Source organism: Piliocolobus tephrosceles, chromosome 15 (assembly GCF_002776525.5).
Source record: "Piliocolobus tephrosceles isolate RC106 chromosome 15, ASM277652v3, whole genome shotgun sequence".
NCBI classification, from domain to species: domain Eukaryota; kingdom Metazoa; phylum Chordata; class Mammalia; order Primates; family Cercopithecidae; genus Piliocolobus; species Piliocolobus tephrosceles.
In genome coordinates, this window is record NC_045448.1 from 87,444,383 (window position 1) to 87,516,028 (window position 71,646).

Here is a 71,646-nt window from a genome sequence, read left to right on the forward strand (position 1 = left end):
CCTCCTCACCCTCCCTGGGTTCTGACATCCATGTCAGACCACTCTCCTACACAGACACTCTTCTCCCCCTCCTCAGGCTCTGTTACTCATGCCAGGCCTTCTTCTCATGTAAACAGTCTCTTCACTCTGTTTGGGCTCCAATATACCACACCAGGCTGTCCCCATTCATGGAGGCCCTCCTCACCTCACGTGGACTCTAGATACCCCAGGCTGGGTTAACCTTTTGTGTGTCTACCCTTCTCATCCCACTTGGGCTGTGACTCCCTATACCCAGCTATTACTCCTTACTCTTTAGAACTCTAACATCCCATGGCAGACAGCCTCTCCTTATTAACACCTATCTTGCTCTGCCCCTCCTAATGGCCTCAAGACTGAAATGTTCAAAGAGGAAAGGAAAGAGAAAAAAGAAGTAGAGAGGAGGGAATTTAAAAATATTTTATTGGCTTTTAAAATATGTAGCATTTTGATCTACCTGGAACTTATTTTTGTGAATGTTGGTGTAGGAATCTTTGTCATAGTTACATTATATATATATATATATATTTTTTTTTTTTGAGACAGGGTCTTGCTCTGTCATCCAGGTTGGAGTGCAGTGGTGTGATCTCAGCTCACTGCAACCTCTACTTCCTGAGTTTAAGGTTCAAGTGATTCTTCTGTCTCAGCCTCCTGAGTAGCTGGGATTACGGGTGTGCACCATTACATTCAGCTAATTTTTATACTTTTAGTAGCGATGGGGTCTCACCATGTTAGCTAGGCAGGTTTCAAATTCCAGACTTGAAGTGATCTGCCACCTCAGCCTCCCAAAGTGCTGGGATTACAGGCGTAAGTCACTGCACCTGGCTTATATATACATTTTTAATGGATAATCAATAGACCTCAAGGCATGTATTGCATAGTTTATTCTTTACACCCACTAGAAATATTATGTCAATCACAAACTAATTTTTAATATATATTGTATCTGTTTGTTATCTTACTTATATATTTATGTCTTGATGTTTTTATTTGTTGTTTCATTAGAGGAGAAATGACATATTTATCAGATCATCTAAGGAGATAGAATTTTTCATCTTCTTTATATATGTCAGCAAAGTCTAATTTTCTTCATATAGGTTGTGTTCATGTATTAATTTTTAGGTATTATGTTTTATTATCATTAATGGTTTCTATTTTTCTACTGTATGTTCTAATTGATGCTTGCTAAGGAATAGGAATTCTTTTGATTTTCATTTGTTGATCTTTTACTGCATTATCTTTTTGACTCTTGTTTTAATTCTAATAATTTGTCACTGATGTTTTTGAGTTATCTACAAATGTTTTGGGCTTTTTCTTCCATTCCAATGTTTACATCATATTATTTTTCTTGTCTTATTACATTAGCAATTAACCTCTATTATAACTTGAATACTAGTGACAGCATTGGGCATCCTTATCTTGCTCCTGACTTTAATGGGAATTTTTCTAAAATTTTACAATTAAGTATGATGTTTAAGTATATTTTTGGTAGATACCCTTTACAAAGTTATAAAAGTTTTCTTCTCTTTATAATTTGCTAAGAGTTTTTATAATGAATGAAAATGAAATATAAAATTTTTGGTGTATCTATTGAGATAATCATATGTATTTTCTCCTTTGTTAATGTAGTAGATTCATTAATGAGATTTAAAAATTAAATCTTAAAAGTAACATATGAGTATATTTACCTTATAAAATGAGAGAATTACAGGGAGTGGGGAGATTGAAGAGATGTTGGTCAAAGGACACAAAATTTCAGTTAGGAAGAATAAGTTCAAATAATCTAATGCACATCATGGTGACTATAGTTAATGTCAATGTATTGTATATTTGAAAATTGCTAAGAGTGGATTTTAAGTGTTTTCACCACACAAAAAAAGATAAGTATGTGAGCTAATGCCTATGTAAAATAATTTGATTTAGCTATTCCACAATGTTTATCTATACCAAAACATATTATACACCATATACAGTTTTACCTGTCAATTAAAAATAAGGTGAAAAATCTGAAAAATGTACAAAAAATATGTACTTATAAAAAATGAGAATTACAAATAATGTGTGTTGTCTTTGACTAACACCCCTAATTCTAGTGTGCACCCCCAATCCCAGTAACCATTACTGTAAGGTTGAATAACCATATTTAACAGAACATATATGCTGTTGTTTTTGTATGTGTATTTTGAAATAGTACCAAATGCAAATTTCTTTTTCATTCATAGTGTATTTTGATAACTATTTTTATTGGATCATCTAGCTGCTTTTACTTCTTTACAAATCCTCTACATCTTTCCAATATATGCATTACATTCCACTTATTATTATTAATTTTATTTATTCCTTCTCCAACTGAAGTACATTTAGATTATTTGTAGATGCTTTCTTGTTCATATTTGTGTGGGTGCTTTTCTATGGTGCACAACTGATATTCCCAGGTTTTTAGAAAGTTTAAAAACATTTTAAAAAATTATGAGTCATATTGAATATAGTGTAAACTTATAATATTCTTAGTTTTCTATGTAACTTAAAAATACTCTCAAGATCACAAGTGTTCAATGTGACTGCATGCTCTATTTAGCCTTGACTAAGGTGAATACATGATTTTTCTTTTAACCTGTCATGGTGAATTTGAGTAATTTTCTAATCTTGAAGTACCTTTGTATTCATATAACACTAATTAATCATAGCAGTTATCTAAAAGATATGCTGCTGGATTTAATTTGCTGGCATTTTATAAAAGAATTTCCCATCTATGTTCCTAACTATAATTGAACCATAGTTTTTCTTTCTTATACTCTTCCGGTTCAGAATTTATAAAACAGTTTGGGACTTTTATAAAATGCATTGGATATCTTTCCACCTTTTCTAAGATCAGTAGAATTTTTCCCTTGAGTTGTTTTTCAGATTAATATTTAATTACAATTATCTAAGTTCTCCATATCTTCTCTTGTATTTTAAATTTGAGTTGCAAACTTCTGAGATATTTGTCTTCTATTCAGATAACAAATTTTACAAATTTGTAAAATTTCTCATCGTTCATAGCATTAGCTTAGGATAGGCCATGTTTTTAGATTCATAATAGTTCAGGAGACCATATTGTCTTCATGGACTTTATCCTTTAATATGAAATCCTTTCTCTTTTGATACTTTTTATTAATATTGCTATATTGCTTTCATTTGGCTACCATTCGATTAAATATTTTAGTCCAATATTTTCAAGCTTCCTGTGTTGTAAGAGTTTGCTTATGGCCAATTTATAGCTGGATTTTTCCTTTTAATCCCAATTGTCTTTTTAAATTTGTGAGTGAAATTAACCCATTTATATTTATTGTAAATACTGATGTTTGGACTTACTTTTCACATTAAAAACATTTTTACCATATGTTCCCGTTTCTTTTGCTTATCTCGTTCCCATTCTGCCTTCTGTTCAGTCAGATAAGTTTTTTTTCATTTAGCAGCTCCCTTCCTTTAAATGGTCTGCAGATCATAAATCCAATTCAATTCTTGTGTTATTAACTTTAAAAACTTAAATGTCACATTCAGAATATGTATATTGAAAATTGACATCCAGAGTTAATTTGCATCTATAATCCCTTGTATGTTTCCAAACATTCTCTGATTATCCGTTTTCACACTTACAAAATGGAGGCATGAGTTCTTCTTAAGGATTAAATGTGATGTAATGTCAAACACCAGCCTTTATGAACATGTCTTCAATTTCTTTATTCCATTTCTTTTTCATTCACTCAAAATACTTCAGGTCCAGGGCACACAATCACCTCTTAACTGCTTTGTCCTTCAAAGTCACCTTCTCTTTCATCTCTTGCATCATTCATTATGGCCTTCAACTACTTTAAATTTCTTTGTAAGTCTCTGAATACCTTCTCAATCCCCCTTTAGAGAAAAAAAATCCCATTATACATTTATGTAAAGGTCTCTTTTGCTCTAAATTTAATGAACGTCATTATCCAGTAACTCCACGCCTTTCTTCATTTATCCTTCAAAATGGCGGACTTTAGACGTTCCACGACCAGCACCACGTGCGCCTGCGCCTCCCGCAGCCATTTCGCCCAGCAGCCTAACCTCCGTGAGGCGCCTGCGCACGAGACACCAGCGGCACTGTCGCTCCTCCCTCTAGCTGAGTACGCCTGAAACCGCACGTTCTCTTCCCTTCCCTCCCCCGCTGACTCTGCACCGCCCTCACCCTTTCCTGTGAGATTCTTCCGCGAAGTGGAAGGCTCATCTTCGGTCGACAGCCCACGCACTTGAAGAACAATCCAATAGGCAATTATAGCTCAGGATCTCGCCATTCAGTCTTATCTATGCGCCACGGCAATTTTCCTCCAGGTCCCAAAGTTGATAACCGATTTCGCGGGACTTTTTTTTTGCATACTGTGAGGCAACAAATGGAAAGAATGGGTCTGTGGCGGAGGGATCACTGGCTTATTCTCTGTGTACTTTAACCTAATGGGGGTCGCCCGGGAGTCGGAAGGGGGAGGGGAAAGGGAGGAGGCAGCCAAGGAATTGTTTTTTTCCCTGGCCCCGCCCTCTCCCGACCGGCCAATGGTGATGGTCTGTTCCCCCCCGAGCCTCGCCCAGCTCTGGTGTCTCAGCCAATGAGCGGCGGAAGCGGCTCCGAGGGGGCGGGTCCGGGAGGCTGTGCGTGTCTTGTGAGAGCTCTTGAACCAAGTCAGTGCTGGAGTCGCCTGGGCGGCTGGAAACGGCTGCTGCCGCCGGTGACTCAGGGAGACGGGAGGCGGGGTAAGAGCGCCGCGGCCTCGGCTGCGGGGAGAGGGGGAAGAAAGGTGAAACCGCTGAGCGCGCGGCCCCGCCGCCCGTTGGCAGCGGCGCAGGCCCGGGGAGACAGGCGCCCGGGGGTCGGGGGCCGGGGAGCTGGGCGTCGGGGCGGGGCGGCGGGGCAAGTGCGGAATCGCGGGCTCGCCCACCCTCCCCCGCGGGGCCGCCTGGGGCGGGGACTCAGCCGCCCGGGACCGGCGCTCTGCACCGGGGGCCTTTTCTTTTAGGGGCTGAGGGCTGAACACTTTCAAATCCACTCGAGCCGCAGATAATTCTTCCCTCACTCTGTCTGCGTTTGCGTTTGAGCTGTTAGAAAAGCCAAACTTGGGAGAGCGAGGGTCACGCGGCGCTGGGGCCCGGGTGTGTGGCAGGGGAGGGCGCCGGGGGGCGGGAGGGTGCGGGGTGGGGGCTCGGTACGGGTCCGCCTGGGGCCGCGTCCTCGCGCGGGTTCGGCGCCCTTCGCCAGCCCTCCCTGCTGTCTCCGCCCGGCCCCCTCCCACTGGCCGCCCCCGTCGCATTTTGTTTTTGTGTTTTTGCAGGGAGGAGCCCTTCCTGCAGGCGTGGAAACCATGGTGCTCACGCTCGGAGAAAGTTGGCCGGTATTGGTGGGGAAGCGATTTCTCAGTCTGTCCGCAGCAGACGGTAGCGACGGCAGCCACGACAGCTGGGACATGGAGCGCGTCTCCGAGTGGCCCTGGCTCTCCGGGACCATTCGAGCTGTCTCCCACACCGACGTTACCAAGAAAGATCTGAAGGTACAGGCGGCTCCGGGCCTTTGCCGCCGGACGTTTCGCAGTTACCTTGGTAACGCGACCGTCGGTTCCCTCCTTCCGTTTTCTGAAAACGGAGACCAGAAAGTTGGCATATGATCTGAAGGTGCAGGAAGCTAGATCTTGCAAGTCTTTGGAATGGTTATGTAGAGCCGAGTTGTGTTTGGCCCACAGCTCCTGTCTGCCTGGCTTTAATAATGGCCTAGGGTTGTTCAGACACGCTTCATTAATGCCGGTGTTGTGTCCCACTAGGACTGTCTCATCTTTACTCCGAAGGAGGAGGAGTATTTTTGTTAGCGTTAGGTTGGGTCTGTAGGTGACTTTTGGAGTCATTAAGAATTGAGGGTTAGTGCTTGGAAGTACTTTCAGCTGGTTTTGTTTGTTCCTGTTAATTTATTCACTCAACTTTTAAAAAACTTCCATACTTGTTAAAAATGAAGTGAGTGTAGAGGGAGGAGCTTAAGTTCTGTTTGGCGTATTAGGGTGGGTGTTTATGGTGGGTCAGGGCAGGAGTGGGTTCCTGGTTGTCTGTGATGAGTCTGTGGGTGGGTGTGGGATATGACCATATATGGAGGGATGGGGTGGAGCTGTCCCATATATGGTATATTGGAGGACTGGCTTAGAAATACTGCACTTGGACACATGAGGGGAGGGAGAAAATTGGGAACAAGTGCGGCCAGTGAGGTTTTTTTTTTTTAATCATGATGACACTCAGAACCTTTTTCTGTTAGATCTTTTCAAAGACAGATGAATTCTGATTGTGCTCCCTAATAGAAGGATTGGTGTGAAAGGATTGTCTGGGAAGAAGCAGTGAGGAAGCCATTGTACCAACAAAGACTCCTTTGTGCAAAAATAACTGAAAAAAGGTTCCTAACAAAGGCTCCAAAGTGGTGATAACTTGAAGGAAGCTTGTCAGAACAGAAGATATTTCCCCCCTGCGTAGTGGATATGTTACAAAATCTTCATTTGGCCATCATCTTTGCTTTTTCTTAAACTATGCTCAAATAAAGGAAGCAAGTTTTAGCGTTGGCAGTTGATTTTATGTTGATTTCTGAAACACTGTTCATTTGAACACTTTCGGGGGGACAGTGTGTGCCCAAACTGGTATTTATCTGCAAAGAGTTGTAGGAAAGGGGTATGCTGTTAAGCATGTTTTAAAGCTTCAATGTTGTGCCTTCTCTCATGTTGAAAAGGAGGAGTGACCAAAGAGCATTTAACCATGTGCCAAGCACTTCAGAACTATGATCTCGTTTAATCCTTATAGCAGTTCTTGGGGGTAGATACTAATATTGCCCCCATTTTATGGATGAAACTACTGTGCCTGAGGGACGTTAAACATCTTGCCAAGGACACATAACTAGGAATTGACATAGCCTGTATTCTGTCTAACCCAGGAAGTTTTACTCCAGAAGCTGCCCTCTTAACCGTCAGGCCAGTGATCAAGAGCCACAACAGAGCTCCTGTCATATGCTGTGAGATTTGGTTTTTTCCTCCATTCCGCTCATTTTTCTGCCAAATCAAATTTTCTCTAGTGCATTTGTTTTTATGTGATTTGAATGGAAACAAGATTTTATTTAAACTTTACAGTCTTTAGTTCTTTGGCAGCTGTTGAGAGACTAGGCGTTCCCTTCTCTTCTCTGGCAGTGACTGAGGACCCGTTGGGTTAGGCAGGCAATCTAGGAGGAACTTTACATGTATATATTTTTAAGTCTCCTCCCTCCACCCCCGACCTTTGAGGAGGTGGTGATATACTCATTTTCAGAATGAGGAAATAGATTTAGGAAAAGGAATCTTTTCCAGATTTGCATAATTAACTACTAAGGGAGGCTGCGAATCCAGATTTGGCCGAGTGTCTTCTCCACTGCACTTCGGTGCCTAACCTGAAGACAACTGGGAGTTCATGTCAAAAACAATTTTGGCTAGGTTGGATTTTTGCCTTACTTTGTACACATCACATCTCAACCCTCATGTAAGATGCCAATCTACTGTCTCTTTTCTAGTCATGATTTATCACTGTGTTTCTTAGTTGAGTGGCAGATATTAAGTTGGGGGGCTAAGTTGCCTTTAACAAAAAATAGGATTTTATTTTACCTTGATTTTAGAGTTGGGGGATCTTGTTGCCCAGGCTGGTCTGGAACTCCTGGGTTCAAAACACCAAAACCAATTTGTGCTTGATGAGATACAGGCAGGAACCAAGTAACTAAGAACATACTTGCACTAGGGTTTAGGGGCATTACGGTTTGGCGGGGGTGGGATGGGGGTGGGGCGAGGAACTGAGATGAATGTCAATAAATAACATTCAAGGAGTATGTAACCATTCTTCTATTATTAGGACCAATACAAGTCTGTCTAGACTGGCTTGCTTAGATAGCTAGGCATGATATTAATGAGGCCAAGTCGTGTTAATTTTGTTTCATCTAGAGAGACTTTGTAACAGAATCACTTATGTAGATGACAAAAAGGTAGTATGTGTAGTAGTTGGTTACATAGAAGTTAAAGTGAAGACATAATAACAGTAGCTAACTATGATTAAATGGTTACATCAGGGTTTAACAAAGAAAAAATAATCATTAAATGGTTGTTATGTGGGGATTACTTCATTTAATCCTCACAGATATCCTAGATGGTAAACTACATTTTTAGTGTCAAAAACTGAGGCGTAAAGAAGTTAAATAACTTGTCCAAGTTTGTCTCCAGACCTTGAACACTGGGCTTTAATATCAGGTAGAGCGAGGTTAGAGCATTTTAGTTTGCTATCCTCTATATCCCTAGCACTTAGAACACTGCTTGGCATGTAGTGTGTGCTCAACTATTTGAATGGATAAGTGAAGGAGTCGTAAAATTATTACCTCTCCTGTGGAGCAACAGTTCAGAAAGAATCTACTGATGAGGCAGTAGCATTCTCTTCATCTGGAATGACAACAGATCTTAATTAGATGTGACTGTAAAGACCACTTTAATCTTATTTTTATCCTGCCCTTTCTACTTGAGTATGAAATGAATTCCTTCCTAGCTGATTTTGTTCACATAATTATGCATGCTGGGAATGCCCTGCTTCTTTAACTTGTCCTTTTCTTCCTTGAAGCCTAGCTTTTCCTTGAGTCTAATGCCCCTTCTTAGTCCTTAGGGTTGTCCTTAGCAGGTAAGTAGTCCTTGCCATCTGTATGTACCATTTCCTGCTATTGTCAGCAGTTGGGTGACATGACTAATGCCTAGCCTTCCATTTTTGCACACCATTGGAACTTTAATGTTAGTGCAGTCTGCTGCCAGTCAAGCCATGTAAAATGAAAAAACTCCTAGCACAGTATAAAAACTGCCCCTTTTAATTGAATGCTGGACCTTGGGATTTTAGACAAACATTTTATTTAGGCATAAGAAGACATAAGTGGAAGCACAAGGAATTAATTTCTTTGTGGGATAGTGAATTAAGTGGTATTCTGCATTGTACAGGGCACAAAATAGATGTGTAATTAAAAATTTCTTGTCTAAAAACCATATCATTTTGTGCTCCTACTTTTAAACTTGGAAACATTTTCCTTGGTCGTTCTGATGGCTTTTATAATCATATAGTCAGGTGAGATGAGAGTATGGTAAGAGTGGGAGATTTTGATATTAGTTTATTAGATATAATCATATATCAGAGATTTTCTGTTGGGAAAATGTTAGCTTGAAAAATCTGAAATATCGAGCATTTGGTCAAGGTGTTTCATAGGTACTAATAAGGTACACATTTGCAAAATACCATGTTAAAAGAAGAGCAGATTTCATAATTATAGGTAGTGAATCATAATTGACTCTGGCCTTTGAAGTCACGCAGCCTAAGTTACACATCTCATTGTGAACCAAAGGAGCATGGGTGAAATAACACAATTTGGAATAGAAACTAGTTGTATCTGTCAGCTTGCATGAGCTTGGTCAAGTCACTTTAGTTCTTACTGAATTTAAATGTCTCTTTAGGCCAGGCGCAGTGGCTCACGCCTGTAATCCCAATAATTTGGTAGGCCAAGACGGGTGGAGGTCAGGAGTTCACGACCAGCATGGCCAGCATGGTGTGAAACCCAGTCTCTACTAAAAATACAACAATTAGCCAGGTGTGGTGGCACACACCTGTAACCCTAGCTGCCTTGGGAGGCTGAGGCACAAGAATCACCTGCATCCGGGAGGCAGAGGATGCAGTGAGCTGAGATTGCACCACTGCACTCCAACTTGGGCAACAGGTTGAGACTGTCTCAAAAAATAAGTGTCTTTAAATGTCCACAGAAGAGGCTTTTTGGGGGGATGTCATTAAATGTAAAACCTCAGACCTCAAGGCACAAATGAAAGATGCTTTGTTTTTTCTGGAAATGGGGTCTTGCTCTGTGACCCAGGCTAAAGTGCACTGGCGCAATCATAACTCACTGCAGCCTCAACTTCCTTGGCTCAAGCAATCCTCCCACCTCAGCCTCCCAAATATCTAGGACCACAGGTGTGCACCACCATTCCTGGTTAATTTTTGTATTTTTTGTAGAGGCGAGGTTTCTCCACGTTGCCTTGGCTGGTTTAGAACTCCTGGACTCAAGTGATCCTCCTGCCTTGGCCTCCCAAAATCCTGGGATTACAGGTGTGAGTCACCGTGCCTGACTGACATATATGGTTTTGATAGGAAACTTTTGAACAATATTGAAGAAAGCTCACAACTTGTTGGTTTTATTATATGTTTTTTAAAGTCGTCTTTTTCCAAACCAAAGATAATGTGAATTTTTGGTCAACACAGCCTAATATTTGAAAGTCATAGCTTAAATTGTTTTTAAGCAGCTGAATTTTTTTTTTTTTTCACATCACTCAAAAATTGGGATATGAATAGGGAACCTGTCTGACTTTCGGTTTAGGGTATCTTAAGCTTTAGATAGTGATCTAGTAAGAACTGTGATGTTGCTTAAGTTTTGGGAAACCACTTAAGATCTTAATCCTTCTTAATCCTGCACTTTTTTTTTTTTTTTTGCTGAATAGATATTAATCATGTTGAAGACCCTCTTTCCCCTGCTCCTAATAGGTGATACCTTGATAAGATTTGAATTAACCATGGAGGTATTAAAACTACCGAATTGTCTTGCCAGACCCTTTACATACTGTCTTTTAAAATATGCCCAACTATGCAATGAGAGGTGTTACGTTTTTCATTTTGAAAAACGTTGAGAGAACTTAGATTTTCTAAGTGAGGGTTCTTAACCTGGGGTGCAGGTTAGTTGATTTCCTTTGTAATTATAAATATTTTATATATGTAAAATCATTCTAAGAGATTCAATATAGCTGGGAATTCAAACCAAGATCTCTGAATCTGGATCTGGAATTTGTGGGAGCTCATGCCTCTTATGCCACATTGCTGATAAATGAGAAAACTGTCCACCTAAAGCTTGGTTGAGTTTGAGGTTGATGTGAATATGGAGCAGAAAGACTAGCCAATTTAGGGGAGATGTCAGAAGATGCGGACTCCGTGGCTAGGAAACAGAAAGAAAGATGGGCAGTCTCTGCCAACCTTTGTGAAAGACCATTTGGTTGATTACAGTGATAGAAAACATATATATAACCAGGGAGAAACGTATATGGGCCTTGCCACGTGGGTGTTTACATTCATTCTGATTTGGAAAGTACTTAGTAATAACTGCAAAGTTAAAAGCCTAAAATAGCAAGAAGATATGTAGTTTCCTAGGTAAAGTTGCCTGGGAAGTTAGGGATGCATGTTTTGTTGGCTGAGAAGGGTAGGGTAGATCTTAGATTTCATTTATTTTTATCCTGTAGACTGGAGAAGGTTTGGGATCGGGGCTAATGTGGGAATTTAGTGCCTTCTAAGCAGATGAGAGAAACAAGATAAGAACCCAGTGCAGAGGGAAATTTATTCATTAATCTATTCCAACAAGTATTTGAGTGCCGATTAGTTTCCATATACCAGTAATATACGGTGGTAAGCAAAAGCAGAGACAGACTTTGACCTATTAGAATTTATTTGTCAATCAGTTAACCACAAATAAATAATGCAAAGTGTGGATAAGAGCTAAGACGGAAAAGTACAGAACTTTGAGTGCAATTAGTAAGGGGACCTCTCTTGGGAGAGAGAGGCACTTTGGTAAGGGAGGGTTTGAGGAAAGGATATATGTATTGTGTTCTGATAGATGAAGTTAACTAGTTAATAAACTTAAGTTTGAAAAGGGATGTATGACTGATATCTGTAAAATTGTGAACGGATTTGATAGATGATAGATGTATTAACTAATTCCTGGAAACCAAAATGAGAGACCTCTTTAGTAAGAGGAGGAATTTTAAATCAAATAGAAACAGTGATTTTTACACTGAATACTGAGGGAGTTTATTGTCATTGGTAGAATACAAAAAGTGTTAAAGAGGACCTAGAATAAGTTAAGGGGTAGCATATTCATAATGGGTTAAGGAAGCTGGAGTGTTTCAGTGCTTTTATATGACTTTGAGTTTTATGGTTTTGTAAACAATTCCTACTCATAGATCACTCCCAGAAGCCCACTTTTAGACTGAATTTTTTAATGTCTTAAAATATGTATAGAAATTATAAGAGTTGTAGCCTTAGGGTTACAGAAAACATTACAATTACTTGGAAAACAATATTTCAAGGTAGTTTAACTTTCATGTAAGAAGTTATAGTTAGTTCTGAAAAACTCTGTAGTCATTATATTAATCACTTGCTTCTGTGTTATCAAACAAGTAGTTTTAGACTCCAAATTCTGTGGTAAATTTCCTAGCTTATTCAACTGAAAGGGATATTGAAGATGTGCTATGTATTAGGCCTTGTGCTAAATTCTACTCATTTCAGAGGAATTCAAAAGCAGGTGGTGGATTGTGGTGATGGGGTGTTGTCTGAAGCCCACTTACATTGTCAACAGAGAATTACAATGCAATTCTATTAAGTACATCTTTTGAGTTTCAAATTTTCATCTTCCAATTCCAAAAGCTCAGATGTCTAATTAACGTATGTAAACACCTGCTAAGTAGGGGTTCTTTGGTTTCTGGGCTTCCTAGGGGTTTACTTTAGGGACAGAGACTGGCCCAAAAAGCCTTGACTTCTGCATCTGGAAGTGAGTTGGGAGCCAAAGCATGGTTCATGTGTGATTATGTATTGTGGGCTGTGACGGGAAGTGAGGGAGCTGGAAGGGGGAAAGCACATCCAGATAAAAGATTCACATAGAAGAATGAAGGTATAGTTCAACTGGGGCATTTGTAATGCTTATTTTTACAAATTGAATCTGCTTCCCCCACCCCCCAATTTTGTCTGTCTAGGTGTGTGTGGAATTTGATGGGGAATCTTGGAGGAAAAGAAGATGGATAGAAGTCTACAGTCTTCTAAGGAGAGCATTTTTAGTAGAACATAACTTGGTTTTAGCTGAACGAAAGTCACCTGGAATTTCTGAACGAATTGTACAGTGGCCTGCAATAGTGAGTAAAACTTGGGCTTATTGAACTCCTGAGAAGAGGGCGTCTTATCCATTGTAGGTAAAACAAGGAATATATATATGTAATGCCAGAAAGTCAGAAAAGTTTCCAGGATCTCCTGCCAGCCCTGGAGGTAGCAGTGGGGATGTCTAGGTCAGAAGGCAGGAACTAGCAGTCATATGCAAACATATAGATCTGTTTGGTTTGGCCCTTGCAGTACTTTCAAAACATTTGAATTAATTGCCTACTTTAAAAAATGTAGAGAATACATCTAAAAATCTAGATTTCCATTGTCTCTTAAAAAATCTACAAGATAATGGCAGCACTGGAGCCTTAAGACAGCAATAGGCTGGAACCAAATAGTAGCTGTTGCCTTGCTTCCTGTAGGGTTTCCAGTCTTGATCTTATGATCTTTAAGGTTCCCTCTGGATTATTATATTTTTTTGGCTTTAAAGATACTATAAGTCAGTATATGATTGTGCTTTATCCACATTGTAAAGTGTGGTGCAAAGAGAAGAGTGAGCGCTGTCTGGAGAGGGCACTTTAGTCTTTATAGGACTTGAGCTGGTGCTTCAAGGAGTAAAGTTTGGATCTAGATAGTTTGGAAAGGCCGGGAGAATAGTTGAAGGCTGATCAGATTGTAATCAGATTTTGCCCATAAGTGAAAAGAGCTGCCATGAAGATTCTTGAGAGATGAGGGTTGTGGTTAAAGTTTTATTTTGCTCTTTGTATTTTTTTTCCAGCTGTTTAGAACTGGGTAAAAACACAGGCCTGTCTTCCCAGAAAAGTGTGCATACAAGCAGTTTTTGCATAAATTTTTGGGAAACCATGAATCTGTGGACCCAGTCCTGTATATTAATAACCCCCAAATGTCTATCTGGTTTAAATTATTGGGCTTGAATAAAAATTGTATTATCTGTGGCTGCATAAATAGTAGTTGTGAGATAACTTGCAGTAAATAAAAAAAATTAATGGCTTTATCACTTTCTCTGTGTATGGAAAATAGCCAGTTCCTATTTTCAGAATTATGCTGACAGCAGTTACGATGCTAACGTGTTTTCTTTTGTTTTAGATGTACAAACCTCTGTTGGACAAAGCTGGTTTGGGATCCATAACTTCTATTCGCTTTCTGGGAGATCAACAAAGAGTATTTCTTTCTAAAGATGTTTTGAAGCCTATTCAGGTAAAACATAGAAACAGTAGTAAACCTTAGAAACAGAAATACGAACTCCTTTAACATGAGAAGTAAAGTACAGTTGAACCTTGAACAGTGCGGGTATTATGGATGCCGACCCCTTGCACAGTAAAACATCTACGTGTAACTTCGATTCCCTCCAAACTCTACTAATAACTTACTGTTGACCAGAAGCCGTGTTGATAAACAGTTGGTTAACATATATTTTGTGTATGTATTACATACTGTATCTTACAATAAAATTAGCTAGATAAAAGAAAATGTTATTAAAATCGTAAGCAGAATACATTTAGTATTCATTAAGTAGAAGTAGATCATTATAAAGGTTTTTATCCTTGTTTTCATGTTGAGTAGGCTTTCGGTCTTGCAATCTCAGGGGTGGCAGAGGTGAAAGAAAATCTGTTGATAAGGGGGCCTGCAAAGTCCACACCTGTGTTGTTCAGTGGCCAAATGTATTGATGTTGGTTGCTCTAATTTAAATACCTAACAGGAAAGAACCCATCCCATCATCAATTAGGTGGGATGTTAATTCAATCAATTAGGTGTTAGACTCTTTCCTCAATGTTAGCTTTTGGGTTAGTGCTGTCCATTTATGATTGAAAGGACTATAGTTGATGGTGTGTGTGTATGGAAAACACTTAGGTAATATGAAAATAATGTTTAAAAGTAGACTGTTTATATACGTATACGTGCATGCACATATATACAGTCATGCATACATATATATAAGCAATCTTCGTTATTTGTAGATTCTATGTTTGTGATTTTATCTACTTGCTAAAATATATTTGTAACCCCAAATCAATACTTGTGGTGACTCATGGTCATTCACCAGTACTTGCAGAGCTGCAAACAATTGAGTTGCATGATGCAGGTTCCCAGCTCCTAGCTAAGGTTAAATAGGTGATGTTCCACCTTGTTTCACTTATGCTGTAAACAAGTATGCTTCTTGCAGTCTAGTGCTGCATTTTTGTGCTTTTTTTTTTTTTTTTTTTTTTGGTGATTTCACTGTTTAAAATGGTCCCCAGCAGCAGTGCTGAAGTGCCATGATGTGTCTTAGGAACAAAATGTGTTAGATAAGCTTCGTTCATCTGTGAGTTATAGTGCTCTTGGCTGTGAATTCAAGTTTAGTGCATAAGCAGTATATGTTAAATAAGATGTCTTTCAGTAGAAACACACAAAACAAGATTATGTGTCAATTCGTTGATGAAAATGTGACCAGAGGCTTGAAGGAACCTATGCCTGTATTTCCCCTAGGAGCAATGGTTCAGTATTTGTTAATAAAACATTTTTTTGCAACTTGATAAAACATAAATACTGCAAATGGGTGAGGATAGACTTCACGCGCGTGCACAAACACACACATGTTATAATAATATTCATCTTTTAGATATCATTTATAAAGCTGAATAATCTTCTTTACCGCTTTCTGTTTTGTGACTTCATACCTTACTTGTTTCTTTGTGGTATAGAACTCTGAAACCTATTTGCTGAAAGTGGTTTGGGGTCAGTGGTTACCGGGTTGCCAAGCCTGTGTTGGGAAGCCCAAAGCACTGGCTTTCCCTCTGCTTGAGTCTCATCCATACTTCCATATCTGAAAAGTGAGTGAAAACAGGATTCATAATCTGAACCTTATTTTATAATGTTTAAGTAATGGAACAGAGGAAGATGCTTTCACTTAGTTAATTTCAGACATAAGTTCTTAGGTTAGATACCCATCTTGATATTTTTCCTGCCTTAAAAGGAAGACTGACTTGCTTGCAGGGATCAAATAACATACAGGGAGGTTGTGGATATTTTGCATTAGTGAGTGATAAAAGGAATTTTTTATTGTTAGTGATGTTTTCTGAATTTACATCTTTCCTGAATTTAAGGTTTTCAGTTAAGGTAGAACTCTAGTTTTGTTTCTTGAGGTTGAAAAAGAAACATCTAAATTAGTAAGTTTATATTTATTCTCAGGGAGAGGGGCTGTGAGCCATCAGTGTGAATGTTGTCATTAATGCAATATTAATATATAATTAACTGGGAGAGAGATAATGTGTGGTCTTTTACTGATGTTGAGTTGTCAAAGTTTAATACTTCAGAGAATTATCTTGTAGATATGGGTGATCACAGTAGGCTGTACAAAAGTCCACATTGGGGGATGTGATTACCCCAGTAGGATACTTGCTCTAGATAATGCACAGAGCATGTGAGTATCATTTGGCATATGCAAAAATTGGGGTTGAAAGTTAGGGTCCGTCTTTAGGTTGAATTTCACTCAGTTATCTGTGGGTGGGAAAAAGATAAGGCATCTGGACAACTGTCTTACACTTTTGGTAAGCCCTAAAACTCTTCTAGGTAGCCTGATATTTTTCTACTTTATTGAAGCCCTTTGCAGTTCTTTCCATTATTATGTACTTTCATCTCGTAGTAGGAATTGGAGAATACAATTAAATTTTTTGAAATGGTATAAACAATACATGCATGAGAAAAAAAAACAAAAACGAACACATTCTGGTAATTAATATTGATCTCTTATGGAGACCCTAGGTTTGTCTAATGTTACTTGGGAAAAGAAATACATTTTTCCAGTGCGTCTTCTCTCTCTAACAGACTAGTTATCCTTCCCAGTGGGAAAAATGGATGAACCATTCTTGGTCACTAACCATTTCACAGTGGCAAAAAAGCATAAAGGCCTGATATTGGAAGGGCTTCTGTGTTTAGCACTGTTTTTTCTTTGCCCTGTTAGAATTCGCTTTGGCAGGTTATTCCTATTGACAGTTTCTGTATTACATTTATCATAACTGGGTGTGCACACAAAGCCAGAAGACTGTGGAATAGTGCCAAGAATGGAGCTGCTGCCAAGAATTGAATGTTTCAGAACTGGCTTACTCTGAAGCCTGAGGCTATTCATTCAGATTTTCTGTTTGTCCCCCCACATCCCTTTTTGTAAAAAAAAAAAAAAAAAATGCATTTGTAATACTAGTTATGTTAAATGAATCTGTGTGAAATGAGTTGTTAAAAACAGCAGTTTCTTACCAGGAAGGGAGCTGAAGCTTGGTCAGCTTTAAGGTGCCTTAGAAAATAGGGTTTTGGCCTAGGTAACCAGGCCGAGATATGGTTCAAGATTTTCCCTAAAATTGCCATCATGGGTGCATGCTTGCTCATCCCCAGGGTGGCCACCGGGCACAGCCATGGGTTCACTAATGGGAATATAGAAAAAAGGGCTGCCCAAAATCAGTGGAGTTTGGTGGAAAGAGATATGTGTACCTCTGGAGTTAATCTTTACAATGTGTCAAAAGGTTTGGAGAACACTGATTAAGGAAACCTTCTTCTGACTGATGAATAAACTAACTCTCAGTTATGGTCATCTACCCCTGCTAGGAGGTTACACAGTGTATTATATGGCACAGGCAGTGTGTTATATAAAATAAAAGAAAACCCAAACAGTAATTGAAATGAATTGACCATATACATCTGTCTCTTGTGTGTCTTATCTGTATTTTGTGTCCCTTGGATTTGGATTGTGATTTCCCAATCCGCAGTATTTAGGATACAGAGTGTTTTTTACTTGGATTGACCAGCTATTTGTTTGCTTGCTTTTTTCCCGTTGACAAAGTTAGTCATATTTAAAATTATGCTTTGATCTACTCTTAATATTTCTCATGCTTCTAGCTTGGGATGACTTTACTTCAGTCTGCCTTATAGCTGTGATCATTTGATGGTTTAGGACTTTTTGAGCCATCTGGTTTACTGGAATTGGAATGATTTGGGCTGTCACATGGTTTGTTGACACTACTTTAACCCATTTGATTAACCAATTGAAATAGCCCACTGGAATTTAAATAACTCTTCTTATTAACTGTTAACCCTTAACATGTAATCATCTTTCGTTTTTCAGGATGTAAACAGTCTTCGACTTTCTCTTACGGATAATCAGATTGTCAGCAAAGAATTTCAAGCTTTGATAGTGAAGCATTTAGATGAAAGCCATCTTTTAAAAGGTATATGCATTATCTAGTGTTGATAGTTCATGAGTTGACCAATAATTAGCTTGTGAGAAACTAGGGTTTAGCCTCTCATTCATTTGCTCATTGAAATTTCTTTTTTTCTTTTCTTTTTTTTTTGAGACAGTCTTGTTCCTAGGCTGGAGTGCAGTGGTGCTGTCTTGGGTCACTGCAGCCTCTGCCTTCCAGGTAGCTAGGACTATAGGCATGCACCACCACACCTGGCTAGTTTTTGTATTTTAGTAGAGACAAGGTTTCACCATGTTGGCCAGACTGGTCTCAAACTCCTGGCCTTAAGTGATCTGCCTGCCAAGTGTGAGCCATCACGCCCAGCCATTTCTTTCTTTTTTGCTCAAATAAATTTTTAAGAATTTTAAATTTTGAAATTCAAAAAATGTGTGTGTTGCTAAAACCTCTGAAATTTGGAAAGTTTGGAGATTATATGAAACTGACAATAAAGTAGGGCCAGGCACAGTGGCTCAAGCCTGTAATCCCAGCACTTTGGGACATCCAAGGTGGGAGGATTGCTTGAGCCTAGGATAGGAGTTCAAGACCAGCTTGGGCAACACAGGGAGACACCGATCCCTACAAAACATATTTTAAAAAATTATCCCAGTATGGTGGCACATGCCTGTAATCCCAGCTACTCAGGAGGCTGAGGCAGGAGGATCACTTGAGCCCAGGAGGTCAAGGCTGCAGTGATCCCTGATTACACTGCTACACTCCAGCCTGGGTGACAGAGACCAAGACCCTGTCTCAAAAAAAAAAAAAAAAAAAAAAAATAAAGTAGAGATTTTTAAAGCTCAGCTATATTTTGATGTGGATTTTGATATGTTTGGAATATCAGCCATATAAAACGGATGAGGCATTAATTTGATACTCCTTACCTTCCCATTTATGTACTGAGTTTCTACAATCATACATTTTTTTCTGTGTTTTTTAGATTATCAGACATAATATTTCTGTTGGGGTTCCTGAATTTGATTCCTCTAAAACTACACAGGACAGTGAGTGAGGTCTTGATGAATTGTCTGATACGACTTTGGTCTGATACAAAATAAAAAGTTTAAATTTTCTCTTAGCTTTTCTGAAATGTCATCATCTTATGTTTGTAGTGATTCTTTTAATGTTTACTTTTGCATTTTTAAAAAAAAGGACTTAGGAAAAGATAGTCCTGGATGATGTTGCTATTGGGAGATAATGCAAATGGCTCTAATTTTTTTTTTTTTTTTTTAAGGTGACAAAAACTTAGTTGGTTCAGAAGTAAAAATTTATAGCTTGGACCCGTCTACTCAATGGTTTTCAGCAACCGTTGTAAGTGGAAACCCAGCATCAAAAACTCTTCAAGTCAACTGTGAGGAGGTAAAGACAACAATAACTCTTTGTAAGATAACTTGACAAAGTATGATAACTATACAAAGCATGCATGATTTTCTAGGCACTAAATACCTTTATTATTTGAAACTGATTTTCAGTATGTTCTTGAGCATTTTTATTTTCCTGTATCTTTGTTTCATTTATTTTTAAGATTCCAGCACTGAAAATTGTTGATCCATCACTGATTCATGTTGAAGTTGTACACGATAACCTTGTGACATGTGGTAAGATACGTTATTAAAATCTTCTCCTTTTCCTTTTCCTCCTTCTCATATTAAGAGAAACAGGGAAGCCAACTTAACCTAATTTTAAATATTTTAGGTAATTCTGCAAGAATTGGAGCTGTAAAACGCAAGTCTTCTGAGAATAATGGAACCCTGGTTTCCAAACAAGCAAAATCTTGCTCTGAGGTAACCTTTATTTATGTCACTTGTGTAAAGCTTTCCTTAACTCTAACATTGCATGGCTAGTTTTTATTTTTTTAATCATTTATTTAATTATTTTTGTTGTTTTAGAGATAGGATCTCACTGTGTCACCCAGGCTGGAGTGCAGTGGTGCAGTCAGAGCTTACTGCAGCCTTGAACTCCTGCCTCCAGAGTAGCTGGAACTGCAGGCATGTGCCATGCACGACGTCTGGCTAATTTTTGTGTCTTTTGTAGAGACAGGGTCTTGGTATGTTGACCAGACTGATCTTGAATTCCTGGGCTCAAGCAGTCCTCCCACCTCAGCTTCCCAAAGTGCTGAGATTACAGTCATGAGTGAGCTACTGCCCCTGGCTGCATGGCCAATTTTTTTAGTGTTATATTGCTGTCTGCTCTTCTTTACTAGTTCCAGATCTTGGCCATAATTTCTACGCTGAAGCAGATGGAGATAATATAAGTTTATGGTTTACTATTTTATGTAAAAAAAATTTCATTTTTTGGTATTTGCTGGAGATTCTCAATAGATTAGACAATTTCACCATGTGGAAGTGTTCTTAAAGGTAAATTAAGTTGTGTGTGTCAGTGCCTGGCATGAAAAGAGGGAAGGAGCCTTAGAATTCTGAGTAGTTTGGGTGTTGAAATAGGACCCTCACCTTCTGAATAATAAGGAATTTTAATTGGTTGTTTATGATTGGGTAAACAAATGTATTTCAAGGGAAGTGATTGGTTTGCCATTACTAATTTCTGCCCAGAAAAGTATAGGCTTTTGTGAATGCTACCATGGGTTCACGTGCCACATTTAATTTTATTCTGAAATAGTTAACCATTTGGACCAAGACTATTTCTTTTTTAGGTGAATTAAATCATTAGGACCTATTACAGTACAGATAACTTTTTTGCACCTTCGGAATCCAAATGCACTTGTCACATGGATAGTTTCCTGTGTTATAATTATCGAAAACTCCTTTATAATGCTCTGCCCCAGGCTGGAGTTTAAAATTTAAAAACTGACCAAGGCCAGGAGAAATGGCATGGGGAGTGGGCCAGGAAGCCAATGAATAAATCTAGGTTTTTTGATTAAGGGCAGACTGGACTATAGCATTGACTGGAACCAAAGCTAGCACTGTGCCACACAAACACTTGAGTCTATGTAGCTAGGATGGTTAATTGGCTTTCTTGAATCTTTGCCTGTATACAGGCAACAGGAACTTTGAGACTTCACCAAAAGCTTTGTAAACCTGTGTCTGAAGCCTCTGTCCTCCTTTGAAAGGGTATAGGCTTTAACCTCTTGAGTGGAGGCTCAGGTTGTTTAGGAAAGAATGAAGAAGTAATTATGGAAAACAGTCTTACTACTTTTCGTTTTTGCCTTAAAGTTTACAAGGTAATTTCAAGTACATCCATCCAAGAAACCACGGTTACTGTATTAAGTACTCACTGTGTGGTGGATACTTGGTCCTGGAGATTGAAAGGTATCTGGAGTTCCTGTCTCAGAGTCTACAGGATAGTGAAGGAGACAGACTTCCAAAGGGCTCCCACAAGTGCAGGGGGAGTGCTCTGGGCAGGAGCTCTGCAGGTGCCTCAAGAAGCAGCCTGGGCAGAACCTGTGAGACAGAGAGGACATGTCTTGTTTGGTGAAGGGCAAATGTTTCATTGTGGCTGGGGCACAGGAGGTGTGGAAAAAGAGAAGCAGGGTCAGAGATAGGAAGTTTGGGTTTTATGCTGCAGATGAAGAAGGTGTCTGGGGTGTTCAGGGGTTTTAAGTTCAGGAGATTGACTTAAGCTTTGTAGATGATGGATGAGAGAAGGAGGTGAGAATAGAAATGAGGGCACTGATTAGGTTAGTTGTATTGCACATCATAAATAGGCTTGAGGTGAGGCGGTAGCTAAGGGGGTGGAGAGCTATTTAGGAGACAGCATTAGTTGAATTTGGTGGAAGACTAGGTTTTAGGACTGAGGAAGCACAGGAACCTAGCTAATGAAGTAGGTAGAACAAATGGAATGTCTGCCTCAAAGAACATGACAGTTCTAACTTAGGAATCCCAAGTGACATGGTCAGGCAATTATTTATGATACTATATAGTCTCCCGGTATAGAAAGGGGCTGAGCTGGTGAGGAACAGGGGTCCCTGGTCTAGAAGGGAATAGATAGTAAGGCTCTGGGTAAGTAATGTGGCCAGGACTACACAGAGGATGTCAAGCTCAGAGACAATATTGTCAAGTAATCCATAGTATTAGAAGCTGAGAGATAAACAGGATAGAATTATAATTTCTTTATGTCTGGTTTTAACATTAGAGAAATTGTTAGCAGTCTATAGTTAGTAAATATCAGTTTGGAGAAGTTGGTTGTGTGTTACCTGTCATGGGGAATGTGTCAGTGTAAATTGGAGTATGATGAAAAGGAGAGCTGAGTGAGCTGCGAGGGGTGCTGAGGAAGAGGGGTCAGGAATAGGAATGGCATATCCTGTTGGATGGTGGAGCGATCAGTCTGGGGTGCAAGCAGAACTGAGGTCAGTGGGAACCTCCTGTGGGGGAAGGTGCCTTCAGAGTGTTGAGTGTGTCAGCAATGGGAAAGGCGTTTGAGCAAGTAAATTTCTAACCTTCAAGGAGGTACTTGTAAAATGTGGGTATATAGACATATATGATGTGATCCTGTCTCCTTGACTCAAATTCTTAAAAGGCAGGGAGCATTACTTTTTTATCTTTCTCAGCATGTTGCCCATATTATATGTGCTATTGAGCTGATTGATGGGCACATTAGAAGCTATTAAAAAAAAATAAGCCTGCACTGTAGCCTGGAGATAAGTTTCTTAACTTCTGCATCTAAAATGATGAACTAAATAAAGTGTTTTAAAAATGTGCGTTGCAGCTCTTGAGCTCTATGCTAGTCATGTCATTCTAAAGGAAGTTGAAGGTGGTGGATTTTTACCTGGGTTTTAGAAGTTTTTGAAAATTTTTTTTGATTATTAAGCTCATCTCATTTTAAAATTTTTGGTTAACCTAGAAAAGTATAGTAAAGAATAGAATCATCACTTGTAATTATACTTCTCAGAGACTCTCTGTTTACATTTTGAAATACTTACCTCCTATCTTTTTCCCCCCGTATCACAGAGACCTGATTTTTTTGTTAGTTTTTTAAAACTAAAAACCATAGTCTTGTAGCCTCCTTGATTCCCTTGCAATGTATTATAACTATTATTCCATATCGGCAAATATCTTTCGTTCTGGGTGATTCTTGTAATCAGAAAAGTTTTGGATACACTGGCCTGGCCTAGATTTCAAGAGAGCTAGAGAGATGAGCAGTGGGGAAGGAAAGTATTTGAAAATGTATGAGTGAAAGGTGAGTACAGTAACACGCTCGGCACGATTCTTACTGTGTTTGCACTTCCTAGATGTGTTGGACAGGCACTTTTAGGATGGTCTTTGGAAGACAGGCATTTGGGATTAGGTAGGCAAGACTCTTGACTGTCTTGGTGAATACTTTTGGTTAAGCTAAACCTGTTTGCCAGTGATATCTGGCTCCTTGAAGGTCTTCTCTGCCTAGCAGACTATTCCTCAGAGTTACAATGTTGCCTGGTTAGTTGGGAAAGAGTCTGCTGAGGAGTGTGAGCCAGCAGTGTCCTTTTTAGAATTCTATCATACACTCAATTATATTATCTCCGTCTGCTGGCAGGGAGGAACTATTGCCATGACTGGTATAGAAGACCTTCAGGGAAAACTCTTCAGGTAAGAAGAAACTTTGACCCTTTGTTGAGTCAGAGGCCAGTGCAGAGGTGCACTCGTGAACATGGGTTTGGGAATTGGAATCCTGTTCCTGTTGAGCTACACCTTAGGAAAGTTGTAGAAGGAAATACTTGAGTTTCTTAAAGGAAAAGCACGCTAAGTTATGCTGATTCTAACACACGGTGACAGAATTGAGAAAGTTTTCACAATGTTTTTCTGCTTTAAGACAGCTCATCTCTAAAATTTATTTTAGCACCAGGCACTATGGTAAAGCACAGCCCTGTAAAGTATACTTCATAGGAAGAAAGTGCTAGGAAGTGTTAGAGACTGAATTTCAAACCAAAGGCTAACACCAAAATCCAATAGTCTTCATCACTGTGCTGTTGCCACTGCTCTCCAAATCTTCTCCTTGGTGTGGTGAATTACCTTTGTATAGATAGCAGATTTCTCCTTTCTTCCCTCCTTCCCTCTGTTCCTCCATCCCTCCTTCCAACAAGTTAGTATATGCTAGACTAATCTACAGTGGTGATAATCACTTCCTATCACTTGAAGTAACTCATAAGACTTATTGATTTATAGCTATTTAGGAATGTTATGTGCTAACAGCATTCACTCATTCATATGTTCATTCCACCAGTCTTATTTATTGAACATCCACTGTATGTTTGGTTTTATGAGGTATAACAGTGGGTATAAGAGCAGGGCCTCTGCCCATAAAGAGTGTGCGTCCCATTGTGAGGAGACTGACAGTAAATAAGTGAAAGGTACTTTCATGGCGTGGTAAGGGCTATGAAAGGTATAAACAGAAAAATGATAAAGAGTAAGGGACAGCTTTTGGGATGCTACTTTAGAAAGAGTAATCAGAAATTCTGAGAGGGTGACATTTTAACAGACTTGAGGGTGGAGAGAGAGAACCAACCAGCCACTGAAAACGATGTAGCCGGAGAGATAACAAGCACACAGGCCCAGGCAAGAAAGGGCTTAGAACACTAGGAGATGAGAAAGGAAGCAAGTGTAGTTGGAGTACTGGGAGCGAGGGAGGCAGTGAAAAAGATGGCAGGAGGAGGAGCAGGAGTGGGTAGGAGACTGGACCACATGGGATTCTTGTAGGCAGTGGACTGCCATGATGTTATTTGATTTATGTTTTATAGAGATTGCTTTGTGGTAGGAGAGATCTTGGGTAGGATGCAGAGGATTCAACACAAATGGAAGGAAGGTTGGTTAGGAGATGTGTAGCTTAGGGGAAAGATGGTAGTAGTAGTGACATGGAAGGAAATGGGTAGATTCAATACATACTTTGCAAATAGAGGCAAGATTTATTGGTTTATTGATTACATATGGGAAATTAGAGCGATGGAGGGTTTTTTTTACTTGAGCGGCTTGATTTTATACAGAGTAAAAATTTATGCTTAGGTTTATAATCCAAATTTCTTAAGTATGTTGCTTTTGGGAGAGTAAGGAAAGTTATTAGTGTATGAACCCTAAACATACTCAAAATAAGGATGGTGACCTATATGAGGAAAGATAATTGGTAAAATTGAGCCCTGAATAAGCATTTCAAAATGATTTGGCATTAAACTTTGGGAGACTAACCTCAGATTAACAGGGAATTGTAAGCTATTACAAGCAAAAGGGACTTTAGGAATAAACTAATTTCCTCATTTAAAGGATTAGGAAACTCAAAAAACACCCCAAACCAACCATAACACCTTCTGGAGAACATTAAGGTTCTATTTAACCAAAATTGAGTTGACTGAAATAGTATATGATCAGATAATTTTGTGCCTAAAAATAGTTGAAACTATGCCAAAACTTTGCCAGTGATTAAATTCTTATTTTTCAGATATATCTGTTTAGTATATGCTAGCCAGTCTTTTCAAGGCTGTCATAGTAAATTTCTGAGAAAAACATTCATGAGTAGAGTACATATAAATATATTCAAAATTGCCAGGTTTTAAAAACCTGCTGGCCAGGCGCAGTGGCTCCTGCTTGTAATCTCAGCACTTTAGGAGGCCAAGGCAGGCAGATCACTTGAGGCCAAGAGTTGGACACCAGCCTTAACATAGCAAAATCCTGTCTCTACTAAAAATATGAAAAATTAGCCGAGCATGGTGGTGCATGCCTGCAATCGCAGCTACTCGGGAGGCTGAGCCATGAGAATTGCTGGAACCTGGGAGGCAGAGGTTGTAATGAACCGAGATGGCGCCACTGCACTCTAGCCTGGGTGATAATAGCGAGACTATCTCAAAAACAAAAAACAAAACACAAAACAAAAAACCTATTAATGGAAGTTGTAATCAAACTTTAGGAGTTAGTAACTAGAAGATGAAGAAACTTTGGAGATTCTTCAAGTTTAGATTTGGTGGTAAGGCAAGGTGATTGAGAAAGGTATATGACTTAAAAATTTAAGGTATATGACTTAAAAATTTAAGCACATGTGAGGAGCCCGGTGAGATGGGTGAATTGGTTTCACCTGGTTCAGCCATAGACTCATTGTCTTGAGTTTATCTGTGCTCTTTTTTCATGGTGGGAAGTTTATTTTTGTGAATGGTATAAACTGTTTAGAAGTGGATTCAATACTTACGTTTTTGTGAAGATAAAATTACCTGAAAAGGGAATGGGGACAGGTGTCCTAGCTTTGCCCACAGGCCTGTCATAACTTGATATTTTTTGCAGCTTGGGATGACTTTTGTGACTTGATGAGCCACATAAGAGCAAGAACTGTCCTCAACTTTTATTGCATAGGCTTATCTGGATACCAGATAAGCATCACTGCCTAACACAAGAGTCCTATGTGGTCTGGTCTCCTGCCAAACTATGCAGTAAGTGCGTGGTGGGCACTCAGGTCATACCAAAGTGAATGCATGTGAAGCTGCCACCGTTTAAAATTGTCACTTAAAAGTTCACCTCTGCATTGCATTATTAAAGTAATTGCCACCTGACTGTTTTCCTGGCACAATAGTTCAGAGGTCTGAAAAAGATAAGCTTGTGATCCTTTGTAGGGAGACATAAGTTTTGTGAAAAGTTGGAGTGATATATTTACAGTCTTAAAGCCCTTAATTTTATAGTTTATCACTTGTTTCACTTTCTTCTTTCTTTTTATTTGGCAGTAGTATTATGCTTGTTTAGTATTAAGCAAATGATCTTAAATTTGGTAGCATTTTATTATTTCCTAACTAGGGACTTCCTTTTAATATCTGTTGGTTTGGTATCTTCTAGGCCTCTCCCAGTATATGTCCTGTACAGTCTGTACCTACAACAGTTTTTAAGGAGATCATGCTTGGCTGTACTGCAGCAACTCCACCTAGTAAGGACCCAAGACAGCAAAGTACTCCCCAGGCTGCCAACTCTCCACCTAACCTTGGAGCAAAAATTCCTCAAGGGTGAGTAGTGATTTGTTAAAGATGTTTAATAATAATAATAAAAAATTATTTTAGTCATGGCTCATTGTTTTTATCCCTGGTTGTCCAGGGAGATTTTTCATTAGAGTTTCCGAGAAAAGATAGATAAATGCTTTTGGAGGTGAAAAGTATAGAAGGCACACAGAGCAACATGGAAAATGGTGTAGAAGTGAAAGGGGGGCATGAGAAAAGAGACTACCTTGATACAGTGAGAAGGATCAATTGAAATAGTACAGACATTTGTAAAACAGGTGTCTTCTTTGAAGGAAAAGGGAACAGAGTGGTCGTACATGGAAGACTGAGGTCAGTGGGAGTGTGAAGAAGCAGTGAGACGTGGTTACAGTGAGAGATTCTCCTCAGCCTGTACATGAGTTGACCCAAGTATAGTTGAGAAATATGGCAGTAGAGAGGGTTCTAAGAAGAATAGAGATGAGGAAGCAATAGCTGTAGGTGGTACTATTACTAACTTGTAGAGGAAGAAAATGAGTATGAAATGTAAAGTTTAAGTAGAAATTTAAAGTAGTTACAAGGTTGACAGTGCAAGTAGTTTTAAGGGAAGGGTCTCTTTTGGGAAGTGGTGGTGGCCTATATAGGCAGGCAGTTGATACAGACATAGGATAGAGGTCAGAGAGACTGTGGTATAGAAAAGTAGGTTTGGAAGGTGGGAGAGTGGCTGAGCACACTGGTTCACTGGGAAAAAGCAGGCAGCCTGGGATAGAGCTTGGAGGATGGCCATGTGGCAGTCAGACAGGAGGAGGAGCAGTCTTCAAAATAGAAAGGGAGGGAACTTTAGAAAGTTCAGTGATATCCAAGGAAAGATTTTTCATCTGAGTGTTTAAATGAAAAATTCTTCTCCGGAATGAAATCCTTTGGTAGAGGCAGGAACAAAAAGGTATAATAGAAAAAAAGGACTTTGCATTTTTCTCGAGAAAGAACTCTAGGATGAATTTCTAAGAAACAAAAGTTCTTCAAGACTGTCTCTAGTAAGATGTACAGGGAAAATACCAAGTTGTTCTTTGAATAACCAAGTAATCAGCTATTCTGTTTGCTATGTGTCCTGATCACTGAACAAACAAGAATGAAATTATTCTGTTAGGGCTGGTTACATGTTCATAGCAGAAAAGCGTTTTGTGCTGCTGCCAGTTTGTTAGATTTTTTGTTTTTTGAGGTTCTTTTTTTAGAGACAGGATCTTGCTCTGTTGCCCAGAGAGGAGTGCAGTTGCAGTGGTACAGTCAAAGCTTACTGCAGCTTTGAACTGTTGGGCTCAATTGATCCTCTTGCCTCAGCCTCCCAACTAGCTGGCACTACAGGCACGTGCCACCACACCAGGCCAATTTTTAATTTTTTGGTGGAGATGGGGGACTTGCTATTTTGCCCAGTCTGGTCATGAACTCCTGGCCTCAAGCACTGCTCTCATCTTGGTCTCCCAGAATCCTGGAGTTACAGGTGTGAGCCATTGTGCCTTGCCCATTGTTCGTTTTTAATTGATTTTGTGTGAATATCTTTGAAGGGATTTCTAACATTTCTTATATACATACATATTTTAGAATTTTTGTCTTGACACATTGACTTTTACTAGAGGTTCAATTTTTGACTCTTGGCAAGTAGTAAGAATGCTAGTTTTATCTTTGAAATTCAAACGTAATCTTCATCATAGAAAAAAGTTAGCAGAGGTTTCTCTGAAATTAACAAGGAAAAAAAAGAAGAAACTTTCAGAATTGCCCCTACACAGAGTTCTAGTTTTGATATTTATAAACCACAGAGCTCATCTGCTGAGTGTATTTTTTGGTTCATACAATATTTTGGTTTGAGAGAAAGCTAAGGTTCGTTGTGCTGTGAGAAGTAGAGCTAATGTAAGAAGTTAAAGATTTCTGAGAACATGCAGACAGAATTTAGGGTTGTATTTTTCTGAGTGGTTATGATATTTTTGCAGAACTGTTGACTGATGACTTTTAACTCCAGCTTACAGAAACCTATCCTAAATTCTGTAACATATAAGAAATTTTCTTTTGTCTTTCATGTTCATTAGCTTAGGGAACCAAACTGTTTTGGGAAGATAATGGAGAGAGAAAAAGAGGCCTGGATGCTAGCTTTCTATATTATCTTTTTCAGATGTCATAAACAGAGTTTACCAGAGGAAATTTCTTCCTGTCTAAATACAAAGTCTGAAGCTCTGAGAACAAAACCAGATGTCTGCAAAGCAGGGTTGCTCTCAAAGTCCTCTCAGATTGGAACTGGAGACTTGAAAATTCTGAGTGAGCCAAAAGGCAGCTGTACTCAGCCTAAGACAAACACTGATCAGGAAAACAGATTGGAGTCTGTTCCACAACCATTGACTGGCCTTCCTAAGGAGTGCTTACCTACAAAGGCTTCTTCTAGGGCAGAATTGGAAATTGCTCATCCTCCTGTACGGCAGAAGCACCTAGAACATGCACCTTCCCCATCGGATGTTTCTAATACACCAGAAGTGAAAGCAGGTGTCAATAGTGATAGCCCAAATAACTGTTCGGGAAAAAAGGTAGAACCTTCAGCTTTGGCTTGCCAATCACAGAATTTAAAGGAATCTTCAGTAAAAGTAGATAATGAAAGCTGTTGTACAAGAAGCAACAATAAAATCCAGAACGGTGAGTGTTTTTCAATATCTTTATTGGTAGAAGGTAAGAAATGGTAGAGATATATATATATCTGTTTCTTGTCCTATGAGAAACTATGTGAAAATGACTTTGTAGGAATAGTTTATACAGTCAGAAAAGTTGAAGGTATAATCCCCAAATCTCAGAAACGATTACTGTTAATATTTTGGTGTACCTAGTTTCATGTATATAGAAATACAGATAAACTGTATTACACAAATGGGTTCATGCCAACAGTTTTACCCTGTGAATTAGTGTAGATGTCTATTAGTATTTTAAAGCAAGGATTCTGTTACATTTATTTACCATATGATTTAACTGGTTCCTATTAGGTGGTTCCCAATTTTTAGGTTAAGAAAATTTTGAAACAAAATCTAAAGTAATCTGGTGATTACTTTATTTCAGCTTGTCACTTTCTGTGACTTCCAGGTTGGAGTAGAAGAGGTGATCTGTGACAGGTAGCTGAGATTTGAAATTTTAGAAAAGATGCAGAATTGTATCACTTCTGGAAAAGGGACTTGGGTTGAAGTTGTTAAGGATAGGGCTGAAATACCAGGAAGAGTCTCTTTGCTTAAGGGGAGGTCCTGCTGCGCCCACAGTTTAAAACTACTCTTGTTATAGGAAAAATGGTACATTGTACTTGATGCTACTTACATGAAGTTCGAGGATGCATTATAATGGTGGTAGTTATCAGAAGCTCTGTTACTAGAGTTAGAAAGAACAGAATGGTTTCAGCATGTCAAACGGTTTAGAGCTATTAGAATTTAAAGATGCCTTTTGATCACTGTTAGCTATGTGGGAAATTGGTATGGATTTTGTTAATGTTTTAGGCTGGGCATAGTGGCTAACACCTGTAATCCTAATACTTTGGGAGGCCACTGTGGGAGGATTGCTTTAGACCAGGAGTTTGAGACCAGCCTGGGCAACATAGTGAGATCCCATCTCCACAAAAAATTTTTAAAAGAATCAACCGGGCATGGTGGTGCACACCTGTTATTCCTAGCTACTGGGGAAGCTGAGGCGGGGGGGGTGTTGCTTGACCCCAGGAGTTGGAGGCTGCAGTGAGTTATGATTGTACCTCTGCACTCTAGCCTGGGCGACAGAGCGAGAGCTTGGCTCAAAAAAACAAAACGAACGAAAACAACCTACGAAAACAACTTATTTATTTGGATCAGTAAAAATGAATATATCTACGCTACCTTTTTAATTGCAGGCCTCTGTAAAATTAGAGGGCAAGATGGCTGGATTTGACTTGCGAATCTTTTTAGTGTAGCATTGGAAGAATAGAACTTTCTTTGCCTAGCAATACTTCTAACCTAGCTTCTTCATTGAGGTTTAAGTTAATATAGCTGTTAATTTGCATAAAATTAATTGCATAAGATTATCCTGTTCTCAGAAATCATGTAACACTCAAAAGAAAGTACATATTCATAACCATATCCTTGTTCTATTTATTCCTTTTGAATCATCAGCTCTCACACTCAGCTAGTTTTTGAAGCAAATTAATATGTGAAGAAACAGTAAAGATTCTAGTGCAGTAAGCACATGATAGATACACAAGTGAGTTATGGAGTCCAGCTTTGTCTCATTTAATATATTATGCAGCTATTCTCCATCTAATGGATTGTAAAAGAAGTGAAATACCTACTTACATCCTGGACTAGCACATCCTGCTATCTACTGTGTCTGTTTTTTTGATTGAGGTGTGAGAGTGTGATCAGAAGCCTTCCGTGACTTCTAATCTGTGTCCACTAGTAATGCATGTTGGTACAGAAGGCTTGGAAAACTTTTCTGCTCCTTTTTGCACTTTGGGTCTAGAAAATAAAAGCAAACTGGAGTCAAACAGCTGCCTTTTTTTCTGTTCAGATAGATAATGTGGCTCCTCAGAAGTGGGCATTGCATTTTTCTCTTGACTTGGCTTTGAATTCAGAGAATCACCTGTTGGTAGCACCTGTTGCTCTCCTCGGTAAAGAGCTAGATTTAGACAGTTCAACTGTCTTATTTCTAGATATTTCCTCTTGTGAGCCAGGATAGAACAGGTAAGATAACCTTTTTTGCCTGTGATCTGTGGAAGCGTGGCCCAACTCAAAGGATGATGTCTTTCAATATCTGAGTAATTAAAATTACATCCTTGAACTACTAATCTCTTTATTTTCTCTCCTTTCTTACTTTACCTTCTCTTTCACTATAACTGAATAAGAGTGTTTAAGGGATCAAGGACTAACAGCATCATGTAGAAATTTACATGTGGTCTAGTCGTGCTTTAAAAGAGAGGTAAGATTAGATCACCTCTAAGGTAATTATTGAAGATGTTTACTTTATCTAAAACCTTCTTTGGTTTGGGATCTTCGCATTCTCTCCAAGACTGACCTCTCCCACCCGTCTCTCAACTAGTTCCCCAGAAGCTGTTGGTGTTTGACTTTTGCTTGTTTGCCTAAAAACCCACTTCCCTCTTCTCAGCTCTCTTGGACCCTAAGAAAAGGTCTTTTCTGTTTTCTATTAAATATTCCTTAAGGCTCTTGGCATACAAATGGATTCCTTACTTTGTTCTCTGACACGGTGATTGCTCTTTCCTAATACATCTCTACCTTTCTTTAGAAACCATATTAACATTTCAAGTTCTCTGGCTGATTACAAGTTAAAACATAAAATCTGCATTTACTTAGAATTATAATCCTGTCTGTAGCCAGTGCTTTTAATCCTCCATAGACCACATGTGCAGAAGAAGTGGAAGACATGTCAGGAGTCAAGTGACAGCCATTTAGAAGATGCTCTAACCCCATAGACCCAGGGGCTATGTAGGAAAGTGATTTGTTTATTGTTATTTTTAGAATGGTTAGTTTTTGCATTGTACTTTTAAAAACACACCTTAAACCAGTCTTTTTTGCATTTGGAACATGACAGAATGGACGTCCACAAAGTCGGGCTTTGCGGAGGAGGTGAACCTCAACAGAGTTTGAATTAAATACCTGATTTGAAACATCCTAAAATGTAGGGTTGTGAATAGAAGTATACATTAACTTTAAATCGTGAGGCTGGCTGTTTAATTTTGGGTTTTTTGTTGCCAAATGGATTCAGCAAATAAGAATTGTTTTATAAAGAGAGTAAAACTTTTCCAGTTATTCTGATAGTTGTTTTCTGTTGAGCCATTTTTGGAAATTACAGTTGAACCAGGAATGGAGAAGCGAGTTCTCTTTAAGGGAATATTGGCTTTTTGAATAGAATTCAGTCACATATGAATGTGGTGTTAAAAAATTTGAGGTCCTGTCTCCTTTATCTTTTGTTTTCCTAGCCCCATCCAGGAAGTCGGTTTTGACAGACCCAGCTAAACTCAAAAAGCTGCAACAGAGTGGCGAGGCCTTTGTACAGGATGATTCTTGTGTGAACATTGTGGCACAGTTGCCTAAGTGCCGAGAGTGTCGCTTGGACAGTCTCCGCAAGGATAAGGAGCAACAGAAGGACTCACCTGTGTTTTGCCGCTTCTTTCACTTCAGGAGGTGAGGCATTTTGGGAAAAGTTCAGATAATCTGGGCATACTTTTTATGCTAGATCATCTAGCATACCTTTTTTACTCTTTTATCAACAGTAAATCTAGAAGTAAAAAGGTGGTAGATGTTGCATTTGTAATCTCTAGGTTGGAGAATCTAGATCTTATTGCATGTGACTTTTCATTCTTATTTTTGTTTTTTTTTAAAGTAACGAAGCTTAAAAATATAAACTTCTATTTCTGAAAGTAACAGTCATTATAGAAAAATGTTGAAGGTTCTGAAAAACCACTACAAATAACTACGGTTAACTTTTCAGTGCATTGTATGATCATAAAATGTATTCAGGCACACCTAGTTGGTATATTGCACATTCTGTTTTGAATCTTATTTTCCCATTATGTAGTAGGGACCGCTTGATCATAACCTTTTTCTTAAAATACTTCTGAATTTCTGTGTAAGAGCACGTTATAGTAATGTTTGATAATTTATTTCACCAATTCCCTTGTTGGTATTAAGATTATTTTGTATTTTTTGTGACTGGAAATAATGCAGAAATGATCTTTTTGTCTATGTCCCTGATTATTTGCTTTGGGAGGATTACTAGAAATGGCATTTCTGGGTCAGTAGGTGTGTGTGTTTTAAGACTTTGATACACATGTTCTGCCAAGTTATCCTCCAGGAAGGTTGCACCTGTGTCCTTGCCCACTGCAGTGTTTGAACATGCTCCCATGGTCTCTGTACCATTGGCAGCAGGGAGAGGCATATCTTTTAAAAAAATCTTTTCCAATTTTATAGGCAAAATTTTCGTGTATATATATATATACACACATAAATTTATACATATATACACATATATGTATATATACACATATATACACATATATATACATATGTATAAATTTATGTGTGTATATATATAAATTTAAATCATTTTCTTTAAATTCTTCTCTCCTGAGTGAAGAAAAAAGCAGCCCTATCTTCTCTTTTGTTCATATAGAAATGAACAGTGTTGGCATAGTTGAACTTGAGGTAGAATTCACTTTCTCAGAAATCTAGGTGCTTTCAGGTTGAACTAACTCTAATCATAAACAGAAGAGTTGACTTCAATTTCTTCCTATTCTTCTCCTCCTCCTTTCATTTTATCTAAGTGAAAAGATTGCTGATGAGCTGAATTAAATGCACCGGGAATTTAGATCATTAATTATATATGCTTGTAATTTTCAGATTCAGGCTTATTTAGCAAAATAAGAATTTTTTAGATACTAGTTTGCCCCATTCATCCCTTTGTAAATTGCAAAAGCACATCATAAAGCATGTGGGTAGCATTTAGAGCTGTAATACTGTTAACATATATTAACATATGCTTATATTAATATATTCTGAATAACTCCTGGCCCAGAATAAGCTCTCAGTAGAGGGTAACTCTATTTCCCTTCCTCTCGAGAATTTTTTTCTTAAACAGTTGTGTTACAGTGCATGTTCATTTGTATGTGTATGTATTTTGAAGAAACTGAAATGGTTGTGCTTTGTACAGGTCTTTGTGTTTCTATTATGCACTTGATTTCATGTTGTTATGGCTCCTCTGCTATGAAAGTTACAACTAGATTGGATGAGAGATTGGTTTAAGTTGCAAAGGCATTTTAGGGAAAGGATAATTTATTTTGTTTTGTTCTTTGTAATATGATTAGAGCTCTTTATTTTTTAAACCCACTATATTTTTGTAACAGTCTAGAAGTCATTGACTTTATGACTTAGCTGTTTTTTTCATTTTTGACTTCTTTAAAGAAGAAAGTACCTTTGTCTAATGCTGCATAGTAGAAGCCAGTGTAGTAGAAACTAGAAAAAACTCATATCTTGTTAAAAGAATATCATAATTTAACTTTTTTCCTGATGTTTAGAGTGAAGATTGAGGTTGTCATTAGCCTCCTCATCAAGTTTTGTATCTCATTAAACTCTTTTGCAAATAAAATAGGAGTAGGGGTAGGATCTCAGTGGTAAGGCTCAGTTGCTAGGTCCTGTTGCCATTACGTCCCACTTTGAAATGCTTTCAAATTTATTTTTTAGTGTTATGACTACTTTAATTTGGACTGTCAATTAAAAACTTGCTTCTCTCATTTGGACTGCTTGAAATGATTCGCATATGTTAGGTAACAGTGTCTTGTCCTTCCAGTTTATTCTACACTCTTTTGGACAAATGGTTTTTCTAAAACACAACTTCGTGTGTGTCTCACATGATGACTTTTGATAGCTGCCCAGTGCCTAGCAAAGTCAAGATCCCCAGTGAAATACTGAAGGCTTCAGCAATTGACCCCGACTTACCTCTGCAACTTCTTCCTGATTCTTACCTATTTGAATAAACCCTTTAGTCTAATTAGTCTATTGTCACCCTGTTCACCGTTAGTTTTCTTGCTTTTATATGAAATACTGTCTTTTGGACATACCTTCTTTCACCTAATTGTCTACCTTTTCTTGCCAAAGCAAGCTCAGTTACTCTCTTTACCATGAAGTCCTCATCATATTGGCCCACAAAACTCATAGTCAGCAGTCAGCACTTCGTCCTCTGCTCTTAACAAGAATTGATGACTGTTACGATATGTTACAGGCTACTTCATTGTGTTTTATGTCTATTTCTTATGTCTCCTACTAGAAATATTTGTATGTATGTATGTATGTATGTATTTACTTACTTACGTTTAGAGACAGAATCTTACTCTGCTGCCCAGGCTGGAGTGCATTGGCACGATCATAGCTCACTGTTATGTCAAACTCCGGGGCTCAAGTGATCTTCCCATCTCAGCTTCCCAGGTAGCTAGGACTACAGGCTTCTGCCACCATGCCTGGCTAATTAAAAAAAATCTTCTTTTGTAGAGACAGGGTCTTGCTATGTTCTCTGGGCTGGTCTCGAACTGGATCCCTCTCAGTCTCCCAAAGTGCTGGGATTACGGTGAGCCATTGTGCCTAGCCAGAATACTATATTTTTAGGCTGGGCATGGTGGTTCATGCTTGTAATCCCAGCACTTCAGGAGACCAAGGTGGGAGGACTGCTTGAGCCCAGGAGTTTGACACCAGCTTGGGCAATGTGACAAACCCCTGTCTCTACAAAAAATGGAAAAAGAAAATTAGCTGGGTGTGGTGGCACATGCCTGCCTTCCCAGCCACTTGAGAGGCTAAGGTGGGAGGATTGCTGAAGCCTGGGAGGTGGGGGTTGCAGTGAGCCATACTCGTACCACTGTACTCCAGCCTGGGGCATTGGAGTGAGAGCCTGTCTCAAAAAAAGACAAAAATATTTTGTGTTTTAAAAATTTAAAATACATAGCTTATGAAAAAAACATTCAAGTGTTACAGAGTATTGAAGGCAAATAATGAACAAATGGTCTGCCCTTTGTTCCACTTTTTAGGTTCTGAGGCCCATTTTAATGCTTCCCTCTTTCTAGAAGCTTGGACAGTAACGTGCAGCTGGAATTCATATAGGCACCAAGTACCTCACAAACCAGTGTGGCCATTGCTTCAGTGACTGTCTAGCGGTTACCCTTCTTTAGCTGAGCTTTTGTCTTGAAGCAGTAGTTATATTTAAATCTGATCAGGTTATTTATCACCTTCTGTTTGTTAACGACTTACCTTTGTAGTAACTTAAGATTTTCCTGCTCTTAAGTGCCAAGTCCAGCAGGTCGAACAACTATCCCTGGAGGCAGTATGATTATATTGGTTTGAGTGCAAAATATACCTCTCTCCCCTTCTCCTCACTCCTCTTTCCCCCTGTCTAGCTGGTCTTTTGGGGAAAAAGTGTTTTTAATCTTCCTACTGACATTGCCAAATAATCATTGGCTGTGATTAGCCATGGAGATTACAGAAAACTAGGAAGGACTTTGTTGATTTAAATAGTAATTACAATTTGTGGATGGGCACGGTGGCTCATGCCTGTAATCCCAGCACTTTGGGAGACTGAGGCAGGAGTATCACCTGAGGTCAGGAGTTCAAGACCAGCCTGACCAACATAGCGAAATTCTCTACTAAAAATACAAAAATTAGGCAGGATGGTGGCGCACGCTTGTAATCCCAGCTACTGGGGAAACTGAGGCAGGGAGAATTGCTTGAACCTGGGAGGCGGAGGTTGCAGTGAGCCGAGATGGCACCACTGCACTCCAGCCTGGGTGACAGAGTGAGACTCCATCTCCCCCTCGCCCCCCCAAGAAGTAATTACAAGTTGTAAATCAGTTTTGTGTGTGTGTGTGTGTGTGCCTTATATCTTTTTTTCCCCTGCTTCCCTAGGTTACAATTCAACAAACATGGTGTGTTGCGGGTAGAAGGATTCTTAACACCAAACAAGTATGACAATGAAGCAATTGGCTTGTGGTTACCTTTAACCAAAAACGTTGTGGGGATTGATTTGGACACAGCAAAGTACATCTTGGCCAACATTGGAGACCACTTCTGTCAAATGGTGATTTCTGAAAAGGAAGCTATGTCAACTATTGAGCCACACAGTAAGAGCATCTCTTAGGGGGTAGGATTTTTGAGCCCAACTTGATTTTTGTTCCTGAGTGACACCTAAGTCCTAATTGTTTGGATTTTTTTTTCACCCAAAAATTTAGATAACTTTGGTGTAATGAGGTTGCAGTTTTCCTTTTGTAACAGGTTTGATCAGAGTTAGCCACCTATTTTTGGGGTTTATTTTGGGCCAATTACCAAAGGAGTGGAACTCCTTTTTTGTTAGGAAAGGTGAAGGTACAGTAATGGTGGAATTTGCACAGCCTCACCAGCAGTGCAGGCACACTACAAGGGGATGAGGTCTCAGATTGGTTTATTTTAAAACAAAGGTTCTTAATCGTGAATACATTTCAAGGAAAGAAAGAATGGGAAGGCTAACTCTTAGACCTACTGGGTTAGAGTCTGCAGGGCTGGGTCCCAGACATGAGAGTGAGAACAGGTTCAGAATGGAAATGATTGTTAGAGTCAAGGTGTGAAGGGAATACTTGGAGGTTCTAGATGGGCATGTGCTTGTGTCCTCTGCTCTTTGGGAGCACTCTTATGCTGATCTGGCAGCCTGTTAAGCCACAGGAATCAGGGTAGGTGCCACATTAGAGCCAGACCTCCTTCATGACATCTTAAGCTAGGATGTTTGGAGGACGGTACAGCCTCTTCCTGTCCATGTCTCTCTGTGGAAATGAGTTATCCAGCCAGAAGCACCATGGGGTATCTGTCTTGTAAGCCTCATATTTTCTTCCATCATTTTATCTTTACCAGTGGTTGAAAGTTAAAAGTGAAGCCTTTCCATTCCTCTGGTATGTCTCTTTTTAGACTCTGCTTACCCAAGTATGTTTGAATACAAGCATCCATGCCAGTCTTAAGAATTTTGATTTATTACCAGCAACTAACCGAAGCTAGCTTAAGCACAAAAATAACTTAGTGAATAGATGTGGATACTCTCTCAGAGTCCAAGGAACAGGACTAGGGCATTCCCAGCTGTAGGAATCCAGAGCTACCTGGGAGAAAGGGAATTGTGAGTGCCTGGAACAACCAGAGTCATTCTTTAGAATTACTTCATTCTGCTAGGGTAGTGGAGACTCGTAAGTCAAAAGTCTTATTATACTTCCCCCCCTGTAGTCTGTTTAAGACAAGCAATATTAGTTTTCCACTTTCAGTAGAGATACAAAGTTTCTTTATTAAATATATTTAAGTAAGAGTAGTAGATGGAAAGAAAAATTCCTAAGTAACTGATCTGGCAGTGGTACATACATGACTGCAATGTGGAAATACTTTTTTGGAATGTATTAGTAGCTTTGTTCCTGAATCAGCAGAGCTGTTTTAAGCAAGTGATGGCTTTGTCTTCGATAATGGTGAGTCATCTGAAAAATGTGGGTTTTTTTTTTTTAATATAGAAAAGGCATAGACAGTTATCTTTTTTTTTTTTTTTTTGAGACGGACTCTCGCTCTGTCACCCGGGCTGGAGTGCAGTGGCCGGTTCTCAGCTCACTGCAAGCTCCGCCTCCCAGGTTTACGCCATTCTCCTGCCTCAGTCTTCCGAGTAGCTGGGACTACAGGCGCCCGCCATCTCGCCGGCTAGTTTTTTTTTGTATTTTTTAGTAGAGACAAGGTTTCACCATGTTAGCCAGGATGATCTCGGATCTCCTGACCTCGTGATCCGCCCGTCTCGGCCTCCCAAAGTGCTGGGATTACAGGCTTAAGCCACCGCGCCCGGCCCCGACAGTTATCTTTTAGAACATAATTAAGAAACTCTCCTCCTTGAAGATTTAAATGTGATTAACCTTTCCTCCTTGCCTTTTTGATTATCCTGTTGCTCTTTCTTTTCTCTGTGACAAGCTGGTCAGATTGGAGAGAGAAACCCACTGTGAGTGACACTGAAATACGCCACCATACCCAGAAGAGTTTACCTCTGATCCTGAGATTAGGGAGCAGATCTCGACTATTACTACTTTTATTCTGTCCTTTCAGTGACAAATAGTCATTAAATGGGTGGCTAAGAGATCTAAGAGTACTTTCTGATAAAACAGTCTAATCCAAGTGTCCAAGATGAAGTTCATAAAATCTCATTTATAAGATGCCTAAAGCTATATGTATTGTGCCCTGTGCTATTACATTATAATGTAATGGCAGAAGTTCATTCAGCAATTGGATTGATTTTGTATAAACTAAAGCTTGGTCATTTGGATAGTGTTCAGTCTGAAGAAGGAATGAGTTAACCCCAAACTGGATTAGGAAGAAGATATTCTCCATAGAACAGGAGTACAGCAGCACTGATCCAGTGTTGTTCAGGAGAGACACACAGACTGACTGCCAGGAGTCTCCTAGTCGGGAGACCTTGGGCTTTTCTGTGACCCACAAAAATGTCCTCCCTTTGCTCATATTTCTGAAAGCTTGCTGATACCTGGTTTGGTTCCCTGATCTGGCACTCCTCCATCTGGGGGAAGGGTCCAATGGCCTGTCCTGTTTTGGAAGGCCTCTCTCTCCAGTTATTAGGTCTTGGCCACTGGAACAGAAAATGCTGCTTTGTGGAATCCTGGGTCCTGCCTTAATCTGTTGGATGTTTGGTTAGTGTGAGTCAGTCCTGGGTGCCTGCATCATTTCTGGCACTGGCTAAATCGAATTTCTGACTGACTGGTGAAGGAACTGACCTTGGACCATAGTGCCTGCACAAAGTTAATGTGCAACTCCCTCCAGGCCCGCTGAGCACCTTGGGAGTTTTTAATGGGCAGTCTGAGTGGATGTAGGGTGTCTGAATAACCTGATGCTCTATGCAGATTACTGGGTTTGTGGATCTGAGTAAATTTTTTTTTCCTTTGGAGAAAGCCTGGAACATGCTGCCTTTAAATTCTGAAAGTGACTCATGACTCAGAGGTTAAGAACCACTGTTGTGTGATACCTGTGTCTGAGCTCCAACTTGTGTAACTACTGCTGCACAGTCTGAATAGGGATTCTGCTTGGAGTTCAGACTCCTGGAGGGAGGTGAGACTGTGCCTGAATATATACAGTGAGAAGAGGCATGAATCTGAAGTACAAATTAAAGTTACTAGGAATGCTGAGGGGATCCAGGAGCACTTCATGGGGCGGAGGACAGCATTTGCAATGAAAGCTGAACAAAGTTAATTTGAAGTCTAAAGTCTAGTCACAGGGAGGAATGACAACAACCCCTACCTTTCATGTTTGATTTCAGAGGCCCTCTCCTTCCAAAGACTAAGTGATTTACTGATTTTTGCAGGACAGGTTGCTTGGAAGCGAGCTGTCAAAGGTGTTCGAGAAATGTGTGATGTGTGTGACACCACCATCTTCAACCTGCACTGGGTGTGTCCTCGGTGTGGGTTTGGAGTATGTGTGGATTGCTATCGGATGAAGAGAAAGAATTGCCAACAGGGTGAGAACCGATTTGATTCTCCTCCAGCCCCTCTACAGAGTTAAATCAAGTTTTTTGTTGATTTGTGTTTGGTGGGATTTTTTGAAGCATGTGGAGCCAGTCTATAAAGAACAGTTACTACAAATCAGTTATTTGCAGGTGCTGCTTACAAGACTTTCTCTTGGCTAAAATGCGTGAAGAGTCAGATACATGAACCAGAGAACTTAATGCCCACACAGATCATTCCTGGAAAAGGTATTTCATGTGCTTTTCTTTCCCTTTGTCTTGGTTAACTCATCGGGGCTGGTAGTTTGGTTTTACTTTATTACTCGCTTAAGTTTATTTTTGTCCAGAAGTGTATTAAATAATTCCTCCAACACTTTTTGATTAAAGTTTTGTAGGATAATTTTGTAGAAGAAAAGAAAATGTATTTTGGGGAAGGCCTCTGGAGCAGGATGAAAAGGAGGGAGTGGCAACAGTAATCCTGTGGGGAATGCCAGCTTCTGCTGTGTAATGTTGAGGTTGAAAGTACCTAATACCCTTGTTCAGATGTTTGCCTCTGCCCTTTCTAGCCCTGTATGATGTTGGAGACATTGTTCATTCTGTAAGAGCGAAATGGGGAATAAAGGCAAACTGCCCTTGTTCAAACAGGCAATTCAAACTCTTTTCAAAGCCAGCCTCAAAGGAAGACCTAAAACAGGTATTTACTGCTTATGTTAAATTTACCATCCCTTGTAATTGTCATTTGTCTGTTTTTCAAATAACCCAAGGATTTCTATCAGTGCGTTTGAAAGAAACCTGGGGATAGTAATCAGTGGAAAGAGAGAGAGAAATAATTCATACATTTCATGTGGCAGTTCAGAGACCCGTTCTGACTTTTCACATTACTTTTGTAGACTCTTCTGTGGCCTCTTTTAGTAGGTTTTACAATTTTGTTTCTTGAAAAAGCAAAAGGTTCTATAGTAGTCTATCTAATAAGTAGCTGTCGAGTTTGTAAAGGGTTTAAAAAAAATTCTGTGTATTTTGCAGAATTAAAATTATTCAGATAAGCCTTAACATTTTAAAAATTACTAAATATATTTTGCCTACGTTTATGAAGAGTTGAAGGAAATAATGATAAAATGAACCTTTAGTTGCCCATCATGCAATGTAAAAAATGATAATTTTCTCAGTCCTCATATGTCTCCTGGGTGGCATCCCTCTCCCCTCCACCATTACATGTATGCCTTGCTGTCCCTTCTCCCCCTTGTTGCAGTAATCAGTATGCCGCATTGTGTTTAATAATCAGAAATTTACATTTCTATAAAGCTGTGGTGTCATAGGCAGGATGGGAGAGCAGAAGACTTGTAATATTTGGAGTCAGAACTGAATATGAAGTCTTTTCCTTCCACTTGCTAGTTGTGTTACTTTGGCTGAAGTGAGCTGGTTTCTATGTGGTTCAGCTTCCTCATCAGTAATATAGAAATAATAAGCAATATTGATGATTGGGCATCACAGAATTATATCACATGTAAAGAGAGGGCCTGGACCACAACAGGAGTTTGGATATTTTTTTTCCTCCTTCTTATGTATATATAAACTGGCTCTTGCCAGTTTTAAAAATTATTTTCTTCTACAGCAGTCATCTTAGATTTAATTTATGAGTTCTTTTAAGAGCTCCTCATCACATTTTTAAAGCTAAGTCAAAATAGCATTTTCTCTTTCTCTACATCCTATTTCCTTCTGAAATCACAGCTTTACCTTTCCTGCCTGCCTCATTTATTCATTTTCAACCATGTTTTCTGTGCCTATCCTGGATTCTGGGATGAGTTCATAGGGGAGACAGGCACAAACTGGTCATTTTAAACCAGCATGGTACATAGAGTAATAGGGATAGGTACCAGCAGGGGCTGGTAAAAGGGTGCGCGGGGTAATAGCTTGCTGTGTTTTAAGTTGCTAACATTTCTTCTACCTTGTAGTTACTCTCTACTAGTGCGGGATTACTGCAGCTGTGGGGATACACAGGGCTAGCTATTAGGTGGTTTTGTTCTGGATATTTATCTCACTTGTCAGTCGGCTATTAGGAGAGAATAAAAGAAAAGGAAGCTGTCATTCTTCAGCTTATGTAAAATCGTCCTTTAATGCTTAACACAGACTTCTTTAGCTGGAGAAAAACCGACTCTTGGTACAGTGCTCCAGCAGAATCCCTCAGTGTTGGAGCCAGCAGCTGTGGGTGGGGAAGCAGTCTCCAAGCCAGCCGGCAGCATGAAGCCTGCCTGTCCAGCCAGCACATCTCCTCTAAACTGGCTGGCAGACCTAACCAGTGGGAATGTCAACAAGGAAAACAAGGGTGAGTGTTTCCTGCTTTCTTGTTTGTTCCTATTTTGGTCCATTCATGGAAGGACTTGGCAACCTCAGTTGCCGGGAGGACAGTGGTTAGAAGTCCTGTGGAATGGAAAGTGCTTCTCTGTAGTCATCCTGGAACCTGCCACAAATGAAAGTGTTTTTGAAATGCAGTACCAAAGAGGAGAATTTTTCTGCATTAAAATATAGAGACTTCTACCTTCTGGCTGTGTTATAGAAGAGAAGAATTGCAGGCCACTTCTTTCATATAAAGATCTTGAACAAAATTTTAATGAATCAAATTTGACACTGTAAATGAAGGAATATTTGAATGTTAGACTACACCTGAATTTCTGGAAAAACCTTTATATAGTTTTAAAAATGTGATAAGGAACTCTTAAAAGAACTCATAAATCAGGTCTAAGAGGACTGTTGTAGAAAAAAATAATTTGAAAAGCTAGCAAGAGCACAGCTGGTGAGTTTATATATACCTTAGAGGAAAAAGAATATTCAAACTCCTGTTGTGGTCCAGGTCCTCTCTTTACATGTGATGTAATTCCGTGATGCTCAATCATCAGTATTGTTATTATTTCTGTATTACTGATGAGGAAGCTGAAGCATAGAAACCAGCACATTTGAGCCGAAGTAAGACAATTAGCAAGTGGCTGGAAAAGAATTTAAATTTTTCAAGGTTTTTCCAGAAATGAAGACGTAGTCTGACATTCAAAAATATAGAAGAATCATGGGACAAGATGCAAGAAAACATGAAGTAAAATTCAGTACCTGTTTATGATTTACAAAAAACTTAAGAACATTCTTAATCAAGAGTTTAAGCAAAAAAACTGGAGACATCATAAATAATCATTGAATTTTTAAAAAAATTTGTTTTTGAGGTTTTTTGAGATGGAATCTTGCTCTGTCCACCCAGGCTGGAGTGCAGTGGCACGATCTTGGCTCACATTGCACTCTACCTCCCAGGTTCAAGTGATTCTCCTGCCTCAGCCTCCCGAGTAGCTAGGATCATAGATGCCTGCCACCACGCCCTGCTAATTTTTGTATTTTTAGTACAGACGGGGTTTTGCCATGTTGGCCAAGCTGGTCTTTGAGGTTTTTTTGTTTTGTTTTATTTTAACAGTTTCTATGTTCAAGACAAAGGATATCTATTACCACTTTTTATTAAGCATTGTACTGGAAGTCCTGGTCAGTGCATTGAGGGAAAAAAAGTGTAAAGAGAATGCTGCCAGTATTTGTAGACAGTACAAGCAAAAAATCCAAAAGAATCTACATTTACTAAACATTTCTCAGGGTTGCTAGATACAAAGGTCAATTTACAAAATTCCATTGTACTGGATAGTTATTGTTTTAACCTCAATGAGGAATCGTTGTCTAAGTAAGTCATATCATTCGTACTTATCTCCTAAAGTTTTTTTTTGTTCCAGTAAATAGAAAGCAAGTTCTAAAGTAATTCTGTTTGTAGAATACTAATAAGGGATTTGCCTTTCAGAATATTTTTTCATCTGGATGTTTTGGTTTTATTTTAGAAAAACAACCAACGATGCCAATTTTAAAGAATGAAATCAAATGCCTTCCACCCCTCCCGCCTTTAAGCAAATCCAGCACAGTCCTCCAAACGTTTAACAGCACAATTTTGACACCCGTAAGCAACAACAATTCTGGTTTCCTCCGGAATCTCTTGAATTCTTCTACAGGAAAGGTATATGTTTGTTTGTTGGTACTACATGTTGTAAAGTTGAAAACAGAACAGGAAGAGAGTAGAGAAGTTGGAACTGAAAGTAGAAAGGAGACTGAATCACATACTTACCTTTGTGGGTTCAGAAGGCTTGAGTCATTGGAGGATAGGTTTTATGGGACTATAGTTCTGGGCCAGGCCACTTTCTCATGTTACCTCACTTCTGTGAGTTGTCAAGTGGGGACAGGGGACGTGCCTCTTTGCCTGGGGGACCTGGCTTAGAATCTTCTGGATGTGTAATATATACTCATCATTATGGGAATGGGGTTTCTTGATGGTAGGGGAATGACATATTTGAGACTTTTGTTCTTTCTTCAATTCAGACAGAAAATGGACTCAAGAATACACCAAAAATCCTTGATGACATCTTTGCCTCTTTGGTGCAAAATAAGACTTCTGATTTGTCTAAGAGGCCTCAAGGACTGACGATCAAGCCCAGCATTCTGGGCTTTGACACTCCTCACTATTGGCTTTGTGATAATCGCTTGCTGTGCTTGCAAGACCCCAACAATAAGAGCAACTGGAATGTGTTTAGGGAGTGCTGGAAACAAGGACAGGTAATGTAGGCCTCCCATCCTCCAGCCCTATTCAGAACCAGCTTCTCAGTTCCTTTGGCAGACTTCTGACACCACCACCCCAGCCTTCTCCCACCCCTTCACCTTCTGTTTTATTCTTCATTGTTTAGGTGAATATAATCAGGTCAGGATGTGGCCGTGGGTCTTCCTTTTTAAAGCAGGTGGTCCTAAATTGACTTTTCCATTCAGGTTTTTATTGCTTCCTACCAGTCCCCGTTGGGTTTTTGATGAGGGCATCCAGGCTTGGTGATTCCTATGGTAAACCTCAGCAGAGGAAGTGAGAGTGTGACTACAGGCTGATGGGATTTGGGAGATTAGACAAAATGTGATAGAAAATCATGCACCCCTCTTACCTGAATGGAAAGCCTGTGCTGAAGGCAATTCTAGGTAGGCTGGGGCCGTGTAGTGTCATATAGTCCCCAGGTGCCTGCTTTAAAGGGCAGTGTTGTTGGATCTTAAGTGTTGGTTAATATCTTTAGGGGAATTTCTAGGCCTGCTTCTGTGCTTTCTTGTTTTGGTTCTGTTTTCTGGATCTTTGGCTTCTCTGTTTGGCCAGATAGGGTCTTTGCTAAAGGAATACTCTGCTCTCTTGGACAAGGATTTGGGAGAATTGCCAAACAGAAGTATGTCAGTGTTTAACCAAAAATACATTTTCAAAAATGTTTTTCTCTATCTAGTGTACTAATAGGATTTGCTCCTTTAATCATATATAGACAAGAAACAAAATGATGAGCTGAATACAGTGCATCAGCAGGCTTTCTTGCTTGTTGCCAATATTTTAAAGTTAGACTATTTCACATAAAGTTAAACTATAAAGTTAGACTATTTCACATAAAGTTAAACTATAAAGTCACATAAAGTTAGACTATTTCATTTAAAGTTAGACTATTTCACATAAAGGTTAGAGCTTCTGGGTTGTCTTAGACAGCCAAAAGATTTGGCACCCTCACACAGCCAGTAGTAGTGAGGGGTGTCACCGACCATATTCCTGTTTGGCAGTAACAGGCTCAAGTATAGTGGGGTCACCCTGTTTCACCGGTGACTGGTGTCACTGGACACTCCTTCCAGCCCTTGTTTTTTTTCACAGTCCGTCTTGCTGTGAGTAATGGAAAGGTGATCCTTTGTCCTAGATGCTTACCCGTGTAGTTTTGAGAGCAAGAGGTGTGTAAGCAGATGAATGGTGAAGGTTGGAGGTGCTTCGGGAGCTCAGAGAACTAAGCCTAAACTGTCACATCACCATCTGAGATGGAGCACCAGCTCCATGGAAATACACCAATAGCAGTGTGAAGAGGGACTGCCTTCGGGAGTGGGGACAGAGCTGCCAGAGTTCAGACTAAAGTCGTCTTCTCTTCATTTAGCCAGTGATGGTGTCTGGAGTGCATCACAAATTGAACTCTGAACTTTGGAAACCTGAATCCTTCAGGAAAGAGTTTGGTGAGCAGGAAGTAGACCTAGTTAATTGTAGGACCAATGAAATCATCACAGGAGCCACAGTAGGAGACTTCTGGGATGGATTTGAAGACGTTCCAAGTATGTATAAAAGATCTTTTAAGGGGGTTGAGGATGTGAAAGGAGGGAACACAGGAATGGCAGGAGTCTGAGACCCATCAGTGGCAGCTGCAGCATTTTCCAGGATTTTGGAGTTTAAAATTAACATCTCTCCTCCCCTTCCTTGTTACAATGTTTATGCTTTTAAACTCTGAGGCGTTATTACCTGTTCTGTTTGTCTTTGTTGTCCCTGGACAGAACATCAGAGAGGGTCAATCTCTCTCTCCGAGCAGAATAAGTAATTTGTTCCATGCTGACCTCAGAAAACTGGGTTTACTAAACACCTGTGACCTTTGATTGCTGACGTGCATTGCTCTTGATTAGTTGGGATGCTGCTCACTTCTTCCGGAACAGTAGAGGAGGAGCAGATTGGATCGATGACAGCTGTCGAAACACCACCTACCTGCAGTGGGCAAAAGGGAGCGGCTGAATCTCCCAAGAACGAGTAGCAGCTTAATAAGCTTCTAGGAAAGACAAGGCCCTGACACAAATCCGTTAGTTGGTGATCTTTATTTTGCTGCACCTTGCTGCCTTCTGGGTACAAATGGATTTCTTTACACTGCAGAAATAAAATGGTGGATAGTTAGTAAGAGGGGAAAAATAAGGAGTAATAATATTTGTATACTAAATTTATCAGGTTATGAAAATTTTGCAGAGATAAATTTATTTGTATTGTTGAGGCATAAAATGCTACTTTGTCATTTATTTTGGTCTGTTTCTGAGTTATAAATAGTAACAGCTCATTCTGGTTACCTTTCAGATCGTTTGAAAAATGAAAAAGAACCAATGGTGTTGAAACTTAAGGACTGGCCACCAGGAGAAGATTTTAGAGATATGATGCCTTCCAGGTATGATTATGAAGGTGGGGAGAGATGATTCTGTCCTTGACTTGGTAGGATAGTGAGAAAATAGTTTCCAAGGAAATAACAAAAGTTCTGTAGTTATACTGCTGCTGATTTTTCATTTCTAGTCTGTAGTCACTGGAGGCATGTTTATTTTTAGATGAGGCCTATTTTTAGGCCTGGCTAATGGAACACCACACATTTTCCGTGGTAGGCCCTACTAGAGAAGAGGCTCACTTTTTCTTACAAGGCTGATTTGGAGGCAGTTGTGGAATCTGATGTGTAAGGGTCAGAACAGTATAGTCACAGCACTGAGTTAGACAAAAGACATCTATTGGGTGGATCTGTTTTCCTGATTGAGCTTGAAACCTTGAAAAGGGTATCATAACTAATCAATGATGTATCTCTAAGCATAACTTTTTGTCTAGAATTTATTGCTGACATCTTTTGTCTGAAGTGTTACAGCCGATTTCGACACATTTGTGTGTTGTAGGAGAGAAAGAAGACGTGTTTGTTTGTAACTACTGTAATTCTAATCTTAAATATTTGATGGCTGTCTCTGTCTACATGATCACAGATACATTTGTTCCTTTTGGTGTAAAAGGAACAAAACAGGTTACACAATAATGAATTAGAAAAGCAATCTTATTTTGCAAATTCCTGGTTCTGTTGTTCTAGGTTTGATGATCTGATGGCCAACATTCCACTGCCCGAGTACACAAGGCGAGATGGCAAACTGAACTTGGCCTCTAGGCTGCCCAACTACTTTGTTCGGCCAGATCTGGGTCCCAAGATGTATAATGCTTATGGTAAGGAGGAGATGGCTAACTTTAAACTGGAAATAAAACAACTGAAAATGTTTGGAAAATTGATTTTGTGGGAGGGAATGGTGGAAACCACCCATAATCTTAATGCTTAATACAGCCACAGCCTTCATTTTTACATATTTCTTTTCATTCCCTGGCAACATGTTTGTGTATTTCATTTTCATAGTTGCAGTTGTAGGGCATATGCAATTTTGTGTTTTTCCCTGTACTATACCTAATTTTACATTGTAAAATCTTGACATGTTACTTAATAGTCTTTAGATCACTTTTAATGGTGTGTGATACATCATTGAAAGAATGTACTGTTATTAGTGATTTCATGTTCAGACATTTAGGTCAATCTGCTAGCATTCTAGCTGTCTTAACATCTGCTACAATTAAATGCAGTGTTCTATATTGGTGAGTAGAAGTTAGTTACTTAGGATTCAAAGTACCCTTTGAATTGGACTTGTATTCTTTTGAAATGACTCAATACTAACTGTCTAACAAGGAGGATTCCTGGGATAAAGACTGGTTTCTCCATTTATCAGAGCCTTCTTTCATCATTATAACTGTGATCTTCATCAGTTTTACACATGGCCTTTAATTAGGGCTGGATTCGAGTTGCCCATTTTGAAGGAATTATTTATTGTTGAATGTAGCTCTAGTTGTTTGAATATTTCAGTGAATTTTATTTACTCATTTTTACTATTTGGCCCCCACTTTTCCAGTCCTTTTGGAAATTATTTATTTATTCTTCCCATAATTACTTCTATGTCACTTTCCATTTCTAGCCTTAGACCTGTGGGTGTCCTTTTCAAAAAGGACAAGGTCTGTTGTTGTCTTCACCGTGTTCTCCAAAGACTGTTGGGGGAGGGGAGGAGAAGAGGGGCAAGGACTCCAGCCCCACAATTCTGTTATGTTGAGTCAGCTCAGGGAACCACCAGGAGTGTAGTTGGGGACTGTTGTGACAGGGGAGTGTTTTTGTTTGCAAGCTCCCAGCAGTCTCCATGCCCAAGATAGTTCTGCCAGGGTAGGGGTAGAGTGAGAAATGGTGTGTGGGTGAGAAGACCCGGTGGGCACAAGGCCTTTTGCCTGTTCCTCACTTCTCAGGTCTCGGTGAGTCCTCCATGTGCTGTGGGTCTGCAGTGTGCTCTCTCGAGGTCCTGTCCCTCGAGCCCTTCAGAGACTGATTAAAGCAGCTGGTTGGGATCTTGAGCAAACTTATGTATATGAGAGCATTTTTCCAATATCATGTGATATTGTAGTTTTATCCATGCATTATAGAAATCCTGAAGCTTTAAAGGTGGGTATCTGAGAAATTTTCAAAAGAATTGCTTGCGTGGTTTAACTAGCTTGGCAGCAGGTCTTTTCCCCTAGACACTAATAGATGGCAGTGTTACTCTATAAAAGCTTTTCCTATGACAAAAGGGTTCCCATCCAGAAGTAAGCATTCAGGGAATGAAAATAATGAAGATGTGTTCATTTTCAAACACCTTATATTTTATTGTAAACATCATTGAAGAGTGGTCTTTTCAAAGGTTGGGTGATTGAGCTGTGACTCTTCAGTCAGAGTAAGTGCAAAGGCTCTTTGGAGAGATCATATAATCCAGCCTCTCTTTAGCTTCTGCAACACCCCCCCGCCCATTTTGCAAATGAGGACCAGGACTTGAGGACAGTAGAAGGGACATTGACCTGTTCAGGATCTCCAGGGGGCAGCTAGTGGCAGGTCTGAGACTAGTACTTAGATCTCCTAATTTCCAAGCTAGAGCCCATTTTCCTACTCTTCCTCTACTCTTAACTCCCCATCACCCAACAGTCCCTACTATTTCAGCTTTTTTCTCCCTTAAAAGTCCATGGTGTTTTGTTTCAGGATGTTTTGTTGTCTAGCACTCCTTTCCCTTTGACCATTATGTTTTTACAATTTTGGTTTCATCTGAGTTTACCATAGTTTAGAGTCTGGTTTTATCAATGTACAGTTACCCATGACTGGGATTTGATGGACTTCGGGCCAGTGGCTGCACAGCAGTTTTTTCCTTCCTCGTTTTGCAGTGTGGCACTGGCCGGATCAGCAGGCAGGCAGTCCCTGCCAAGGCTTTGCCTCCTAGTCTCCTTTCCTTACTTTTCTTCCCAGCTCCATTCTCTTCCTATTGCCCTTAGTCTTAACCATCATCTTCAAGTTTGTGTTTATCGTTCGCTTATATTTATACTTTTAACATATATACTTGTATTCCTGCACAATATTCTTTGTTTTTAACCTGCTTTTGAACTTCATATAAATAAAATCAGATTTTTTTATATTCATCCATGCTGTCCTATAATATCATCCATGTGTTCATTTTATTCATTTTATTTCTATTACATTAATTGCTTTTTTCTGAAATTTGGCTTTTTACTGTGGAACTATTTTTCAAACACACTGAAAACCTGAGAGTCTGGTAGTGTATCGGGGAAACCCCACCCCTGATATTCAACGTGGGTTCTTTTCTATTTCCCTAAGCGTCAACTGGTCTGAGAAATAAAGGGGAAGAGTACAAAAGAGAGAAATTTTAAAGCTGGGTGTCCGGGGGAGACATCACATGTCGGCAGGTTCTGTGATGCCCCCCAGCTGTAAAATCAGCAAGTTTTTATTAGCAATTTTCAGAAGGGGAGGGAGTGTACAAATAGGGTGTGGGTCACAGAGATCACATGCTTCACAAGGTAATAAAATATCACAGAGCAAATGGAGGCAGGGTGAGATCATAGGACCACAGGATGGGGCAAAATTAAAATTGCTAATGAAGTTCGCAATTGTCATTGATAACATTGTCATTGTCATTGATAACATTGCATTGTCATTGATAACATCTTACCAGGAGACAGGGTTTAAGAGCAGACAACCTGTCTGACCAAAATTTATTAGGCAGGAATTTCCTCGTCCTTATAAGCCTGGGAATGCTACAGGAGACCTGGGCTTATTTCATCCCTTCAGCTTCGACCGCAAAAGACAGCCGCCCCCAAGGGGGCCGTTTAGAGGCCTCCTCTCAGGGACGCGTTCTCTTTCTCAGGGATGTTCCTTGCTGAGAAAAATAATTCAGTGATATTTCTCCTATTTGCTTTTGAAAGAAGAGAAATATGGCTCTGTTCCACCCAGCTCACTAGCAGTCAGAGTTTAAGGTTATCTCTCTTGTTCCCTGAACATTGCTGTTATCCTGTTCTTTTTTCAGGGTGCCCAGATTTCATATTGTTCAAACACACGTGCTCTACAAACAATTTGTGCACTTACTGTTCAAACACACATGCTCTACAAACAATTTGTGCACTTAACGCAGAGTCCTGAGGCAGCATACATCCTCCTCACCTTACGAAGATGACGGGATTAAGAGATTAAAGACAGGCATAGGAAATCACAAGGGTATTGATTGGTGAAGTGATAAGTGTCCATGAAATCTTCACAATTTATGTTCAGAGATTGCAGTAAAGACAGGCATAAGAAATTATAAAAGTATTAATTTGGGAAACTAATAAATGTTCATGAAATCTTCACAATTTATGTTCTTCTGCCATGGCTTCAGCCAGTCTCTCCGTTGGGGGTCCCTGACTTCCCACAACAGTAGTGACTCCATATAACTCATCACCCAGTTATGTAAGAGCTTTCAGCTTTTTGCCATAATTGTTTCATTGTCTCCTCTCCTTAAATTTTTTCATCATCCTCTCATCTATACTATGATTTCACCCTAATACCAAATGCTTTACCTATTCCTAGGGCTGATATTTCAGCAAGCTGGAAAGAAAAAGTACAACAGGGTTCTGGGGCCCTGGTCCCAACTTGGAATGAAGAAATGTGCCCTCTCAAAAGTGTAGCCCCTCTAAAACCACAGCCCCAGGCAAGCCAGAGATAAAGCCTTCCTCCAAAACAGTATTGTGGGGCGTTTTCAGAGGCTGGCAGGTTAGAAAACAGCCGCTGCTTGCTCACTACAAGCTGTGCTTCTCTCTACTGCCCAGCCTAAGAAGCAGAGTCCTAGTGTTAGAATGGGTTACCCAAGGTGACTGCAGGGTAAGCTTCAGGATGATTGCTGAGCAAGGTGAGCCTTCTCCTGTGAGCAAGGAATTAGCCACAGACTATGAACACTGGAGGGACCTGTCGTTCTGAATCACTCCTCACCCCTCTTTTACAGTTGAGAGAACCAAGGAATGCATTGGGCAGTGTTCCTTCTTATACTTATGATAGCCATTTGAGGTTCCAGGTTTATGTGTGTGTGTGGGTGGGGGCTTTCCCTTGGACTCCCCATCTTGAGTGGTCCTTGGGCTTTGCCTCTTGTCCCAGAACTCCTAGGCTATGGCAACAATCAGAGCCTGAGCTCACTTGATTTAGCAGATGTCCTTTTGGCAAATCCCACCTTCAGAAGCCTGCTTTACCACTTCCATTTCCTGCTGTTTTTGGCTTCTGAGTATTCCTTCTTTTCTTGCTAGCACAAGGTTAAAGATTTTTTTTGCAATAGTTTGATTCAGAATTTTTATTCTCAGCAGAAGAGTCCATCAGGGACCTACCATCCCCCAGGTAGTGGAAAGACTATGGCAGCCTTTGTTGTCTTCCGTAAACTTAAGGCACTTTGTTTTTGCAGGATTAATTACTCCTGAAGATCGGAAATATGGAACAACAAATCTTCACTTAGATGTATCCGATGCAGCTAATGTCATGGTCTATGTGGGAATTCCCAAAGGACAGTGTGAGCAAGAAGAAGGTAGGGTGCTGAGCATAAAAGGAGGGCTTACTCTTTGAGCCAGGGCCTGTGGTCTGATGTTTGCTTTCTCTTCTTGCTCTAGAAGTCCTTAAGACCATCCAAGATGGAGATTCTGACGAACTCACAATAAAGCGATTTATTGAAGGAAAAGAGAAGCCAGGAGCACTGTGGCACATATATGCTGCGAAGGACACAGAGAAGATAAGGGAATTTCTTAAAAAGGTGTGCTTTTTATGGCATGTGTGAACAGAGGAATAGAGAATAGCAGTATTAAGTTACATGTGGTGAACTGACTGGCTTGGCTAGGGGAACTGTCACGACCTGAAAAGTTAAATCTGTACCTGTCAGATTGAATAGGCTGAAGGTGGTTGCTAAGGAACAAGCATTCTAAATGATTAGGGTTACACTTCTAAAAAAAAAAAAAAAAAGCAGGCCTTGTCTTTTATGGCTGTGTTTTGTGTTAGAGTGCATTTAGAGATTTTTGTTCTCTGCTTTCAAGTTACTGCATCTGATCATCTCCCAGCATCTATTTGTTTTTACTGCCTTAAGAATCTGAGCACTTCAGAGGTGCATGTATCCTTGGCCCTGAGTGACCATGTTCTGAGTGAGTTACTAAGTTTGGTTTTGTCCACACTCATGTAGCAAGTGACCCTACTTGTCATTAGCAAGGGATGCAGGGATTCAGAAGATTCTAGGTTTCCCCTGTAGTTGGCAGGTTTTATCAGCAAGGGCTATGTGTGGAAATTCTAGGCAACTAGAAAGATGAGACATGTTCAGTTTTAAACTTGTTTGGCACTGAGGCTGCCAGTTGCAACCCAGGTGTCTTTGGCTAATATGCTTCAGTCATTCATGAGTCTTGGATATGAACATTCCTAACCTGTTAGGTGGCCCCAAGTATGTCTTTTAACAAGCATTTGTTTGAATCAAGGTGTTTCTGGCTAAGGATCATTTGGCTCTTGCAGAAAACTGGCTTGGTCACCATATTGTTCCTTTGATATTGTCACTCTGAGTCTCTGCTTTACCAGTTACTGGATCAAGGATAAACGGGTCTAATCTGCAGCTGTCTTTGGGACTGTTTCATAAGTCAGATTAAGTGAAGACAGGTTTCTAATAACTTTAAAACAAGTTCATTTATAAGGAGCCTGAGCCTACTTATGTTTAAAAGTCTAGACTAAAATATTGTTTAAATACAGTATTTACAAACTTATACAGAACCTGCCAGTCATGGTTTATGGGAACTGACATCAGAGAAGCCACATTTTCCTCGTCCTCCTTCTGTTGGTTCATTCAGCTGAAGTCTTCCAGTACTACTTGTCTTTTTCTGCCAATGGGGGCACTTAAGTTGAAGAAGGCCTGACGTTTATGAACTGCCAACACTGTTTAGAGGAAAAAAATGGCTTATTGGGCCTTAGCATGTTACTGTTGCATAACATTTTGAGTGTATTCTAGGTGTCAGAAGAGCAAGGTCAAGAAAACCCAGCAGACCACGATCCTATTCATGATCAAAGCTGGTATTTAGACCGATCATTAAGAAAGCGTCTTCATCAAGAGTATGGAGTTCAAGGCTGGGCTATTGTGCAGTTTCTTGGGGATGTGGTGTTTATCCCGGCAGGAGCTCCACATCAGGCAAGAATCATTACTTTTTCTTTATTCTCTTTATAGTATGAACTTTTGGGTTTCTGATATCACTTGCTGTTTTTCAGGTTCATAACTTATATAGCTGCATCAAAGTGGCTGAAGATTTTGTTTCTCCAGAGCATGTTAAACACTGCTTCTGGCTTACTCAGGAATTCCGCTATCTGTCACAGACTCATACCAATCATGAAGATAAATTACAGGTAAAAATAGCACCAATTCCTAGCATTCTCTGGCTATGGCTTCATGGCCCATTCTTGACCTTTTAAAGAGAGTCAGTGGACTTGGCCATATCGTACTTAGTAGCACAGTGAGTTGATGAACTTACTTTATATCTAGTACCACTATCTGCGAGGGAGGAACAAGAGGAAATCTCACCTTGGTTTGATTTGATATTGTTTAGAATCTGTAAGGAACTGTCCCCACAGAGAAAGGCCTTAGTACTGAAAATGGATAGATTTGTCTTCTGACCTTGGCCCAGCTGCCTGTCAGGGGTCATGAACACAGTTCTTAACCTTCAGTGCTGCAGTGTTCTCATCACCCTTAGGTAGAGCAGAACTGAATCTCTGAGACTGAAAGAGGTCTGAAGGGGTGGTATTTTCAAAAGGATTTCAGTAATGAATTATGTAACATAATTTCATGTTTGGAAAATTAGGGAAAAATAATAAAGCTGTACCTTGGAATTGCCTCTCCCTGTACTCACTGTGAGTAGGTCTACGTGGCATCAAAACTTTTAAAAGGGGGAAAATGAGCTTTTTAAGTTCTTGAAATCATGGGTTTAAAATGTATATGAAATACTGGTCTGAAGGAGCCCAGGGACCTTTGCAGTGTTGACATTTCATACGAATATTGAATTTTAAATTCTGCGAGAAGGTAATAAAATTGGTAGAAGTTTATTCTTAGTGACAGGTTTCAGATTTAAATGTAAAATGACCATATTTTCTATTATTTTTAGGTGAAGAATGTTATCTACCATGCAGTGAAAGATGCAGTTGCTATGCTAAAGGCCAGTGAATCCAGTTTTGGCAAACCTTAATCTCCCTGCACATTGGAAATGAATTACAGGCAGCTGTTCAAACTCTTCAGGCAGGATTCCTGTGGACTTTTGAGATTCATGTTACCTCATCTTCTTTTTTAAACTGTACCCAACTTGTGAGGGTACTCTGTCTAATGTATATTTCTAGTGTTTACAGACAGTAAATGTGTATATGTGGTAACTATTCACAGAACATGCATCCTTAAACTGTGACTTCTCACCTAGTGCAGAACTTTTACCAGGCTGTAAAAGCAAAACCTCATATCAGCTCTGGAACAATACCTGCAGTTATTCTCCAGCTGTTTGGACAACTTAGATTGGGTTTATAACTATTAGGAATCACTGCACAGTTTACTTGGGTTGTATTTTGTTTTGTGTCTGAGTCCCCTCTCCCTCATCCCTTAGGGTCCAGAAGAGCAATGGAGGAAGTGACAGCTCATGTTGCAGTTCTTATTGTATGGCATAGGATTGGGATTATATAGCAGAAATCAACTACTGTACAATTTCTTGGGGTTAACCATCTTTAGTTAAATGGAATTTTAATTTAAATGAAGCTTTGCTAATTTTAAGTGTTAAGCATTTTGCATTAAAATATTCGTATAATATTTTGGCTCAGTTTATTGGCATTATCCTCTCATTGTGGTTTCAACACAACTTTCTTCAAATGCAGGTGTAATGAATTGCTCCAAGAACTCTTCTCAAAAGTGAAGAAGTTTGATGCTGTAGTGATTTTCTGAGTGATTATTACAAAGCTAACATGGAAATTCCTCCTCAGCCAGGTAGAAACCCTGTCACACTTTGTCAAGGAAACACCACCAATTAAATTTAGAAACAGGAATTAACCAAGAAACCAAGTAGTGCCAGGTTAAATGGTTCTAAAAAGGTAAGTAATGAAACACTTTGTCTTCTGGCCCTTCATAATGTAAGTTTATGAAGGAAAATGAAATTAAGTTCTATGACAGTACTACCTAAAATACTCATCTCTGTGAAGGAAAAAAATTCACAAAGAAGCACCTTTTGTTAGCCCACTGATTCTCCGAGGCCACTCTTTCATTTAATTTCTTTAAAAAAAAGGAATTAAACATTGAAATCAGGTAGTACATAGACAAACCCTAGAACCTGAGTTTTAACTTGTGAGCTGAGTAGGAGGCCAGAGGATCAGTATTAAATTTAAAAACCCATTGCCAAATCTAAGGTCAAAAGATTTGCTCTAATGTTTTCTAGGAGTTTTAAAATTTTAGCTCTTAAATCTTTGACCTATTTGGAGTTAATAATTAAATATGGTGTAAGGTAAAGATTCAACTTCATTTTTTTGAATATGGATACCCAGTTTTCCCAGCAACATTTGTCAAACACTGTTCTTTCCCCCATTGAATGGTCTTGGCACTCTAGTTAAAAATCAATTGATTACAGATGGGAAAGCATATTTCTAGGCTCTCATATTCCATTGGTCTGTGTATCTGTCTTTATGCCAATACTGCACTGTTTTGATGTCTGCTACTTTGTAGTAAGCTTTAAAATCAAGAACTGTGAGTTCTCCAACTTTGGTCTTCTTTTTCATGATTGATTTAGTTAGGGTCACTGGAAATTCCATGTGAATTTTGGGATAGGTTTTTTTATTTCTGCAAAAAACACCATCTGGGTATTGATAGAGATTGCATTGAACCCGTATGTTGCTTTGGGTAGTGTGTCATCTTAACAGTCTAATTCTTGCAATCCGTGAGCATGGGATGTTGTGTTTCCATTTATTGGTGTCTAATTTCTTTCAGCAATGTTTTGTAGTTTTCAGTTGTATGAGTTTTGTACCTTTGTGGTTAAATTTATTCCTAGGTATTTATTCTTTTTTTGCTATGATAAGTGAAATTATTTTTCTTCTTGTATTGCTAGCATTTATAAATGCAACCGATTCTTGGCATTGATTTGTATTTTGCAACTATACACATAAAATCATGCCATCTGTGAACAGGGATAATTTTACTTACTCCTGTATATAATCTGGATACCTTTCTTTTTCTTGCCTAATTGCTCTGGCTAGAATTTTCAGTTCCATGTTGAATAAAAGTAGTAAAAGTGGGCATCCTTGTCTTGTTCCTCATCTTTAGGGGAAAGCTTTCAGAGTGACTTAGCTGTGTATTTTTCATCTGTGGCCTTTATACTGTTAAGGAAGTTCTCTTCCATTTTTTATTGTTTTCTTTTTTTATCCTGAAAGGGTGTTGGATTTTGTCATATGTTTTTCTCTGCAACAGTAGAAATCACATTTTTCCTCCATTCTTCATTCTATTAATTTGGCATATACACTGAATAATTTTCATATGTTGAACCACCAGTCTATTCCGAGGATAAATCTCACTTGGTTGTGGTGTATACTTCATTTAACAGGCTACTGGACTCGGTTTTCTAGTATTTTGAGGATGTCTGCATCTGTAACCATAAGGGTTTGTTGTAGTTTTTCTTGTGGTATCTTTCTCTGAAATTGGTATCAGGATATTGCTGATATATTGAGATATAATTGTTTATAGCATTCTTTTAAAATCCGTTTTATTTGTGTAAAGTGGGTGGTGGTTTCTTCTATTTCGTATCTGATTTTAGTAACTTCTGCCCTCATCCTCATCCTCCTGTAGTCAGTCTAGCTCTAGGCTTGTTAATTTTGTTGGTATTTTTATAGAACTGTCTTTTGATTTTGTTGATTTTCTGTAGTTTTTCTGTTTCCAATTTCATTTATATCTGCTTTAATCTTTGTCCTTTTGCTAGTTCTGGGTTTAGTTTGTTTCTCTTTTTTTCTGGTTCCTTAAGGTGTACAGTTAGGTTATTGCTATGGTCTGAATGTTGTTGACTCTCAAAATTCATATATTGAAATCTAATGCCCAATGTAATAGTATTAAGAGGCCGGGCGCGGTGGCTCAAGCCTGTAATCCCAGCACTTTGGGAGGCTGAGACGGGCGGATCACGAGGTCAGGAGATCGAGACCATCCTGGCTAACATGGTGAAACCCCGTCTGTACTAAAAACTACAAAAAACTAGCCGGGCATGGTGGCGGGTGCCTGTAGTCCCAGCTACTCGGGAGGCTGAGGCAGGAGAATGGCATGAACCCGGGAGGCAGAGCTTGCAGTGAGCTGAGATCCGGCCACTGCACTCCAGCCTGGGTGACAGAGCGAGACTCCGTCTCAAAAAAAAAAAAAAAAAAATAGTATTAAGAGGTGGAGCCTTTGGGAAATAAGGTATTAGGGCTTCACATGAACATCATGAGTGGGATTAGTGCTTATCAAAGAGGCTCAAGCAAGTTCCTCTAACCTTTCGGGAATGTGAAAACACAGCTAGAAGGCACCATCCATGAAGCAGAGAGCAAGCCTTTACCGGACACCAAATCTGCTGCTGCCCTGGTCTTATGCTTTCCAGCCTCTGGAAAACCTGTGGTACTGTGAGCAATAAATTTTTTTTGTTTGTTTGTTAAATTACCCAGTCTTAAGTATGTTGTTACAGGAGTCTGAATGGTCTATGACAGTTATTGATATGAAATCTTTCTTCTCATTTAATATAGGTATTTATAGCCGTAAATTTCCCTCTGAGCATTATTTTTGCTGCATCCCCTATGTTTTGGCGTGTTGTGTTTTCATTTTCATTTATCTCAGGTTTTTTTTTTTTTTTTTTAAGACAGAGTCTTGTTCTGTCACCAGGCTGGAGTGCAGTGGTGTGATCTTGGCTCACTGCAACCTCCACCTCCTGGGTTCAAACGATTCTCCTGCCTCAGCCTCCCGAGTAGCTAGCACTGCAGGTGCATGCCACCATGCTCAGCTAATTTTTGTATTTTTAGTAGAGACGAGGTTTCACCATGTTGGCCAGGCTGATCTCGATCTCTTCACCTCGTGATATGCCCGCCTCAGCCTCCCAAAGTGCTGGGATTACAGGCGTGAGCCATGTCTCAGGTATTTTCTAATTTCTCTTGTGATTTCTTCCTTGACCCTTTGGTTAAGACTGTTAATTTCCACATATTTGTGAATTTTTTAGTTTTCCTCTGTTACTGATTTCTGATTTTATTCCATCCTGGTTGGCAAAGATACTTTGTATAATTTCAGTCTTTTTAAATTTCTTGAGACTTGTTTTGTGCCCATATGGTTTATGCTGGAGATTGTCCCATTTGCATTTGAGAACAGTGTATATTTTGCTGTTGTTGGGTGGGTCATTCTGTATGTCTGTTGGGTCTGTTTGGTATATAGTGTCATCCAAGCCCTCTGTTTCTTTATTGATGTTTTGCCTGGTTGTCATGTTTGTTATTGAAAGTGGGATACTGAAGTCTGCAACTATTACTGTAGAACGTTCTGGCAATTTTTACTTCATGTCTTTTGGAAGTTCTGTTGTTAGGTGCATATATGTTTATAATTGCATATGTGTTTATTATATATTCTTAATGGATTGGTCCTTTTATCAACATATAATGTCCTTCTTTGGTGTCTTGAAATCTTAAACTGAAATCTGTTTTGTCTGACAATTATATAGATAACCCCAGCTTTCTAGTGGTTACCATTTCTATGGGCTCTTTTCCATCCTTTTACTTTTAACCTTTTTTTCTTTGTATCTAAATTGTCAGCATATAGCTAGATCATGTTTTTTATCCCTTCAATCTGCCTTTTAATTGGAGTTTAATACATTTAGAGTAATTAGATGACTGACTTCTGCTTTTTAGCTGTTTTCTGTATGTTTTATCTGGTTTTTGTTACTTAAAATCCCACCATTACTGCTTTATTTCATATTTAGTTGAAACTTTGTACTGTACCTCCTTTTCTTTCCTTTTGTGTGTATTTTTAAGTTATTTTCTTGGTTATTCCCTCAGGAACTGCAGCTAACATCTTAAGCTTTACAAACTTCAGGAGTTTCTCTTGTTTTGTTTTTGAGACAGAGCCTCACTGTGTCACCCAGGCTGGCACAGTCTTGGCTCACTGCATCTGCCACCTGGGCTCAAGTGATCTTCCCACCTCAGTTTCCTGAGTAGCTGGGACTACAGACATGCACCACCACACTCAGCTAGTATTTTTATTTTTTATTTTTTTGTAGAGGCGAGGTCTCACTGTTGCCCAGACTGGTCTCAAACTCCTGGCCTCAAGCAGTCCACCCACCTCAGCCTCCCAAAGTGCTACGATTACAGGCGTGAGCCATTGTGCCTGGCTTACAAACTGCAATAGTATACAAAAAGTCTGCCCCTATACATCTTCATCTTTCCTTATTTATAGTGTTATTGTCACAGATTACATCTCTATACATTGTGGCCATTAACATAGATTTTTTCTTTTCTTTTTTTGAGACGGAGTCTCACTCTGTCGCCCAGGTTGGAGTGCAGTGGCCGGATCTCAGCTCACTGCAAGCTCCACTTCCCAGGTTCACGCCATTCTCCTGCCTCAGCCTCCCGAGTAGCTGGGACTACAGGCGCCCGACACCTCGCCCAGCTAGTTTTTTGTATTTTTTAGCAGAGACGGGGTTTCACCGGGTTAGCCAGGATGGTCTCGATCTCCTGACCTCGTGATCCGCCCGTCTCAGCCTCCCCAAAGTGCTGGGATTACAGGCTTGAGCCACTGTGCCCGTCCTAGATTTTTAATTATTTATGCATATTTGCCTTAAGGCAAAAAATAGGAAAAAATGAATTACAAACCAGAGTATAACTGGCTTTTATATTTACTTGGAATTATCTGTACTAGTGCTCTTAATTATTACTTTTTTTGTATGACTTTAAGTTAGTCTAGGGTTGTTTCATTTCAGCCTTAAGGTCTCACTTTAGTATTTATTGTGTGGCAGATCTGCTAAGAAATAGACTGCCTTCATTTTCGCTTTTCAGGGAACGTCTCAGTTTCTCCTTCATTCTTGAAGGATAATTTCCCTGGAATATAATTAATTCTTCATTGATAGCTTTTTTTCTCCCCAGCACCTTAAATATGTTATCCTTACAGCCTTCTGGCCCTTGTGGATTCTGATAAGAAATTACATTGAGGATCCCTTGTACATAATGAGTCACTTCTCTCTTGCTGCTTTAAATTTTATTTTTAAGTTTGTCTGTCGTGTCTCATTGTGGATCCCTTTGGGTTTATCCTGTTTGGAATTGAGTTTCTTGGATTCTTATCTTTCAGATTTTGGAGATTTTCAACCATTATATCTTCAAATACTGTCCTTTTGTCTCTTTTCCCCCTGACACTGCCATAATGTGTATATTGGTGAGCTTGATGGGCTTCCACAAGTCCTTTGGCTTTTCTTCATTCTTAACTCTTTCTATTCCATAGACTGATTTTTTTTTTTTGAGACAGGGTCTCACTCTGTCACCCAGGCTGGAGTACAGTGGCATGATCACAGCTCATTGCAGCCTCAGTCTCCCAGGCTGAGGTGATCCTCCTCCCATTTCAGCCTCCAAGTTGGTGGAAACTATAGGTGTATGCCACTATGCCTGGCTAATTTTTTATTTTTTGTAGAGATGGGGTCTCGCCATGTTGCCAGAATAGTTTCAAACTCCTCTGCTCAAGCAGTTCTCCTGCCTTAGCCTCCCAAAGTGCTGGGATTACAGGCATGAGCCACCAAGCCCAGCCTTAGACTGTATTTTTTTCAATTATTCTGTTTTCAAGTTTGCTGATTCCCCCTTGTACCTACTGAAACCTGCTGTTGAACCCCTCTAGTGTATTTTCAAAAATTTCAGTTAGTATACATTTGAGCTCCAGTGTTTCTGTGTGGTTCTATTTTACACTTTCTGTCTCTTTATTCTCATTTCATTAGTAGTGTTTTCCTGGTTTCCTTTTTAGTTCATTTGTCTATGGTTTTCTTTTACCTCCCCAGCTTTTCTTCCCAGGTTTTAGGCAGTCCATTGTATGTTTCAACTTTAATCTTTCACCTCAGGTAAAAGGTGCACTTTCTTCCTCATTGCCTTACAGTGTTTTCAAGCAATGCCTGCGCTTTTCTGCCAAGGAGGTTCTCAGGCAAACCAGAGATGACACCTTGTGTCAGTCTCCCAGACAGATTTACGGCAGACACATATAACTTGTGAATAAGGCCTGCTTTGTTCCCTCTGGAACCAAGAACCAGGGTCTGTGGGCTGCTGTATTCAAGACCACTGCCATGCTGGGAGGGGCAAGTAAAAATGACACAAAGTTTTCTTACCATTATTAAGTTTCCTTTTTCTTAATCCAGATTTACTTGGTTGCTTTATAGTAACCTTTGTTTTCCAGAGCTCTGACAAACTGGGTTCAGGGGTGTTCCCCTCTCTGGAAGGATGGGTGTTTGAAGCTGTCTACTCCAACATCTTGCTGATATTCTATAAATCTATTTTTGAAACTATAATTATGTACAGGAAAGAACTTCCTTACTCTAAAAAACAAGGTATTTCCCCACTATGGCCTAGATCTGCATTTCTGAGATGGTTCAGTGGCTGGGGGATGTTAATTCTGATGTCTCAAAAGAAAACTGTATTAGTCAAATAAATTTGGGAAAAGCATATGAAAGCCTTAGAAAAGTTCTCAAGAAAACCTGTTTTATGTTTATTTTAACCAAACATTTCCAAGTCTAAGATCCTTTTATTACTGATAATAAAGATTACCATTTGAAGAGCACCTGTCATTAACAGTAGGACAAGAAAAATGGTCCCAGTTAGTGAAAGCTTTGAAAGCTGTATGATTTGTCAGTTGCGGGACTGGAAAAAGGCCCAAAGCAGACATGACTAGTACTATTTGGAAACAAATGAGTCAGAACCCCATCTCTACAGGAGTTCCAAGACAAACACCTGGAAATACATAAAACCAAGGTGCCTAAAGCCATATGAGCTGTATGATTGCTAAGTGTTGTGGAAGACATCTTTGATAGATGAGACAGGGATAGTCAGGTTATAGCCTGCTTGGAGTGAACTACTAGGTGACCACCTCAAGCTGAAAAGTGATTTTTAAAAAGCTATGTTTCAAAACAGAAATGTGATGGTGGTTTGGAATGATAGTTTGAGTGCCCTTGGAAATGAATAAAATTAGGGCACCAAGTAGATCCTATGTGTGTTTGGGGTAAGATGCGAGGCAGGGTGGGTGGGAGCTGATGCTGCTATTGCTGGACTCAAGTTGAGTACCTGAAGATAGAGAAACTTTTATTGCACGTCTATACAACCATTATTTGCCTTCCACATCAAATGCCCTTCTAGGACTAAGTGTCCGACTCACTTTGTCCCCAATGATGATGCGTGCATTAGTCCATTCTCACACCGCTATAAAGTACTACCTGAGACTGGAAAATTTATGAAGAAAAGAGGTTTAATTAACTCACAGTTCTGCAGGCTGTACAGGAAGTATGGCTGGGAGGCCTTGAGAAACTTAGTCATGGTAGAAGGGCGAAGGGAAAGCAAGGACCTTCTTCACATGGCAGAAGGAGAGAGCAAGCAAAGGGGGAACTGCTACACACTTAACCAGATCTCATGAGAACTCACTATCATGAGAACAGCAAGGGGGAAATCTGCACCCATGATCCAATCGCCTCCCACCAGGCTTTACCTCCAAGACTCAGGATCACAATTCAACATGAGATTTGGGTGGGGACACACAGCCAAACCATATCATTCCACTCCTGGCCCCACCCAAATCTCATGTCCTCACATTTCAAAACACAATCATGCCTTCCCAACAGCCCCCTAAAGTCTTAACTCATTCCAGCATTAACTCAAATGTCCCAAGTCAGGTCTCATCTGAGACAAGCCAAGTCCCTTCCTCCTATGAGCCTGTAAAATCAAAAACAAGTTACTTCCAAGATACAATGGGGCTGCAGGCATAGGGGTAAATGCTCCCATTCCAAACAGGAGAAATCAGCCAAAAAGGGGCTATGGGCCCCATGCAAGTCCAGAACCAAGGAGGGCAGTCATTAAATCTCAAGCCTCCAGAATGATCTTTGACTCCATGTCTCACATCCAGGCCACACTGACACAAGGGGTGGGCTCTGAAGGCCTTGGGCAGCTCTGCCTCTGTAGCTTTAAATATGGCCCCTATGGCTGCTTTCACAGGCTGGCTAATATTTACAGGTGCACAGTGCAAGCTGTCAGTGGATCTGCAATTCTGGGGTCTGGAGGATGGTGGCCCTCTTCTCATAGTTTCACTAGGCAGTGCCCCAGTGGGGACTCTGTGTGTGGGCTCCAACCCCACATTTCCTCTCCACACTGCCCTTGCAGATGTTACCCATGAGGGCTGTCTGCCTCTGCACCAAACTTCTTCCTGGACATCCAGGCGTTTCCATACATCCTCTGAAATCGAGGCAACTCTTGCCTTTGTACACCCACCTAACACCACATGGAAGCCACCAAGGTTTGGAGCTTGCACCCTCTGAAGCAGCAGCCCAAGCTGTACCTTGGTCCCTTTTAGTCACAGCTGGAGCTGGAGTGGCTGGGATGCAGTGTGCCATGTTCCAAGGCTGCACAGAACAGTGGGGCCCTGGGCCTGGCCCACGAAACCATTTCTCCCTCCTAAGCTTCCATGCTTGTGATGGGAGGAGCTGCTGTGAAGGTCTCTGAAATGCTCTGGAGGCATTTTCCTCACTGTCTTGGCTATTAGCATGAGAGTCGTCTTATGCAAATTTCTGCAGCCTTGAATTTCCCCAGAAAATGGGTTTTTCTTTTTTACCACATGGTTGGGCTGCAAATTCTCCAAACTTTTATAAAAGCTCAGCGTTCGTTTTAAATATAAGTTCTAGTTTCAGGTCATTTCTTTGTTCATGCAAATGAGCATAGGCTTTTAGAAGCAGTCAGGCTACATCTTGAACACCTTGCTGCTTAGAAGTTTTTTCTGCCAGGTACCCTCTCAAGTTCAGATTTCACAGATCTCTAGAGCAGGGGCACAATGCCACCACTCTCTTAGCTAAAGCACAGCCAAGAGTGACCTTCACTCCAGTTCCAAATAAGTTTCTTATCTCCCATCTAAGACCAACTCAGCCTGGACTTCACTATCCATATCACTGTCAGCACGTTGGTCACAACCATTCAACAAGTCTCGAAGTTGCAAACTTTCCCTCATCTTCCTGTCTTCTTGTGAGCCCTCCAAACTTCCAACCTCTGCCCATTACCCAGTTCCAAAGTCACTTCCACATTTTCAGGTATCTTTATAGCAATGTCCCACTTCTCTGGTACCAATTTTCTATATTAGTCTGTTCTCACACTGCCATAAAAAATTACCTGAGACTGGGTAATTAATGAAGAAAAGCGTTTTAACTGACTCACAGTTCCGCAGGTTGTACAGGAGGCACGGTTGGGAAGGCCTCAGGAAACTTGAGTCACAGCGGAAGGGCAAAGGCACCTTTGTCACATGGTGGAGTGGGAGAGAGTGAAGCAGGAAGTGCTATACACTTCTAAACAACCACGTCTATGAGAACTCACTATCATGAGAACAGCAAGGGGAAAATCCGCCTCCATGATCCAGTCACTTCCCACCAGGCCCCATCTCCAACACTTAGGATCACAATTCAACATGAGATTTGGGTGGGGACACGGAGCCAAACCGTATCAGTGCCCAACAAAGTGTACGAGGGATAAAGGAATGCATGAACCGACAGTGCTCTTTCCTTACCTGAGAGCAAGAATGGAAAAAACATGACCTCTCAACAATTAAACCAACCCTATGTTTAGATCATTTTATTTGAGTGGCTGGAAGAGAGGTTATCACTATTCTGGCTATCCAACCATCTACCGAGATAAAGTTTAATTATCCACCTAAATAATATTCAGGGATTATGAGCATCCCATAATTCCAACATCATCCTGTGAAGAAACTAGATGGATTAAGGCTATCATAAAACAATAACCTGGCATTGCTGCATGTCAGTTTTTGCCAACTTCACCTGTGGATTCAATGCAATCCCAGTCAAAACCCAGCAAGTTATTTTGTGGATCTTGACAAACTGGTTCTAAAGTTTACATGGAGAGGCAAAAGATCAGAATAGCTGGCACAATGTTGAAAGAGAAAAAGGTCAGAAGACTGATACTACCCAACTTTAAGACTCACTATAAAGCTACAGTAATCAAGATAGGGTGGTAATGGTGAAAAAATAGACATGATCACTGGAAACAAATCGCCCAGAAATAGCCCCACACAAATACAGTCAACTGATCTTTGACATGGAAGCAAATGCAATACAATGGAGAAAAGAGAGTCTTTGCTAGAGGCAGTGGCTCATGGCTAATCCCAGCACCTTGGGAGGCCAAAGAGGAAGGATCGCCTAAGTCCAGGAGTTCGAGACCAGCCTGGGCAATATAGTGAAACCTCATCTCTACAAAAACACCTTTAAAAATTAGCTGAGCATGACGGCATGCACCGGGGGAGGATCACTTGCGCCCAGGAAGCAGAGGTTGCAGTGAGCCAAAATGGCATCACGCTACTCCAGCATGGGTCGACAGAGTGAGACCCTGTCTCGAAGTCTTTTCAACATCAACAAATGGTGGACAACTGGACACACACATGCAAAATAAAAAAAAAAGAAAAAAAGCAAGAAAAAACAAATCTAGACACAGACTTTAACACCCTTCATAAAAATTAAAGTAGATCACAGACCTAAATGTAAAACACAAAACTCCTGGAAGATAACAGGAGAAAATAGAGATGGCTGTGGGTTTGGTGATGATTTTTTAAAATACAACACTAAAGGCACAATCCATGAAAAATACAGATAAGCTGGATTTCAATAAAAATAAAAACTTCTGCTTTGTGAAAGTCGCTGTCAAGATAATGAGAAGACAAACCACAGACTGGGATAAAATACTTGCAAAAGGCACATCTGATAAAGGACTGTTTTCCAAAATAGACAATACTTAAAATTCAATAATCAGAAATACGCAATTAAACAATAGGCAAAAGACCTGAAAAGACAACTTACTGAGAAGCAAGCATATGAAAAGACGTTCAACATGTCATGAGGTTACTGCAAATGTCAATCAGGTACCACCACACAACTATTAGAATAGCCAAAACCCAGAACGCTTACACCACCAAATGCTGGTGAGGGTGTGGAGCAACAGGAACTCATTAATTGCTGGCGGGAATGCAAATGGTGCACTTTGACAAACGAGACAAACCATATGATCCAGCACTGAAGCTCCTGGTATTTATTCAAATGAATTAAAAACATGCCCACAGAAAAAGCTGCAGACAGATGTTTACAACAGCTTTATTCATAATTGCCAAAACTTGGAAACCACGAAGAAGTCTTTCAATAGGTGAATGGATAAACTGTTCATCTAGACAATGGAGTATTATTCAGTGCTAAAAATAAATGCACTATTAAGCCATGAAATGACATGGAGGAACCTTAATTGCATATTACTAAGTGAAAGAAGCCAGTCTGAAAAGGCTACATATTGTATGATTCTAATATAACATTCTAGAAAAGGGAAAACTAGGGAGACAGTAAAAAGTGGTTGCCAAAGAATGAGATCATGTCCTTTGCAGGAACATGGATGGGCTGGAGGCCATTATCCTTAGCAAACTAATGCAGGAACAGGAAACCAAATATTACATGTTCTCACTTATAAGTGGGAGCGAAATAACATGGACACAAAGGAGTAACACACTGGGACCTACCTGAGGGTAGAGGGTGGGAAAAGGGACAGGACCAGAAAAATAACTATTGGGGACTAGGCTTAGTACCTGGGTCACTAAATAATCTGTATAATAGACCCCCTTGTCATGAGTTTACCTGCACATGTACTCCCGAACCTAAAGTAATTTTTTTTAAGTGGTTGCTGGGGGATTAGGGAAGAAAGGGATGAACAGGTGAAGCACATAGAAGTTTTAGGGCAGTGAAACTATTCTATATGATTCTATAATTGTAGAAGATATTATACATCTGTCCGAGTCCATACAACGTAAAACACGAAGAGTGAATCCTCATGTAAACTATGGACTTCAGGCGATAATGATGTGTCTGGTGTGGGATATTGATAGTGGTGGGAGGCTGTGCATGTGTGAGGACGGGATATATGAGATTTTTTGGTTCAATTTTGCTGTGAACCTACAACTGATTTAAAAAAATCCTTTATTTAAAAAACTTTTTAAACTATACTCTAAAGATGAAATCAAGAGTAATAGGAGGGTCCTCTGGACTCAAGAATGACTTCTTTTTTTTTTTTTTTTTTTTGGTAGAGACAGGATCTTGCTATGTTGCCCAGGCTGGTCTTGAACTCCTATTCTCAAGAGAGCCTCCTGCCTCAGCCTTATAAAGCACTGGGATTATAGGCATGAACCACCACACCCAGCCAAGATTGCCATTTTGTATGATGAGGCTGGAAGGACCCCATTGTTTCAGGATTTTGCTACAATATACAAAAATCGATCTGTGAAGACAGTGGCTGGGTTTTTTTTCCTGCCTGATTAGTTCAGTGCACATACAACTTGGACCAGAGGATCTGGGTTTGAATCCCAGCTCTGATACTTCCCAAACTGAGCTGTTTTCCTTATTTGTAAAGACTAAATGAGATCGCATATGTCAAAGAGCTTTGTAAACTCTCAACACATACAAAGTGTTACTGTTAAAATGATTTATAAATGTATCTTAAGAATGTCCCAGATGAGTGAATGTTGGTTAGGATGCATGACCACACCTTAGTGTGCTCCTGGTCAGCTCCTGACTTTGAGAAAACACGGATAGGAAGGCCCATGTCCCATGCACAAGACAACCAGCTCAAAGCAGGGACAGGCAATGAGAGGTGAAAGAGACCTAGTCCTACAGCTGTCTGATCTGGGTGCAACTTCAATGGGAAGGAAGGGACAGAAGCTCTAAATAGACCCACATACACACCCCAGGACATAATACAGCCACCAGCCAACAGGACAAGCAGCACAATTCCCAACCATCCTCTTGGTTAAACAGATAAAAGAATGGCTGCCATACCATTTCTGTGAAGGCTGGGGAGCAGCATCCACAGAGCAGAAGTCAGTTCTGCTGAGCTTCCAAATCCCATATGCCTGGCCATCGCAACTCTTTCCACACCCAACAAATGAAGCAATCTGGGGCAGCCAACACCTTGAAAGTTTACTGCACAGGGCAATCTACAATGGGGCCAAGTGCTAAAGCAAAAATTTATTAAAATTCATTTATACAGTGTTTTAGAGACAAAAGTAGAATCTTCGACATTCACGCAATCACCTGTATTTTCAGAACTGCTTCATGAGAAGATGGATTTCTTTCTCCTCCCCAAAATAAGATATTTCTGTCTATACTCCTAAAAATGATGCATTTATTTACACCACCTTTACAAGAACAAATTCTTTGCGATCCCAAAACCTGGGCAGAGAGTGAAAAGAGACAAACAGAACCCTCTCCAAAATGGTAGTCCTCACAACGGAGGTGTAATGCAAGAGATACATAAAATGGCAGCTCTTGAGAGGAGTGTGAGCACACCCAGCGGGGTAGGCAGCCCCTAGCTGCGGAGTGTGGCCAGCCGGGACTGCATAGCCTCCAGAGCCTCTTCCTCCTCCTCCTCATCTGAGGCAGCCATCGCTCCTGAAGGTTCTGGCTCTGGAAGGGCATCGGTCACTTTACTGGGTGCTTTGCCCAAGGCCCCTGAAAAGAAAGAGCGAAGATGAACACCACATTGGCTTAAGGAAGCAGCCCCTCAATCTTCCCTTTCATTCCTGGACCAATCTGACCAGATACAAAAATGGGACCGTAAATCAAGTTGTTTTGGGAGGGGGTTTACTCACTCTGGGAAATGTGCAAATAGCTACCTGTAATGATGCCAAAGTCATAATAATTGTGTAGGAATCTTGGTTCTGAAGCTCCTAATCTAAATTCCTAAATGCTACTGAAAACTTTAAATCTTCTTTCTGAATAAAACTAAACTATTTGTAAATCTTCACAAAATATTTTCTTGGAGTAACTGTCTTCCTTTCCCCAACAACTTAAAACCAACAAATGAACAAATAAAAATTAAACCCCACCATTTTTTAAATTAAACATGAAACTCAGAAAATCTAGAAGTAAAAAGTTTAAAAACTCATTAACCATCACTTGGAGATTACTATTTTTATCATCTTCCTTCCAGACTTCTATAGAGACGTTTTTACACAAAAGTATGTATTTCAGTAAAAAGGCTTTAATCACATATTGTAAATATCTTTCCATGTTAATGAGTATATTTCTATATCTATCACAATATATAGTATACCATTAAAATAAATATAACACAAATGATTTTATTAGGCATTTAGTTTGTTTCAAACTTTTCTTTTTTCTTTTTTTTGAGACAGGATGTCTCTCTGTCACCCAGGCTGGGGTGCAGTAGCATGATCATGGCCAACTGCAGCCCGGACCTCCTGGGCTCAAGCAGTCCTCCCACC

General features: G+C 39.8%; 2 protein-coding genes across 6 annotated transcripts in view; one reads left to right on the top strand and one right to left on the bottom strand.

Annotated features, from left to right (window-relative positions):
- The first annotated feature begins 4,479 nt into the window (after positions 1 to 4,479).
- Positions 4,480 to 56,937, top strand: KDM3A (lysine demethylase 3A). Of its 3 annotated transcripts, none has more exons than XM_023224919.2 (26): positions 4,480 to 4,776; positions 5,352 to 5,567; positions 12,867 to 13,022; positions 14,092 to 14,202; positions 18,098 to 18,200; positions 19,441 to 19,565; positions 19,732 to 19,804; positions 19,902 to 19,990; positions 26,942 to 27,105; positions 29,237 to 29,748; positions 33,050 to 33,254; positions 37,515 to 37,729; positions 40,963 to 41,115; positions 41,254 to 41,349; positions 41,667 to 41,794; positions 43,228 to 43,423; positions 44,958 to 45,130; positions 45,490 to 45,723; positions 47,100 to 47,271; positions 48,050 to 48,137; positions 48,810 to 48,940; positions 53,542 to 53,661; positions 53,744 to 53,883; positions 55,111 to 55,287; positions 55,365 to 55,499; positions 56,252 to 56,937. In XM_023224919.2, exons 2-26 carry the CDS (start codon positions 5,382 to 5,384, stop codon positions 56,330 to 56,332), a joined length of 3,963 nt encoding a protein of 1,320 aa, XP_023080687.1. In that variant the 5' UTR covers positions 4,480 to 4,776; positions 5,352 to 5,381; the 3' UTR covers positions 56,333 to 56,937. The 3 variants fall into 3 exon arrangements, with proteins under 3 accessions (XP_023080687.1, XP_023080689.1, XP_023080688.1); XM_023224921.2 differs by having other exon boundaries at positions 37,515 to 37,686; positions 40,968 to 41,115; XM_023224920.3 differs by lacking the exon at positions 4,480 to 4,776 and adding an exon at positions 4,923 to 5,172.
- Positions 56,938 to 69,448: 12,511 nt separating this feature from the next.
- The window catches only part of LOC111551124 (E3 ubiquitin-protein ligase RNF103), a 117,749-nt gene continuing 115,551 nt past the window's right edge, over positions 69,449 to 71,646 (bottom strand). For 2 of the 3 annotated variants that reach the window (XM_023224940.2, XM_023224937.2), the window contains one exon: positions 69,449 to 70,870. In XM_023224940.2, coding sequence (XP_023080708.1) covers positions 70,728 to 70,870 — 143 coding nt within the window. In that variant the 3' untranslated portion in view covers positions 69,449 to 70,727. The remainder of the gene's footprint in view (positions 70,871 to 71,646) is intronic. The other variant, XM_023224939.1, reaches the window with a different exon arrangement.

What these genes read in the sequence shown, in the direction of transcription:
- KDM3A (XM_023224919.2), top strand. Translation starts at nt 5,382, where the DNA reads ATGGTGCTCACGCTCGGAGAAAGTTGGCCGGTATTGGTGGGGAAGCGA. An exon ending in ATGTTTTGAAGCCTATTCAG is followed by an intron (nt 14,203 to 18,097) that starts GTAAAACATAGA and finishes TTCGTTTTTCAG; the next exon opens with GATGTAAACAGTCTTCGACT. An exon ending in TGGATTTGAAGACGTTCCAA is followed by an intron (nt 47,272 to 48,049) that starts GTATGTATAAAA and finishes GTTACCTTTCAG; the next exon opens with ATCGTTTGAAAAATGAAAAA.